Source organism: Anomaloglossus baeobatrachus, chromosome 5 (genome assembly GCF_048569485.1).
Source record: "Anomaloglossus baeobatrachus isolate aAnoBae1 chromosome 5, aAnoBae1.hap1, whole genome shotgun sequence".
Taxonomy (NCBI): Eukaryota; Metazoa; Chordata; class Amphibia; order Anura; family Aromobatidae; genus Anomaloglossus; species Anomaloglossus baeobatrachus.
In genome coordinates, this window is record NC_134357.1 from 517,200,888 (window position 1) to 517,272,976 (window position 72,089).

At 46.7% G+C, this 72,089-nt stretch overlaps 2 protein-coding genes across 2 annotated transcripts in view; one reads left to right on the plus strand and one right to left on the minus strand.

The window, feature by feature from the left end:
• The first annotated feature begins 6,602 nt into the window (after positions 1-6,602).
• Positions 6,603-49,771, plus strand: LOC142312043 (uncharacterized). Its single transcript, XM_075350916.1, has 7 exons — positions 6,603-6,671; positions 26,711-26,860; positions 26,990-27,169; positions 27,252-27,375; positions 29,911-30,008; positions 30,309-30,399; positions 45,586-49,771. The coding sequence occupies exons 2-7, from the start codon at positions 26,783-26,785 to the stop codon at positions 46,791-46,793; spliced, it is 1,779 nt and encodes a 592-aa protein (XP_075207031.1). The 5' UTR covers positions 6,603-6,671; positions 26,711-26,782; the 3' UTR covers positions 46,794-49,771.
• A 17,430-nt stretch (positions 49,772-67,201) lies between these two features.
• The window catches only part of LOC142312062 (uncharacterized), a 275,265-nt gene continuing 270,377 nt past the window's right edge, over positions 67,202-72,089 (minus strand). Inside the window, 1 exon segment of the mRNA XM_075350942.1 lies at positions 67,202-67,580. Within this exon segment, the coding sequence (XP_075207057.1) occupies positions 67,204-67,580 (377 nt within the window). The 3' untranslated portion in view covers positions 67,202-67,203.

Here is a 72,089-nt window from a genome sequence, read left to right on the forward strand (position 1 = left end):
TACAAAGACACACAAGTACAAGCCTGCACACACTGTATGTGGTGTGTGTATGTGGTGTGTATGTACGTGGACACACGTAGGCACATACATGCACACAAATATAGGCACAAATACATAGACATATAGGGATATACATACACACATGTACACAGATATATACTCATTAATATAAACAGATATATACATATACACACACATATTAGAGCAGTTCTTACCTTCCCATGGTTTGTCTCCAGTCCGGCCTGCAGGCTCCATTACAGATCCTCTCCGGCGGGAACGGCAGTCCAGGGTGCCTTGCGTGACGTCACAGTTAGCAGATGGGCCGCGTCTATTAACTGTGACATGACCGGGCCGCACACGAACAGTGCAGCCTCGGCTGACACAGACACAAGCGACCCCGTCACAGCCGCTGGTGGAGCCACCTGAGGTCCCCTGCCCTAGCCCAGACTGGGGTCCCCTGCCCTAGCCCAGCCCGTGGCTAGCAGCCGACACTGCATACTCACCTCTCCTCGCCGCTGCTCTTCGTTAGCCTGCTTTCTGTTCTCTGCACATCTCAACACGGCTGCAAACTGTCGCGCAGTAGAGACGTCACCGCTGTACTAAGCTGTCAGACAATAAACACCAGCGGGACAACGATGAGAAGGGAGCGCTGCACTCGGTCTCATCATTACTTTCAAATGTATCGGCGTCTGCGCTGCCGATACTTTTGAAAGTGCGATCCTACGCGGAGTGGTACCGCACCGCAGGCATCTGCCCCTAGGCCCCTTCAGTCTACGGGCCCCATAGCACTGGCGTGGCCGTGTGTGGATTTGTCTGTTTATATGTGTTTTTCTGAATTTCTCTTTAAATATATGCCTGTATGTGTACATATCTGTGTACGTGCGTGTCTGCTTGTCCATTGGTCCCACTGAGACTCTTTCACTTGGGGCTCACGAAAACCTGGAGCTGGCCCTGGACATGGGCAGACACTGCCTATTTAATTTATGAAGGAGGGACTCTGAACCTAGCAAAGCCTATACAGACAATGCAAGAACTGCCAAAAATTAGAAGGAAGAGAGACACCAATACATCCTGTATTAGACCTAACAGAGGGAGTCATACACATTCTGTTAAAATTGTTAGGAGTGGGACTCTAAGAGCGGCATAACACGAGACGATATATCGTGCGATCGCATTAGCGATCGCATTAGCGATCGCACCCGCCCCCGTCGTTTGTGTGTCACGGGCAATAGTGTCGCGCAAAGTCGTTAAACCCCCGTCACATGTACTTACCTCCCTAACGACGTCGCTGTGGGCGGCGAACATCCTCTTCCTGAAGGGGGAAGGACGTTCGGCGTCACAGTGACGTCACTCAGCGGCCGCCTAATAAAATCGGAGGGGCAGAGATGAGCGGGACGTAACATCCCGCCCACCTCCTTCCTTCCTCATTGCCGGCGGCCGCAGGTAAGTTGTTCGTCGTTCCTGGGGTGTCACACGTAGCGATGTGTGCTGCCACGGGAAAGACGAACAACCGGAGCGCAGAAGGAGGAACGACATTATGGAAATGAATGACGTGTCAACGACCAACCATAAGATGAGTATTTTTGCTCGTTAACAGTCGTTCGGAGGTGTCACACGGTCCGACATCTCTAACGATGCCGGATGTGTGTCACGAATTCCGTGACCCCGACGACATATCACACGATATATCGTACCGTGTAACGCCGCCCTTAGACTAGTACAGCCTATGCACTAAATGCAAGGGCTGAAAAAAATTTGAAGGACGTATATATATATATATATATATATATATATATATATATATATACCGTATATATATACATACATACACACACAGTATGTAAGAGAATTTTAGAGGCAGGCCTCATACACATGCTGTATAAATAATGTAGGTAAGCATCATACACAAAAAAAGAAAAAAACAAAAAACGTATACCCTTGTTGAATGTGGGAGGGGGTGCGTGGGAACACACAAAAAAAAAAGGAACATTCAAATTGGATTTATCTTCCACTGCTATCATCCAGGCCTTGATCATTTTGATAAAGAGTCAGCCTATCAGCATTTTTACTTGAGATGCAGATTAGCCTATCAGTTATTATACCCCCGGCGGCACTAAAAAACTCCAAAATGACAAAATGCTAGCAGCAGGGCAGGCCAAAACCTGCAAGGCAGAGGGGCAGTTCATGCCACGTATCCAGTTTGGATACCCAATACTTGTACGGCACAGAGGAATGATGGAGGATGCTGGTACGGACGAGTAGGTACTTTTTCACTATCTTGCAAACGTTTTCCCTATTTGTCAGACTACCCAACGCATCATGGCTTGGGCGCTGGGAGGGTCTAATGAAACTATAGCAAATACAAAGAGCAGTCCAGCTCACCTGTTATAGTTTATTGGAGACCAGCACTTTTTGACCGTGCACGGACCAGAAGGAGAAAGCCAACTCCCAGCAGATAAGGAGATAAATTTGTAGGATTGTCCAGCGAACAGGTCCAAAATTTAAAAGTAAAAAAAATGTTTTCTTTCTTTCATCGTAGATAACATTCCATCATGTCAAGTACAAAAACATAGAGCAGGAGGGCGTGTTATCCGAAACGCTTCCTCATGCGCTATGTTTTTGTACTTGACATGATAGAATTTTATCTTCGCTGAAATAAAGAAAATTTTTTTTTTAGTTTTACATTTTGGACCTGTTTGCTGGACAATCCTACAAATTTATCTTCTAATGAAACTGTCCCAGAACTTTACTAGTGATTGTTACCCTGCCTCTGTTGGACCTGGTGTCTACCTCGTCTCTCCTCCATGGTTGCCCAGGGAACTATGACCTCCAGCGTTATCAAATGGGAATTTTTGTTCAACTAGGGCCTTCTGGTATTGCTCCATTTTAATAGCCCTCTCCACCGCATGAAAAAGAGATGGAAAGTTCTCCTTGTAGCACTTGGGCCAGGGATGGTACGTGTGCGAGCTTTCCGAGCTTCAGAACCGCCACTAGGTTACAACCATTATCATACAGCACCATGCCTGGTTGTAGATTCAGAGATGAAAGCCACAGATCTGTGTGGTCTGTTTAACCTTTCCAAAACTATACAGTGGTGTGCTGATTGTCACCTATAGGAACTAGTTTGAGCCGAGCCTATTCTTGCTTCACTGAGGCAGTGCTTTTGTGGTGCCTCTGCGGCTTCAGGTGCCACAGGGTACTGCACCTCACCCGGGGTGCAGTATTCATCTTGGATACGGATGAGGTCATCGCCGGTAAACCACCACAACACATCCAACACACAACTGAGGAGCTCTGTCCAGGGACTGGGCCAGGGTAGGTGCCAGGGGTGGCTATCACGAGGTATGGGACCTCTGGCCAACTAGTTCAGCAACCCGGGGCACCTGCAGGGGAAGTGAGGAGCCATCTCACACAGCAGTCAGTTAGCTACAGGCGCAGAAAGCGCCAGGTCAGACTCAGGAAGAGACGTCGGAAGACACTACACAGAAAGGGGCCCGTGGCCAGGAGCTGGAAGCTTGACCCAGGTTCCTAGGAAGAAGGGGGAACCTAGGGTTCACGGAGAGTGCATTAGGCACCTGTGACCCGTTCCATGGCCCAGGAGCTGGGGAGGAGGGAAGACCACTGGAGAGGACACACAGAAGGAAACACCAGCCTTGACCTCTGAACTATCCTGGATCGCCTGGAGCCCATCACAGCGGAACATGGCACTCCAAAGGAGGTGTGACTTCAGTGAGTAAAGAACTTGAACTGCACCCTCTGTGTCATCCCATCATTGCCGGCGCTCCCATCATCGTGCCCCCTGCGCAATAGGCGACTAACGCTCTCACCATCCTCCCTGGGGTCTAGCTCTACCTGTGGAGAGATGTAACAACCAGGCTGCTTCACCATCTGCCCCAGAAGAGAGAATTCCAGAAGCGGCGGCTAATAATTGGCCACACACCACAGGTGGCGTCACGAATAACAACTTCCATCATCCCCATCCCCATCTTTATTGACACCACCGGGGTCATGAAACCGGGCCTGGCTGCTGTGACATCCAAAACTGACACTGGCCCAGTGACGAGTAACCCCAGAGACCCTGTGGGCGTGTCACTTTCAGCTTGTGATTGAGTTGGATGATAATTTGGAGAAGGAGGAGGAGGGGGTGCACAAACTGGTGTTGGATATCGGGGAAACTCTAATGGAACTAGGATCCACAATCCTAGGCGTCGGTAGCATATGTGCCATCCCAGGGTGTGACTTGGTCCCAGTCTCCACAGCGTTCCCCCAGTGTGCCATCAGGGAAATGTAGCATCCCTGGCCACTTGTTCAGTGTCGGTCGTTAAGAAGACCTTCCCAGTAACTGCAATTGTCAGGGCACAGGTGATGTTTTGGGACACATGCTTGTGTAAGGCGAGGAGGACACTTTGTGAGAAATAATAGCGGCTTGGAACCGAGCACCATGGGAATGCTCCCGTCATGAGGTTGTGAAAAGCCTCAGTGTCCAAAAGCCTGAGCTGTAACATTTCCAGGACCCATTTAGTTTTGGGACTGTGGGTGGGTGGCTGGGTATTTTTTTGTTCTGTTCGAAGACCTGGCGTAGAGCCAGCTGAAAACATTGCTGGGGCAAAGAAATAGAAGTGGTTGTGAAGGTGCAACAACAGGTGCAGGGCAAGAAGTATCTACGTCTCAGACATGGGACTAACAAACATGTAGCACAGAGGAACAGGCAGTGTTGTCACCAGCAGGCATTGATTGTTTACCCCAGCCGTTTGGCCCTCCTAGTCGGGAGCTTTGATGACATGTGCCTGAACATGCTGGTGGTGGTCAGGCTGGTAGTGGTCAGACCCCTACTGATCTTGGTATGGTACAGGTTGCAAATGAGCATTTTTTTATTGTCCGCACTTTCTTTTAAAAAGCACCACACTGGGAAACACCTAACCCTTGGCCCGGGAACATGCAGTGTGTGGGTGCTATGGGAAACAGTTGCCCACCTTCTCCCTTTCGCCACCCCACTACTTCTTCCTGCCTGGTGCAGTGCTGCAGATTTCTCACCTCTATGCTGTTGTTCTTGCCCTTGAAGGCACCTTCCCTGGTTTGGTCAATGACTTCATTGTCCACCACCTCATCTTCCATTTCTGCACTCTGGTCCTCCTCCTGACTTGTTGACTTAACATCAATTGTTGGCAACTGTGTCTCACCATCATCTACCTCTTGAGACACTAATTGCCATTCCCAACCATCGTCTTCTTCTGACCATGACTGCTCAAATATTTGGGCATCACTACACATGATCTCCTCATGCCCCTCTTAAAATGTGCAGGGCAAGAAGCCAGACTTAATAAATGGTTTTGTAAAGAGCTTCTCGGAGTGTCCGAATGTGGGATCACGGTGAGAAAAAGAAGGATCAGAGTAAGGATTATGTGGTCCAGACTCTTTGCTAGTGAGACTGGACCATGTGGAAGACAGGGTGGTGCCGGAAAACATACTGGAAGCATTATCTGCCATCCAACCAACCCCCTAGTTGCATTGTTCTGGCTGTAAGGCGGGCTTTGCACACTACAACATCGCAGGTGCGATGTCGGTGGGGTCAAATTGAAAGTGACGCACATCCGGCATCGCATGCGACATCGTAGTGTGTAAAGCCTAGATGATACGATTAACGAGCGCAAAATCGTCATAATCATATTATCGGTGCAGCGTCGGCATAATCCATAATTAGGCTGACGCGACAGTCCGATGTTGTTCCTCGCTCCTGCGGCAGCACACATCGCTGTGTGTGAAGTCGCAGGAGCGAGGAACATCTCCTACCGGCGTCACCGCGGCTTCCGTAGGATATGCGGAAGGAAGGAGGTGGGCGGGATGTTTACATCCTGCTCATCTCCGCCCCTCCGCCGCTATTGGCCGCCTGCCGTGTGACGTCGCTATGACGCCGCACGACCCGCCCCCTTAGGAAGGAGACGGGTCGCCGGCCAGAGCGACGGTCGCAGGGCAGGTGAGTGCATGTGAAGCTGGCGTAGCGATAATTTTCGCTACGCCAGCTATCACACGATATCGTACCTGCGACGGGGGCGGGGATTATCGCGTGCGACATCGCAGCATCGGCTTGCGATGTCGCAACGTGCAAAGCCCGCCTTAGAGTGGTGACCAACCTGCAAAGTGGAATAGGAAAATATGTGTCATAGATGACCATATTTCTTGTGCACTATCACCTGTCCCTGCCTCTGCATGCACCGTGATTGGCAGGCAATCCCTGCATGTTGATTGGCTGTCTAAGAGCCGCAAAACATGCAAGGTGGGGACTTGAGAATGGCGCTTAAGCACCCGCGATACTCGATCAAGTACCGAGCAGTGTTGAGCACATTCGCCCATCACCACTCTTGACACCTCAGTCTTACACGGAATACAGACAGATCTCCTGATAGAGCCGCACAGACGGGAACACGTTCTGTCTCCTGGAGTGTGAGCGCAGCACTGAGGGGGTTAATGTAATGGGGAATCTCCACATCCCTCCTCCTGCAGAGCCACACACTGGATATATGGCTGCTCTGTGCTTACAGGACCTGTGATGATGCCACAGTCATGTGAGCAGTCACATGGGGGAGGAGCCATTCTAGAAGTGAGGTTGCTTCCCAGGAAAGAAGGCGCAGTTGTGATCTCCACATATCTAGTGTGCGGCTCTGCAGGAGGAGGTATGTGGAGATTCCCCATTACTGCACGCAGGGGGCATTAACCCCTTATTTAGGTGATTTTTTTTTTCTGTTGCTGCTGTTTAATGCCCAATGCACACATTGAGTATTTGGTGAGATTTTTACCTCAGTATCTGTAAGACAAAACCAGGAGTGGGTAAAAAATACAGAAGTGGTGCCCGTGTTACTATTATATGTTTTCTATGATTTTAGCTTACAAATACTGAGGTAAAAAACTTACCAAATATTCAATGTGTGCATGTGGCCTAAGAGCTTTGACTTTTATCTAGATTGCTGCCTTCTATGAAAGAGAACAATGGCCCAACGTCATATAAAACACTTTAAAACACCAATTACTTATTGAAATCTGTGAAAATTGGCTTATTGCCCACTATGATGCCATTTCTGATGCCCACAACCTGTTTGGGCCAGGCTGGAGTGACCCACGCTAGGGTTGCCTTGTATCTACTGTATATGTATGTAACGGTGCTGTGAGATCAGTGACCTAAAGTCATTTTAACCTTTTCGATAATACCCTTTGGTGCTCACTTTGATGTCTCTTTATCATTTTTGTAGATATTTTTAGGCTGGGCCGACTCGATGCGTTTATTATTGAAGATTTGTTAAAAAACTTCAAGGGAATCCTGATGCCAGCAAAGTCAATGATAATCCTGAAGTCTGATTGCAGATTTAGTGCAGAAATAGTGCATCTCAATAAATTACAATATCCTCAAAAAGTTAATTTATTTCAGTAATTCAATGCAAAAATGGAAACACATATATTATATAGTCATTACAAACAGAGGGATCTATTTCAAGTGTTTATTTTTGTTAATATTGATGATTATGGCTTACAGCCAATGAAAACCCAAATGTCATTACCTCAGAAAATTCGAATAATTACCACAGAACACCTGCAAAGGCTTCCTAAGCATTTAAAATTCTTCCTTAGTCTGGTTCAGTAGGCTAGAAAATCATTTGGCAGACTGCTAGCTTGACATGTCCAGAAGGCAGTCATTGACACATGGAAGGTAATCTACAAAAGGTCATTTCTAAAGAAGCTGGCTGTTCACAGAGTGCTGTATCCAAGAACATTAATGGAAAGTTGAGTGGAAGGAAAAAGTGTGGTAGAAAAAGGTACACAAGTAACTGTGTCACCAGGGGTTAAGGGGATACCCAGAACCGGGCCAAGGGGTCGCTTCTGGAAAGGGGATCACGGTGTCGTGACCCGGTCTGTAATCCCTGGTTCCACAATAAAAAGGGGGGTTATGTTCGTGACGCCACCCGTGGAATGTGATCAGAGATGACCACCGCTCTCTCTCTCTCCACACCAGAATATACAGGGAAGCACTTGGTCTCCCCCTTCTGGCCTAGAGGTCTTGGTGTTGTGTGTGGCGTTAACCCTTTGTGTTGTTACTGTGGCAACCCTGGGGTGCTACATTCCCCCTTAGTGAAGAACAGTACTCAGGGACTGTGAAATAAACAAACAAGTTATCAACAACAATTATATATATACAGAATCTCAAAAGGGAAAAATACAAAACCCCAAAAAGTTCAAAAAGCAGTCTCTCCAGGGCTTAGTCTATTGCCTTCGGGGCTGATGAAGGTATGCACTCAGTCTTTACCACAACCAGTCCTGTGGTAGGTATGGTCCATATTTAATAAAAATGAAATTGTTCAAGAATATGTAAATGTTCATACAGAATAGTCTCTGTAGGTACTGGGCTTATGGGTCTTAACGTTGCAATTATATAAACATTTCAATAACCAAACGCTTCTTACAGGTGTCTCTACTCTGGTCGTAAGTGCAGTAGGCCTCACGGCCCTCAGGCCACCACCCATGTGATCAAGTTGTAACTCTCCGTGCTGCCACCTTACACCACTCTTCTCTCACCTTTTCTGTACACTAAACTGTTACGTTTTTTTCATATAAACATTATAACATATGTACATTTTATATGCAATTTTACATTAGTCTTTATATCTTGCTGGTATCTGACCCTGAGTACTACGCTGTGACCTGCGTACTGCTGGTGTACTGGGTGTACTTAGCATAATGGTGTGAGTGGAAGTGTACCTATTTGGTGTTTCTGGTAATTGTGAGGATGGGGGACTGACTGTAGGACTGGCAAGCTCACTGGGACCAGGAATCTGTTCTTCCTCTATGGGTTCAACTTCCAGTTCTCCTTGTCTTGGGACTTCTTGTGGTATGGGTTCTGATGGTGGTTCCACCACTTGCGGGAAGGCGATCATTGGGACTACTACTGCGCCATAGTAATTTGGCCATGTTTTTGGGAAATCTCCTAAGACTGTATGGAACACGTCTTCTTCCTTCTTGACAGGTTGTACCTGTGAGGGCAAGGTGACTTCTGGTGTCTTCAGGGTTTCAGGACACGGTTTGAGTTGATCTCTTGACACGACAGCTGATGTCCTTCCTTCATCCTCACTGATGAGACACACTTTGGGATTATCCATACTTGATGGTAAGACTGTATATGAGATGGTTTCCCACTGATTATCCAATTTGTTTGTGCGTCGTTTCCTCTTGAGAACTTGGTCACCAGGTTGCAATGGATTGCTAGAGCATGCTGGTTGAAGGTTCTCTCCTGTCTTCCCCTAGCTTGTTGGAGACTTTTCTCTACGCACTCTTGTACTTGGCGATACTGTTGCCGACGTAGGCAAAACAAAGAATTTGTCCGGCTCACCTGCTCATCAAGGAAACTGCTCATCCAGGACCGTGCAAGGAAAGGAAGGTGGCAAGGCTTGGTATAACAAAATGAAAAATGCAGCAGTCCAGTCCACGGAAAATTTCTTTCTTAAAATGTCAAAATTTTATTCATAAATTCATATTAAAAAAGTCCATGACAGGGTCAAACATGCCCAAAAAAGAGGACGCGTTTCAAATGTACAAGTTCTTAATCTGCCTCTAACCCTTCTGAGAAAATGGACTCATTAAAAAGGGGCTGAGACCCAGACATGAGATCACAAACCAGAGAAAAAAAAAAAGTGCAGCAAAAAACCTCCATTAACCCCATATAATCAGCACATTGGAACACACTTAATTTTTATAACAAGAAAAAACATCTTATCATAGCAAAAAGCTATATGAAACCCAACATTTCAATTTCAAATTTCCCAAAAAACTACAAAAAACATTAATGCATATAATTAAATCAATAAGCATGTAACACATCATTTTTTCTATTTAGACCCATAGGAGACCTAGTTCCCATTAAAAAAATACACCTAATCTCCCATTGTAGTAAAAGATGTTTCAAATCTCCCCCCCTCCAAGGTAATCTTACTTTCTCTATTGCGTTTACTTTCATATTTTTCAGATCTCCCGCATGTACATCCAAAAAATGCTGGGAGACACCAGACAAACTTCTAGTTGTAACATTATTTGCGTCATACGCATGTTCTGAAATTCTCCTCCTCAGGGGGCGCGATGTACTCCCAACATATTGTAACCGACAGGCTACACAGGAGACCAAATAAACCATGTAATCTGTGCTACAATTTATCATTGCATCTATCTCATAACTTTTTCCACTGCTATAAGACGAAAAAGTTTTTGTGTTCCACATAAAACCACATAGTCCACATGATTTTCGTCTACACCTATACGATCCTTTTGTAGGCAACCAATTACCTGCAGCGTCCTCCACCCTGTTCACACAGGACTTGTTTGTATGATCACTAGGTGATAACATCGCATTCAATGCAACATTCCTTTTCAACACAAACTTGACCCTCCCTTCAAGATCTTAAATAGGGTCTCATCCGTTGATAAAATTGGTAAATATTTCTTAATAACATGTACCACCTCATAATAGTCCTTACTGAACTTTGTGGAGAACACTACAGACAAATTGTCATCTGATTTTTTACTCACTTTTTTCATTTCCAAATATTGTGCTCTACTTTTGTGATTGGTTTTAATTTTTGTCCTTTCAAGATTATCCCGATGCTATCCTCTCGCCACAAATCTTTCATCAATTACATTACATTCCAATTTAAATCCCTCCTCGCTGGTACAACATCTTTTAGCCCATATGTATTCTCCTGTCCGGATGTTCTCAATTACGTGCTTCGGATGACAGCTCCCTGCATGGAGCAATGCATTCCCTGCTGCAGGTTTTCGATACAACTTACAATCAACCATACCTGTGCTGGGATTACCCTGCAGCATCATGTCCAGGAAATTTATTTCTCATTCTTCATGTTGGTGGGTGAAATACAAATTATGTGCATTATTACTCATATAAGATACAAAATTCTCTACTTCTGCAGCTGAACCCCGCCATACAATCAGTATATCGTCTATATACCGAAGGTATATAGCGATATCTGATGAGAAAGGGTTAGAATGATTAAAAATAAATTGCTCCTCCCACCAAAACATGAAGATCCCGGCTAAAGATGGTGAAAACCGAGAGCCTATGGAACATCCCTGCAGTTGAATATACCGATTATTGAGGAAGGTAAAATAATTATTTTTTAACAAAAAACTAGTCACCTCCAAAATAAACTCCTGTAAATCCGATGTGTAGCCAGAGTACCGTTCGAGCTGATCCTTCAGGGCCAGAATCGCTAAGTAGTGGTGAATCGACGTGTATAAAGTCTGTACGTCACATGTCAGCCAGCTAAAACCTTCTTTCCACTGCATGTCAGACATAATATTCAACACATGTTTTCCATCCAATACATAACCAGGAGATGCCTTTGCAAGAGCCTGTAAATGGTCATCCAACCATTCTGATATATGTTCTGTAACCGACCCAATGCCCGAGATTATGGGTCTGAATGGTGGTGGAAACAAATCCTTATGAGATTTAGGAAGAGCGTGTAGCAGTGGTGTCAGTGGACATGAGGGGTTAAAGTATTCTTTCTGTTTCACATTAATCAGACCCAAATGCAAGCCCTCATCTGTCAATTTCTCCAGGGCATTGTTTATTTCTTTTGTGGGGTCATAATCTATGCTTTTATAGGTGTCACTATCTCTAAGCATATTTAATACTTCCCTCTCATAAAGTCCAACATCCAGCACTACTACCGCTCCCCCCTTATCTGAATTTTTTATAATAACATTTGGATTATTTTGTAAGGATTTTATAGCATCTTTCTCATTTTTAGACAGATTTTGAGCCATAGGCTTCTTCTGGTTATATATCTCAGTAAGCTCCTTCTCCACCATATTCTAAAAATCAGTCGCCGACGTAGGGTATCCCAATTTGATTCTTGAACTTCTGCATCTGGCTTCAGAACTCCCATATCTAAATCAATTGGCAGTTTACCGGGCCTTGCACGCATGAGGTAAGCAGGGGTGCAGTTTGTCAAACTCACCGGGACATGATTGTACAAGTCCACCAAGTCGGGCAATTTCTCTGGCCATTGATTTCTTTCTGACTCCGGTAAGGTCTTCAACAGGTCAATCACAATATGGTTCATCTTCTCGCATTAGCCATTTGTTTGGGGATGGTATGCTGTTGTGCGGATCTTTTTACAGCCATACATGTTGCAGAATTCTTGGAAGATCTGTGATTTTAAAGCTGGACCTTGATCTGCAAGGACTTGTTCTGGGTAACCATGGGGTCTGCAAAAGTACGTCTGGAATGCTTTAGCTGCTGTTTTAGCTGTGAGGTCTTTCACGGGTACCACCACTAAAAAGCGTGAGTAATGGTCCACGATGGTTAAGGAATAGACATAGCCGGACCAGCTTGGTGACAACTTGACGTGGTCTAATGCGACTAACTCGAGTGGTCGCTTGGTTACTATGGACTGGAGTGGAGCTCTCTGGTTCTGTTGATCTTTTCTTTTGAGGTTGCACGGGCCGCATTTTCTACACCAATCTTCAATTGATTTCCTCATGCCAACCCAGTAGAATCTTTCCCTTAAGAGCACTTCCAACTTTTTCCAACCAAAATGACCTGCTCCGTCGTGGTAAGCTTCTAAAACCATCTTGATGTCTCTCTTGGGTACGATGATCTGCCAGACCAATTCATGTGTTTTTGGATTGGTGTGCCTTTTACAGAGCTTTCCTTGGTACAGGAACAGTTTACTTCTCTCTTTCCAGAGATGTTGGGTCTCAGCTGGGGCATTCTGATTAGGGTACGCACCTTCTTGTGTAAGCAGTTCTTTCACTAGCTTCACAGCTGGATCGCTGTCTTGTGTGTCAGCCCATCTGTAGTGTGCTAATGGGTTGAGATTTGCTTGCTGTTGTTTTTGGTAGACACTCAGTTGATACTGTCCCACTTTAGGACGGTGAAAGGCTGATAGCTCAATTTCTTCCAGCCCCTCCGGTTCCTTTTCCACGTCCCCCGAGTGTGGCATCCGGGATAAGGCATCTGCATTCCCATTCTTGTGGCCTGCCCTGTATTTGATGACAAAGTTGTAGTTTGACAGTCGGGCTATCCATCGCTGTTCCAGTGCACCTAATTTTGCCGAGTCCAGGTGGGTCAACGGATTGTTGTCATAAAGATGGTAAATTCTGCAGCTGCCAGGTAGTGTTTGAAACTCTCTGTTACAGCCCAAACTACTGCCAGTAGTTCTAACTTGAAGGAGCTGTAATTTTCAGGGTTTCTTTCTGTAGGCCGGAGCTTCCTGCTTGCAAAGGCAATAACTTTCTCCTTGCCTTCCTGCTTTTGAGACAATACTGCTCCCAGTCCTACGTTGCTGGCATCCGTGTACAAAATGAAGGGTTGATGGTAATCTGGATATGCCAGGATCTCTTCTCCTGTCAGCGCCCACTTTAACTTCTTAAAAGACTCTTCCTTCTCATCACTCCACTGGAAAGGAGGATTCCGGGCTGCAGACTTCTTTGACTGTCCTACCTGGATGTCTTGTAGGGGTGCTGCTAACTTCATGAACCCTTTGATGAATCTTCTATAGAAGCCCACCAGTCCCAGGAATTGCCTCACCTCTTTCACGCTGGTGGATCTCGGCCAATCTCTTATCACGGTAACTTTTTCAGGATCTGGTGCTACCCCTTCTGAGCTCACGATATGTCCCAGGTACTGTACCTTTGGCTTTAGGAGGTGACACTTGGATGGCTTGATTTTCATGCCGTATCCGGATAAGGCTTCAAACACTTCTGCCAGGTCTTGTAGATGCTGTTCATAGGTCTTGGAGTAGACTATGACGTCATCCAGGTACAGGAGGACAGTTTTGAAGTTCTTATGTGTCGCGGGCGGGGAGGGTGCGCCGCCGCCGCTGCGCGCTCGCTAACGCTCGGGTCCGGCGCTGCAGCGATGGCTGCTCGGTGGCTCGAGCGGTGGGCCGGATCCGGGGACTCGAGCGGTGCTCCTCGCCCGTGAGTGAAAGGGGGTTGTTTGGTTTGGGGATTTGGTCCGTGACGCCACCCACGGTTTGTGGTGAGGTTGGGGCACCACCGCTGCTGGTGACGGGGATCCCGGGAGCGATGATAGGGAGCAGCTGGGATGTTGTTTTCCCCCTCCGTGGGTAGGGGTTGGTTGTCCCGGGGCCCGGTGAGGTGACGGGGAGGCAGGGCCGGGGAGGTGCAGGGTCGCTTGGACTGCGCAGCGCGGTGCCGGACGGCACGGTTGTACTCATTCAGCCATAAAAGATATGCAAAGTCTCTGGTAAAACAAACGGCTGGATGGACGGGTCCCGCAGCTGGCTGCTGTAGTTTCTCCCGGACGGTTGGTGGTGGCTGCCTTTCCCTGCACCTGTGTGTTTGTTCGGTCCCGGTGGATTCCCACCGGTAACCCGCTCCCCAGCGTGTATATGTGCCCGAGGAGCCCTTTTGCCCGCATGCTCTGGCCCTTGGAACTCTAGCTGTGGCGGTAGCTGTATTTCCTTTTGCTGGTTGGACAGTTGCCTTCAATCGGGTCTTGGCTGTTAGGAAACCCCTGGAGTTCCGGTCACTGACGGATTTGACCTCTAATGGCGGCTCCAAGCCTGGTCGGGATCCGTAGGCCCTGCCTGTGTGTGCTGGCTTCACTTCGCTCCCCGGTTCGGTACCGGCGGGCCACCGCCCGAACCCGGTCGTACGGTTCCGCGTTGATCTGCCTCTTCTGCAGACGGCCACCACCGTCTGCCAACCTTGCTCTTGGTGCCCGGGCCACACACCCGGACAAGGTCAGTTTGCTCCTCTCCTGCCACTTCACTCTCCTCACTTTCACTCCTAAACTCTAACTGCCTTCCTTTTCCTGCCTCCAGGACTGTGAACTCCTCAGTGGGTGGGGCCAACCGCCTGGCTCCACCCCACCTGGTGTGGACATCAGCCCCTGGAGGGAGGCAACAAGGATTTGGTGTCTGGCTGATGTGCCTGTCTCGGGGTGGGGGTGAATGTTGTAGTACCTGTGATGACCTGGCTAGTCCAGTGCGCCACATTCCCCCTTGGTTAAATGCAGACCGTCCGCGGGCTGCCCATCCATCACCGGTTTTATTTTTATTTTTAACTGTAAAAGATAAATAACATTTAAACTTTTCAACATATGCATACTTATAAGGACACTTGAACGTGGCAAACAATCATATTTACACTTTTATTAACAACGGACGGCTTCCGCTCTCCCACCCAAGCAACCTGGCCCTGATGCTGCCCCTAAGAAAATGGGCAGCACCCCTTGACCCCAGTCCAGATCCAGGCTGCCCGAGCGGGAACGGGTACGGTGTCTCGCACTCGACTGTCACTTCAGGGGACCCCACATCCATGTGGGACCCCTGACCCCCCGGAGGATCGCCACCAGTTGCGGTAGTGGCGGGCCTGGGCTATCTCTTTCCTCCTGGCCCATCCTCCAAATCAGCCTCTCCGGAGGCGGCAACGGAAAGCATACCCCAACATATTTACAATGCCACAAGTTCTTGGGTGCCCTGCAAGTTCTCAGGCATGTTCATAAGCAGTTTCTTATGCACGGTGGGGGGTAATCAACGGTTAATCAAGGGACAACGACTCCAGTCCCAACGGGGACGGTTCTCTCAGGGCGGATAATCAGATGAGTTATTCGGTTTGATTCACAGTTATTCACTTAAAACAGGTCAACAGTACTGGTGGTCCCAACGGGGACAACGGTGCAACGGGGGGACCGCTGCCTTACTCCGACTCTTCCTCTGAGGTGGCCTCACCCTCCGCTGCCAATATTTCAAACATGCGGTGGCAGGCCTGTTGGGAAAGGGGCGCCCGGTATCCATTTCCACCAGCGTGTGGGATATAGAAAGCTACCAGCCCACCACCGTGGCGAGGACTTTCACCCACTTCCTCGGACTCCGAAACTGGCTCTGTGTCGGGCCCGAAATCATCACTCTTAACTCCCTCACGGTCAGGCGCCTCCTCCACGCCAGGTGGATTATTAGCAATTGCAGCGGCATCTGAGCCTGCAGCCTCCTTCAGCTCTCCGACCTCCGGGCCCCCAGCCCTCAGCCTCTCGGGCCCCACCGCCGTAGCACGGGGCAGCAGGTCAGGCAGGTTAGCGCTGGGGAGCCCCATGGGTAGTGGCAGGGAGGGTACAAGGGCCAGGATCGGACCGGGTCTCCCAGCTGCAGCGGCCGGTCCCTGTGGGACATGGAGGCGTGGGTCACTCACCAGCTCCGTCACGTCGGCTCCCATCTCATGCATCTGGGCAATCACAACCAGCGCTTCCACCTCGGTGGTCCACTGCTCCTGATTCTGGTGACGTTGGTTAGACTCAGTTACTCGGGCCCTCACCCACGCTACGGTCTCGAGCGCGGACTGCTGGGCCTCAGGCGGTGCAGGCGGGGCGGACATGGTGTCGCGGCTTTAGGGTTCCAGGAACCGGGTCATTTACAGAGTCCTGGCGTCCCTGCTTTTATGGCCTCGGTTTACATGCAGCCGGACGCCATCCGTCCCCCCTTGGTCTTTTTTCAGCACCTCCTCTTCAGGGGCGGAGCTTCGGCTTTCGTGCCTCCACTGCTCGAGAAGACGCTCGAGCGGGAAAATCTTCACGCCCAAGATGGCGGATTCTGAAATTTTTCGGCCGGACACCGCCGGCGGGACACAAGGCGCACTTCTACCAGCCGGTAGAATGGTAAGATCCTGTTCGTGATGCCAAGTTGTCGCGGGCGGGGAGGGCGCCGCAGCCGCTGCTGCGCTCGCTAACGCTCGGGTCCGGCGGTCCGGCGCTGCTGCGATTGCTGCTCGGTGGCTCGAGCGGTGGGCCGGTGAGTGGGGCCAACCGCCTGGCTCCACCCCACCTGGTGTGGACATCAGACCCTGGAGGGAGGCAACAAGGATTTGGTGTCTGGCTGATGTGCCTGTCTCGGGGTGGGAGTGCATGTTGTAGTACCTGTGACGACCTGGCTAGTCCAGGGCGCCACATATGTCCTAGGCAGCACTCCATCAGTCGCTGGAAGGTACCAGGTGCATTGCAGAGTCCAAACGGCATACAATTGAACTCACAGAGGCCCATCAGCGTGGTGAACGCTGTCTTCTCCTTGTCAGCCTCTGCCACAGGAACTTGACAATACCCACTAGTCAGATCTAGGGTGGAAAAGTAAGTAGCGGATTTTAATGCAGCCAATGACTCTTCTATCCTAGGTAATGGGTATGCATCCTTGTGGGTAATGCGGTTGATCTGTCGGTAGTCTACGCACATCCTCTCGGTCCCATCCTTTTTTCTAACTAGCACTAGTGGGGCTGCCCAGGGGCTACAACTGTCTCTTATTACCCCTGCTTCTTTCATTTCTTTGAGCATGTCTTTGGCGCATTGGTAGTGAGCCGGTGGTACTGGTCTATACCTCTCCTTTATGGGTGGATGGTTACCTGTGGGTATAGTGTGCTCTACCCCTTTGATCTGCCCAAAGTCTAATGGGTGTTTGCTGAATATTTGTTCATATTCTTTCACTACTCGGTATACTTCATGCTTTTGATGGGAGGGTGTAGAATCGGTACCTACATGTAGCTTTTGGCACCAATCCTCCAGCTTTCCCTCTGAGCCATTGTCCTCCGCCTGACTTGACGGCTTCAAGGGCTCAACGGTGGTGATGGCGTTGTTATCAACTGTATATAGCTTAGCCGTGGTAGCATACTTTGGTAGGGTGACCTCATCTTCCCCACAATTTGGAAGGCGTATTGGCACTCTTCCCCGGTGTACCTCAACTATTCCTCTGGCCGTCAGTACAGTGGGCCTACTGTCTGAGTACACGGGTTCTATTAGGGCCTGATAGTCTCGCCCTTTGATGCCTATTGCGGCTCTACACCAGACCAGCATTTCCGTTTTGGGAGGAATTACAATAGGTATTGGGTCACTTACCCTTGCACTGCCAATTTCACCTCCTGACATTTCTACCTGCTGCTTCAGCATCAAGGTTTTAATTTCCTTCTGCAGGAGTCTCTGTTGCCCAGGTTTGGCAGTCTCGGCGATCTGCTGCAAGACAGTAATTACCTCTGCAAAACAATTTTCAATTACATTCATTCCTAGCAACATAGTTGGTTCACGTTCTCGCCGGTCAACATCAACTATGACAATACCCTGATTCTGCAATTCTACTCTCCCAATATTAATGGTCATTTCTCTGAAACCAACCTGTGGTACTAATTCACCATTGCTAGCCCATATATTCAATGCAATGTTAGATGGACCACTGCTAACGTCTGAATCAGCCCAGTACTTCTTATAAAGGACATGCGGAATTGATGTAATTTGGGATCCAGTGTCCAGCAAGGCGTTGAGCGGAATGCCATCAAGCACGATGGGGTTGACTGGACGTCCTCCCACATACAGGGTCAGGGGCCTTGAGAGTTCATTCCTGAGAAGTGGCCCGCCTCCCCAGGGGATCCCCATTTAAAGCACATTCACGGGCAAAGTGACCTGGCTCCTTGCAACGGTGGCAAATGGGCTGTCCATCCGGCTGGTAGCGGTCGCTGGGTCGTCCTCTCATTGCTTGGTATCTCCTAGGCCTCATCCACGGGACATCCTCCTTGCTGGTCGCCAACTCAATCTTGGGTGCAGACTTGGATCCACGCAGCTCCTGGACGATTCTAGCCATGGAAGCAACAGTGTCTGTCAGAGCATCAAGCTTTTGATGGAAAGCCTCATTAGTGATGGGCTCCAGGTGGTTAGCAGCAGCCCCTGACATGGCTGATGTCACTAACACTCCTGGCTGCTGGGGTGCCGCTGTAGCATGTTGAACAGAGTCTATATCCTGGAGCTCCTTTACCTGCTGGAGGCAGATGGCTCTATCCTTTAGCTGGGCAAATGTTAGTCCTGGATCCTGGATCACCATCATGCTCAGTTGTTCCCGGTGGGAAGGAGATGAGAGTCCATCCAGGAATTGGTCTATCAGCAGCTTATCTGCTCCAGGGGCTAAGGTAGGTTCTGCTAACTTAAGTGCTCTGAGCACCTCCTGCAAGTTTAAGGCAAAGTCTCTTGCGCTCTCTAGGTTTTTGCTTGCATCCAAAGAACCTAATTTTAGCCCGGCTGACGGCAGTGGATTCAAAAGCTGCTTTTTGTCCAGCTATTATGTGCTCTACAGTGTCTTTTGCATCATCCGACCAGGACGTAACCTCTCGCTGGGCATTGCTGGTTAACTGTCCCATAAGCATACCGACACGCTGGACTTCTGTCAGGGGGTACATGCTGTAGTAGATTTTTAGCTTTCCGATAAAGTAATTAAGTGTGTTGGGCTCACCTGAGTACTGCGGCAGCCACACAACTCCCGGGGTGTATGGCATCAGGAACGGCATGATAGGTGCTGCTGTAGGAAAGAACTCCGGCACTCTTAGTAACCCCAATAAGAGACTTAAGCAGTAGTGATGTTCAAATAGAATTTTTTATTCAGAGAAAAAGTCCATAAATAAACGTTTTCGACCTAATTCGGTCTTCCTCAGAAAGGACTTATCTATGGAGATGCAGGGTAAAATTATGATCTTCCTTTGTAAGATCCTCCTTTATGGATCCACTGATTCAGAACAGACCTGTTATAATGAAAAAGCGTTCTTTGAATAAGGTTTTTTTTAAATATTTCTATCTGACGTCTTAATAGTTTCACGGGGAAATGACCTTACCACGTGTTTAGGCCGATCAGTTCATCATTACGGTATGAAAACAGATGTAAAAATCAGCTGCCAATAGGACCATTCAATAGCATATATTCAGAATATCGTCCTATAAATTGGATATCATTACGGTATGAAAACAGATGTAAAAATCAGCTGCCAATAGGACCATTCAATAGCATATATTCAGAATATCGTCCTATAAATTGGATATCTTAAATGAGGTTGGATTGGACAATACTGAACAAAAGAGGAAAGCCCTCACGATTATGTTACAAAGTGGACATATGTGTGTGGGGAACCGCTCCGTGGACTTCACTGCCTGAAGTCCACGGAGCGGTTCCCCACACACATATGTCCACTTTGTAACATAATCGTGAGGGCTTTCCTCTTTTGTTCAGTATTGTCCAATCCAACCTCATTTAAGATATCCAATTTATAGGACGATATTCTGAATATATGCTATTGAATGGTCCTATTGGCAGCTGATTTTTACATCTGTTTTCATACCGTAATGATATCCAATTTATAGGACGATATTCTGAATATATGCTATTGAATGGTCCTATTGGCAGCTGATTTTTACATCTGTTTTCATACCGTAATGATGAACTGATCGGCCTAAACACGTGGTAAGGTCATTTCCCCGTGAAACTATTAAGACGTCAGATAGAAATATTTAAAAAAAACCTTATTCAAAGAACGCTTTTTCATTATAACAGGTCTGTTCTGAATCAGTGGATCCATAAAGGAGGATCTTACAAAGGAAGATCATAATTTTACCCTGCATCTCCATAGATAAGTCCTTTCTGAGGAAGACCGAATTAGGTCGAAAACGTTTATTTATGGACTTTTTCTCTGAATAAAAAATTCTATTTGAACATCACTACTGCTTAAGTCTCTTATTGGGGTTACTAAGAGTGCCGGAGTTCTTTCCTACATATATATATTTTTCTCCAGAGCACCTAATTGGTGAAGCAGGGTCCTAACCTACTTGATAGGTGCTGCTGCACCGCCGGGTACAACAGCGTCTCCCTGCTGCGACATCTTTGCGCCCCCTTAGTTAATTTCACCAGTCTTCTTCATGGCAAGCCTGGAGCACTTTCCTGCGTCCCTGTTTGGATCGCAGCACAGAGCGGACCTTTTCTGCAAGCGGTGGGCGGAGTTCTGGTTTAGGCGCAATGTTTTCCCGAGCGCATCAGCTAATGTCGCAATCCAAGATGGCGCCTGGAAAATTTTACCAATGATGTTTTTGGATTTTCCTGGTATCTTCGCAAAGTTTAAAGTCCGTACTTTGTTGCAACAATTCACAGGGCAAGTCTTTTATGCTATGCAATAAGTCTTTACAGGCACACGTCACCCGGGTTGCAGCCGGGTCTAGTCCGCATCCTGTTCGTGACGCCAAAGTTGTGTCGCCAGGGGTTAAGGGGATACCCAGAACCGGGCCAAGGGGTCGCTTCTGGAAAGGGGATCACGGTGTCGTGACCCGGTCTCTGATCCCTGGTTCCACAATAAAAAGGGGGGTTATGTTCGTGACGCCACCCGTGGAATGTAATCAGAGATGAACACCGCTGCTGCAGAACCTCCGGGGGTGATGGAAGGCAGCTTGAGATGGGACGGCTCCCCACGGGTAGAGCCTTCTCCCCGGGGCAGTGTGATAGTCTGTAGGGAGGTGCAGGGCACGAGCACAATAAACAAGCAGACTCACGGTTTTGCAGTTTCTTTGTCCTTTACTGATGATGGTATTCAGCAGAGTACTGTCCACGGAGTCTGTGAAGGGTTCAGGGTTTCTCCCACCCAGCCGGGTCGTTTTGGCTCCCTTTTTCTGCACTGTGCTTGTGTGGCCCTGCTGCTGTGTAAACTAGGCAGCCAGCCCTGTTCCTCCCGGGTAGATACCTGACAGGCAGCTCGAGTCCTTACTTGTATGTTCCTGAACTCCCAGTGTTAGCTGTGCTGTGTGTAATCTGCTCAGCCTCGGATCCAGCATCCGTTCTGTGCACTCCACTAGGGTGAGTTCAGCAATACTCTCTCTCCCAGGTATGTTCTCTGCTTTATCTGTCTCCTTTCCTCAGACCCTCAGCTTAGGCCTGGAATTGGTCAGCGGATGGATCCTGAGGTGAGCTGTCCCAGCTCCAACCTGCAGATCCTTCCTCCTCAGTCCTCCGCACTGACTGCACTGACTGAACAAACAAACTGAACTGACGACTTCCTCTCCACACCAGAATATACAGGGAAGCACTTGGTCTCCCCCTTCTGGCCTAGAGGTATTGGTGTTGTGTGTGGAGTTAACCCTTTGTGTTGTTACTGTGGCAACCCTGGGGTGCTACATAACCAGAATAATCGTGTCTTCATAGGATTGTTAAGAAAAGGCCATTCAAGAATTTGGGAGAGATTTACAAGGAGTGGACTGCTGCTGGAGTCAGTGCTTCAAGAGCCACCACACAGACTTATCAATGACATGGGCTACAATTGTCGCATTCCTTGTGTCAAGCCACTCATTACCAATAGACAACACCAGAAGAACTGGACTGTTGCTCAGTAGTCCAAGGTGTTCTTTACAGATGAAAGTAAATTATTTTTCACCTTGGCCCAGGTAAGACGCTTCTAGCGTTGTCTATTGGTCATGAGTTGCTTGACACAAGGAATGCAACACTTGTAGCCCATGTCCTAAATACGTCTGTGTGTGGTGGCTCTTGAAGCACTGACTCCAGCAGCAGTCCACATTAACCTGCATATAGGGTTAATCTGAAGGTTAATAGCGTTTTGAAAGTTCACTTGTTACTGTAAGTGTGATACCCGGGAGCAAATGTTTTTTTTTTTCCCTCCCGGTAGCCACCGGATTACAGTCATATAGGCATACCAGTGGGGCTTCAATCACTGTACTGTGAAAAGTGGCTGTAAGTGAAAATGTGACGCCCTGGACTAGTCAGGTCGTCTTAGGTAGTCACACACACATACACCCCCTCCCGATTAGGTGACAGCAGCCAACCAAGAAACCCTTGTCACCACCCTCCAGGTTCGATGTCCACACCAGGGGGGCGGAGCCAGGTGGTTGACTCCACCCACCGAGGAGTTCACAGGCTTGGAGGCGGGAGAACACACAGAAGTTGAGCACAAGTTGTAGTGCAGGGTGGAGAGAAGTCAAGTTCAAGGGCAGTCCTGTGACCAGGCCTGCCAACAGACAACCCCGGTGGCCGGGTCTGGGCCCAGTCACCTTTGGCAGGGAGGCGGACGGTGGTGGCCACCTGCAGGAGCTGGGATTGCAGCCGGTGGAGCCGTGGGGACCGGGCTCGGGCGGTGGCCCACCGGTGCCGAACCGGGGAGCCGATTGGGGGCCGGAGCACCGGGAGGGGTACTCAGACCCAGTGCAAAGCCCTGAACCGACAGGGCCGGGTCGAATCAACTGGTTGCAGACTGGACTTTGGGACCTGTCCCACACGGGACCCGTTAGAAGACAACAGCCCAATCATACAGGGTAGGGCCACCACCAAGGCATAGAGACCCAAAGGGCCAGCGTCTGCGGGCAAACGGGCTCCTACGGCATATACAAGTCGGGGAGCGGACTACCGTTGCTTAGGCATAGGAGTCAAAACATACATACAAAGAGGTGCAGGAGAAGGGCGGAAACCACCAACCTATTCCGGGAGAAGCTGCTGCGGGCCCTGTTCATCACCCCATTTGGTTTACCAGAGACTCCGGTGTATTGTGTCATAGTGGGTACGCTGGTGCCTTCGGGCCGCATGCCGCACCGCACCCGCTCCCACGCCTCGGCACCTCCCTTGGGCCCCCGGGACCATCGCTCCCCTACCCACGGAGGGGTCAACGCCAAGCTGCGCAACACCGTCCCCGGGAGGCCTAGTTAACGGCAGCGGTGGTGTCCATCCATCCACCACAACCCGTGGGTGGCGTCACGAACTTACATCCCTTCCAAACCACAGCGGCCCCGGCCGTGGAACTCCCCACCGAAGTCCCTGCGTGTGGCGCCAACCCCCTTGCAGAGCGATGTGACCCCCGGGTCCCACCGTACGAGCTCGGATCCGAGCAGCTCGGCGGTCGCAGCCGAGCCCGCGGGGTGGTGCAGAAATGAGTGAACCTGAGGTTCGATGTTCAGATTTCAGAAACTGACTTCCAAAAAACAAAAGTTTGGGTTCAAAATTTGAGTGAGTTACAATTGCTAGCTACTCAAGTAAGCAGCACTGTGCTTGGTAATGCTCAGCCCTGTGTGAGCCGCTTCTAGTGTTTGAACGGCGCGCACTTGAGCTAAAATTAGCGTGATCAGATGCAGTGTACACACACAAACAAAAGAATAAAATAATAATGAAAATAATTTGAAAAGCCCTGCTCACTCACTCCTCTTGAAGTGTTCAGCATGTGATTGGAGCCACAAAATGCCCAATTACTGACTTCCATTGAGGTTCGAATCAAGTCTGGGTCAAAAAAACAAACTTTTTTAAAGGTTCAAATGTACCTGGCGAACCGAACTTTCAAAGGTTTGCTCATCTCTAGCTGTAAGCACTCCCTGACACTGATTGACAGCCAGCTCAGCAGTACATTAGTGCAGAGTCGGCTGTCAGTCAAACTGCCGGGGCGTGCTTACAATGCTGTGAGCAATGACGGAAGACTTTCTGGCACGACTGTGTGACTGAAAGCCAGAAGCACTTTCAGTACAGCAACCAGCCACCTTCATAAAGCTGTTAACCTGCAGATTAATCCTATATCAGCGAGGAGTCTCAGTCAGTGACCTCAGATTTAATGGAAGAGATTCTGTTTCTGTCAGTTACCTCAGATATAATGGAGAAGTTTGTCTTTGTCAGTGACCTCAGATATAATGGAGGAGGTTTTGTCTCTGTCAGTTACCTCAGATACTGTATAATGGAGGAGGCTCTGTCTTAGTTGCCTCAGATATAATGGAGGATGCTGTGTCTCTGTCTGTCAGCAATTGCAGCACAGCCGTGGAGGAGAGGGAGGGACTAATCTCCCCATCTCCTTCATTGTCAGCTGATGCTTATGTCTCGGACGTGTACCGTCCCAGCAGCGGTCGAACCGCTCGGATCCGGGCGTCGCTACTCGTGGCTCGGGGTCACTCCGAAACATGATGGGGGGTTATTTACAGGGGAGTTAGGTAGTTTGTGACGCCACCCGTGGTATGCAGTAATGGGGAGTATCGCCGCTGCCGTTAGGAGTACCCGGGGTGATGGAGTGGGGCAGGCAGATGATGTTACCCTCCATGAGTAGGGAAAGACCCTGTTACCCTGGATGGTGGGATGGATTGCAGGGGGAGCGCAGGCTCGCTGGTAGCAGGGGTTAATCAGGTACTCACTCAGAAGGAAAGCAGACGCTGACAACGTGATAAACCAAGTCTCTGGGTGCCGCTGCCCTCTTGGGGGAGCTCGTCTGGGTTCCGTCCCCTGCAGCACTGCCTAGTGGTCCGTAGCCTGCCTCCGTGCACAGAATTTGAAAGTATTCAGGTGGCCCATAAGCTTGGAACTATCCGAGCCCCACTCCCTACTATGAGTAGCAGAGGAGCTTGCTCTCAGGAGCTCACGCTTGGGATTTCAGTGGGCTGCTTTGCTTGGAAAGCCCTATCGCCCTCGTTGCACTAGTGCCCCTGATCTCTGAGCTTCATGGGAACAGTCCATAAAGGCCCTGTCCTCCGCAGGTTCATTGCCGGATTGCTTGAAGCTTCTCCCCGCCAAGTTTCCAGTACCCCTACGTGCTTTCGGCCCCAGACTAGCTATTGGACTGCAGCTAAAGACCGTCCTCTTTGACTAAGGGTGGCTTTACACGATGCGACATCGCTAACCGATGTTAGCGATGGCGAGAGTGATAGCACCCGCCCCTATCGTTATGCCGATATTTGGTGATCGCTGCCGCAGTGAACATTATCGCTACGGCAGCGTCACACGCACTTACCTGGTCGGCGGCGCTGTGACTGCCGAACAATCCCTCCCTCAAGGGGGAGGGACGTTCGGCATCACAGCGACGTCACCGCGACGTCACTAAGCGGCCGGCCAATCAAAGTGGAGGGGCGGAGATCAGCGGAACGGACATCCCGCCCACCTTCTTCCTTCCTCATTGCTGGCGTGTGTCAGGTAAGGAGAGGTTCGTCATTCCTGCGGCGTCACACGTAGCGACGTGTGCTGCCGCAGGGACGAGGAACAACTTCGCACACGCGATAATTGGGAGCGGACCCTCATGTCAACGAGGAGTGATTTTTGGACGTTTTTGCAACGATCCGAAATCGCTCCTAGAAGTCACACACAACGAGATCGCTACAGCGACCGGATGTGCGTCACAAAATCCGTGACCCTAACGAGATCTCTGTAGCGAAATCGTGGCATGTAAAGCCCTCTTAAGTCAGCACCCAGTACCAATCTCCCGCGACCGGATCTCCAACTCTTCCGGGTCCAGACCACCGTCTGCAACCCAATCTACATTTTCCTCTGGGAGCTCCAACTCCCAGCTTCCTCCGAGCTCCTCACAGCTCGAGGGCTACCACTCAACTCCTTTCTCCCCTGGAGCCGACTGACTTGTCACCTCCCACCTCCCTGCCTGACCCCTAGGTGGGCGGCCCTATTCCAGCTTAGCAGCCCACTGGTGTGCCTGACAGGGTGTGGTGTGAAGTGTGATTGGGATTTGTGGATGCTGATGGAGGCAGTACTGCAAGTCTGGAACCCAGAACCATGGGGGGTTGAGTCCTGCACTGGGAGATAAAGAGCGTGCAGTACTCTATGACGACCTGACTAGTCCAGGGACGTCACACGTATATCGCACAGTAACAATGGTCCGAGTGGAATGCGTTGGGTTTTTTTGTTTTGTTTTTTTATCGCATTCCACTCGCTCCGTTTTACTCGCAGTGTGTCCTTAGCCTTAAACATATAATCACTATAGTCAATTACTGTCCAACTCCTAAGCAGTTCCAGTCCTTTACAAAAGGAAGTAATATGTCATCTACACATTACAGTATATCACCTCATATTTTTCCCATCAATAACTGCAGTAATAGTATTTCTTAAGTGGGATTCTTTAAGATTTTCCATTGGTTCATCTTCTCTCCATTCAGGACCCTGCAATATCGGATCTTCTCAGTGGAGATCTTCTATATGAGAGAATTTTCCTGATTGGCCCGTCAAGGATGGATGAGGACAAGGACAAGATGGTGGAGAGGATATTACACCTCACTCTAGAGATCCTCTTCCGGCTTACTGGAGAGGTGAGAGATTCTGATGACGTCACATTACATCATTCTTATCTATGGGAATAACAGATGGACAGAACTGGAGAGGTGAGGACTCTGGAAATGTCTGTAGTGAGATTTATTAATGCGTCTCTCCATAACCAGGATTACACAGTAGTGAAGAAGACCTCTAGTGACCGCTGTCAGGACCCTGTGTCTGAGGGATGGGGAAGACCCCTGAGCCCAATCACGGGGCCTCCACCTCACCCCCTGATACATGAGGACATCAATGACCAGAAGATCCTAGAACTCACCTACAAGATGATTGAGCTGCTGACTGGAGAGGTGACACTGCTGGGAATGCTGGGACATTATACAGTAACGCTATGGAGGGATCGGGGGATGACGGTGTCATTGTATGTGTCAGGTTCCTATAAGGTGTCAGGATGTCACTGTCTATTTGTCCATGGAGGAGTGGGAGTATTTAGAAGGACACAAAGATCTGTACCAGGACGTCATGATGGAGGATCCTCAGCCCCTCACATCACCAGGTAATAGACAGGACTAAATTCATACAACCTATAATTAGCTGTATATATTCTGTGTGTAGAAGTATTAGACAATTTGTAGTTTTAATGATTAATTTTATTATTGAACAACTACAGTGCAATACTGCTCTAATATCGCAAACAACTCAAAATGTACAAGTGACCAATATAGCCACAGTTGTCAGTGAAAGTCATAAGCCTTTCATCTATTATTATTATTTATTATAGCACCATTAATAGCACCATTAATTCCATGTCACTTTACATATGAAAAGTGGTAAACATAATAGAAACAGGTTCAATAATAATGAAAAATACAAGGCACAGACAGGACAGGACCCTGCTCGCAAGGGCTCAAAGTCTACAAAGTGAAGGGGGAAGGTACAGTAGGAGAGGATAAAGCTAGTGGTGCAGTAGTATTGTGAAATGAGGGCTACTACAGGTTGTAGACTTGTTGAAAGGGGTCGGTCTTCAGGTTCCTTTTGAAGGTTTCAACGGTGGCTGAGAGTCTGTGGTAAAGAGATCCAGAGTATGGGGAATGCATGGCAGAAATCTTACGTGCGATTGTGGGAAAAGGAGAGGAGGGGAGGTGAGAAGGAGACCTCTTGAGGATTGGAGCAGAATTTAGAGTAGATTGTAGGGATGAGTGAGTGGTACAAGGGAGAGATGATGAGGGCATACTCTAGTGTTTTTTGTAGATTCTTGAATAAGGAATGTAGTTGTACGGATCTGGGAAATATTTTTGAATTGTAATTGGCAGGAGGTAGAAAGGTGAGCAGCCATGGACTTTGATGGATAGGTTTGTTGGGGTGTTTAGTGACATTAGGGAAAAATGATGAATTCTGTTTTGTCCATGTTAAGTTTTAGAAAATGAAACAGAGAAAAAGGAAGACCTAGCAGGCAGACATTATGAGATTCTGGTTAGTAAGGAGATTATATCGGGTCCAGAGAGGTAGATGTGTGTGTCATCAGCCATGGGACTCTATGAGCTGTCCCAAGCCACAGGTGTAGATTGAGAAGAGCAGGGATCATGAAACCGAACTTTGGGCATCACCAACAGCTAGGGAGTGAGATGAGGAGTTAGTGTGAGGTGAGAGTGGGAGAGGCTGAATGTCCGGACTGTTAAGCTGGGGTCACACTAAACGACAGCGGCAACGACGTCGCTGTTGCGTCACCATTTTCTTTGACGTAGCAGCGACCTTGTAAGTCGCTGTTATGATCGCTGCTTAGCTGTCAAACACAGCAGCCGAAGCAGCGATCATAACGACACGCGTCGCTGTGCTGCAACATGTGCAGAGAGCAGGGAGCCGCGCACACTGAGTGCTGGCTCCCTGCTCTCCTAGCTACAGTACACATCGGGTTAATTACACGATGTGTACTGCAGCTACATGTGCAGAGAGCAGGAGCCGGCGCTGGCAGCGTGAGAGCGGCGGAGGCTGGCAACGAAGGTAAATATCGGGTAACCACCTTGGTTACCCGATGTTTACCTTGGTTACAGCTTACCGCAGCTGCCAGATGCCGGCTCCTGCTCCCTGCTCGCTTCATTTCGTCGCTCTCTCGCTGTCACACACAGCGATGTGTGCGTCACAGCGGGAGAGCGACGACCAAAAAATTAAGCTGGACATTCAGCAACGAGCGGCGACCTCACAGCAGGGGCCAGCTTGTTGCTGGATGTCACACACAGCGACAGCGACGGGACGTCGCTGCAACGTCACAGAAAATGGTGACGTAGCAGCGACGTCGTTGTCGCTGTGTGTGACACCACCTTTAGGCATAAATAGATTCAAGACAGGACCAAGTTTGTGATGCCAAGAGATAAGATAATCTGTACTAAGAGGAAATGGTCCACTTTGTCAAAGGCAGAAGACAGATCCAACAGGAGGAAGACAGAGTAGTGTTTCTATTCATGGAGTCTCTCAGTTTGTTCATTTGTTGACCATCAGCTTTTTGGGCAGCACGAACAACAGCCTCAACAATTTTTGCCACCCTGTTGACTATTTGCAACAAAACATTTGAGGGTTCTGTGATCGCTCCCCAATATCTTAGTAATTTTCAGGAGTGTTGCTTTCCTTTGTAAAGGCCCTGTCACACACAGAGATAAATCTGCGGCAGATCTGTGGTTGCAGTGAAATTGTGGACAATCAGTGCCAGGTTTGTGGCTGTGTACAAATGGAACAATATGTCCATGATTTCACTGCAACCACAGATCTGCCAAAGATTTATCTCTCTGTGTAAAGTGGCCTTAAGACTTGTAACAATTTTGACTTTTCAAAAATAAGTCAGTTAAATCTACTTTTTGGCCCTTTCTGCTTGAGGAAAGCAAGCTGCCTATAATTTTGTACACCCTGATAAAGGGTGTTGTATCCTTAGGCCGTATCCCCCTCATTACAGAAATACACATCACCTGATCTACTACATTCAATAAGCTTCAAGTATATAGAGTGCAAAGGTGGAAAATCTGCATAAAAATTCTATAGTTAAAATACTTCTGCACACAATGTAAAGAATTAATTCAGTCCCTGTCTGTATTTCCTCCAGTTCTATCCAGTGAGAGGACAACACCAGAGAGATGTCCCCGTCCTCTTCTTCCACAGGACTGTAAACAAGAAAATCCCAATGTTCCTCAGGATCATCAGGTAGATGGAGAGAAGGTGTCATGAAATCTCCCATATGATGTTTAGAAGGCAGGCTTAAAAAATTTCACAACTTATTAAAGTGTTTTAAACCAGACTAATGGCAAAAACACTTTGCTATATTGGGGCCATTGTATCGAATCCGAAATGGTATAAATAAAAATGGCAGCTTGCCACGTAAAAAACAATCCCCCACACAGCCAATCTTTTGATCTTTTCTTTTTTTTTTAATCAGTTCACACAACTGCTCCATCTGTCTGTGACTTCTCCATCTGTCTGTGACTTTTACAATATGTGTTTCAGGGTGAAGATCTGACCCATACTAATACTACAGAGACATATGTGAGGAATATTGAGTGGTGTAAAGAGGAGATTCCTACAGATAACTGCACAGGTGAGTAGTAACCACTAACTGCAGAGAAGTCACAGATTTCGCTCAGCCACTGGCTTGTAGAATTATCTATTGATTTTTGTAAGGCATTTTTCATACAACATTTTTGTATGTAGATTTTTGGCTGTTTGTCATATATGTGTGCCGTCCCCGTGCCAGCAGCTGGGGCTGCTCAGATCCAGATCTACGGTACGGCTCGAGGGATTCTCCGGACCCAGGGGTCGCACGAACAATCCGAATAAAAGGGGACGTATTTATACGGCGTTGGTTGTACAATGTCTGTGACGCCACCCACAGTGTGTGGTGAGATGTAGCACCACTGCTGCCGTTGCAGGGCTCCCGGGGACGTTGGGCTGGCAGCTGTATGTTAACCCCTCCGTGGGTAGGGATGGATGTCCCAGGGCCCAGTGTCTCTATGCTGAGGATGGTGATTGCAGGGGCCGGCGCACCCGGCCAGGCCGGGGATGTTACTCACGGTCGAATAAAGCACACAAGTCCTGTGGTAAACCAAGGTGATGGTGGCCGGCTGCCGCAGATGGGTGTATCTGATCCCATACCCGGGTTGGTAGTCAAAGTCTCTCTCCTCTGCACTCGGTGTGTTGTAGGTAGGACTTCCCGGTTTGAAACACAGGAGTCCACTCCTGGTCCTCTTGGTGGGAGCCGTGCCCATCTGACGCTGACCCTTAGGATCTACGGGCCCTGGTGGTTGCCCTATCCCTCTCGGTGGGTGGTTGTCTACTTTTTGGGGAGTTAGGTTGGGACAGGACCTAAAATCCTGCCCTCAATTGGTTAATTAGCTAGGCCGTCGGTGCCGGTCCTGGCTTCAGGGTCCAAGTACCCCCTCACGGTTTCCGGGTCGGTTCTCCGGTGTCAGTACCGGAGGGCTACAACCCTGCCCTGGTCCACCTTGGATCTTCCCATCCCCTGCAGACTCTGGCTACCGTCTGCCACCTAGCCAGTACGTCAGGACTCCGACCCTGACGCCTGTCAGTCTTTCCTCCACTCCACACTTCAACTTGTACGTAAACTTATCTTATCTGACTGTTTTCCCGCCCCGGTTCTCTAGACCCCTAGGTGGGCGTTTCCTAACCGCCTGGTCCGACCCACTGGTGTGTCCGTCCTACCCTGAGGGGGGGTGACTAGGGTTACAGGTCGGCTGATTTAACCCTTTGTGGAATAGGTGTTCTGCGGGGACCTATGTGTACATCTACCTGGTTTTCCAGGGCGTTACATATGATCACTAAAAAAAAAAAGTCTGATTATGAAGTGGTGTGTGCAGTCTCTAGTAATTTGGCTTTTGATGTGTCTATTCAGTGCAACAAGACAAACGTAGACATTTGCAGTAGATCAGTCGTTGGTCACATTGCATTCCTGTCTCCACTTGGAGCAACTGTCTGTCTAAGGCCATGTGCGCACGCTCCGGATTTACCCGCAGAATTGCCGTGGATTGCGCTGCAGGAATGCTGCAGAAAGTGTTTATAACATTTCTGCAGTGCTTCTCCAGCAAAATCTATGGGGATTAAAAAAAAGCTGTGCGTCTACAACTACGTAGTTTCATAGATTCTCTGGCTCCGGGATCTGAGATACATAAGGATCTGACTCCATTTGAAAAACTATGCTTCCTTAGAGAAACACCCCCTCACATAGTCTCAATAATCTACAACATAGCAGTGCCCGAGGGGGGTGGAGGAGACGACTTGCCTGACTACGTTAGACATTGGCAAACAGAATTGTGCCAGACTTTTCCCAAGGCACAATGGTGTAAGTCATTTAACCTAACACATAAATCCACCATTTCTTGTAGAATGCAGGAACTCAATTATAAAATCCTCTCACGGTGGTATAGGACACCCGCCAGACTACATAAAATGTTCCCAGAGGTATCGGACGCCTGTTGGAGGTGCCAGACCTCAGTGGGCACAATGGTACATATCTGGTGGACCTGCCCAGGGATACAGGGTCTTTGGAAAGATGTCTTTGCTCTCTATAACCATTTATGACTCGCCCACCCCAGGGCTATGGGACACCCGGTGCCGGGCCGGACTAGTCCGGGGGTCGTCAGTGGTGGCGGGGCCCGACTCCGTGGCCCTGGTGGGTGTCAATTAAATATGGCTGGTGAATAAAGTTTATGGTTGTCGTGACGCCACCTGTGGTTTGCGGCTATTAAGCCGCCGCTGCTCTATGGGGCCTCCGGGGCTGATGGTATGGCAGCTTGGATGGTCCTGCTCCCCACAGGTGGAGCGGTACCCCGGGGCAACAGTTGGTGCTTGTGAAAGTCTATGGTGTGATGTTGTGTGAATAATACGGTGCAGGGCCGACAGGCAGTGAAAGAAACAGGCACAAACAGTAGTCTCTTTATCGTCTCCTCTTTTACTTGGCAAACGGTTAGTCCTGGGAGACCGTTACAGGTGGTAGAGGGCTCCGGCCGGCCTGTAAGTAACTGAGGTATCTTTTTGGCCAGATGAGTATGAGGCCTACTCCTGTTCTTTCCTTACTGTTATAGGACCCTGCTTTCTGGATTGGCAACGGCCCTCTTGCTGCTGGGACCTGTGGTTCGTCCCTTTTTCTGTGTGGTAGGCTGCGCAGGCCCTCTCTGGTGCTTCTCTGCTGGAGTCCACACCGGGCCCTTGGGATGCATCTGTACCTTCAGATTGCTTCCGGGCCAGGGGGCTTGCAGCTCTCCTGCCCTCCGAATTCGGCTACCAGGGAAGGATTTTACACCCTGGCAACCACAGACTCCGATGTCCGAGTCTCTTCTGTGCCTCTCTGCTCCTCCTGCTTCACTGGGCCAAGCTACTCCAGCTCCAGGCCCCAGTCCGCAGGACAGCACTACTCTGCGTCTGCTTTCTCTGCTTTCTCTCTACAGACTGACCACTAACTCCTCCCTCAGGTCAGACTTAAGGAATGCTCCCTGGAACTCCAGGTTCAGAGCTCCCCCTGCTGCCTGAGGGAGAAACTGCGTTGGATGGTAAACTTACTGGCCAATAGACCTCCCAATTACCTCCAGGCTCAGAATTAACCCTTTGGAGGGGCAATGCTGTTGTGGCGACCAGGTCCTGGGGCGCCACACTCCCCCTTAGTTAAACTCAGTTCTCCCGGACTGAAGAAAACAAAAAACACAACATGTCAGAACATTTCATCCCATTATGGGAGGCACATTACTTAAACGTTACAACTTAAACATTACTATAAGAGTCCAGTGTGGCTCCCTGCCAGGTGTCCATTACACTGCTCCATGGGGGACCCGCCGCGATAAAACCACCAACGTAGGCTCTGGGCGTGCGTCAGAGCATTGATGACCCCATTCTATGCACGCCGGACGGGTTTTTCTTCAGGGGTGCTGAGCACACTGGTGCTAACTATGTACAGTTAGAGTGTTGGCCACCCATAGTCCAGTGGCCCATTTGTCCATTTACTCAATCATTTAAATAAAAAAAACATTTTATACACAACATTACAGACATTTTAAATAACTATTTACATTCTAATATGTACTCTTTCTTTTTACTCTCTATACCTTGGAGGGGGCCGTCCCCGAGTGCTACGTTGGGACCTGCGTAGCTCTGGTGTTTGTCCCTGACTATTTGGAGCGTCTGCTACCTCAGCACTACGGGTAGGCCTAACCCTGATAGGTATGCGTGATGATTGCCTACATGGTCTGAGAGTTGCCAAGGGTACGACAGGTTCAACACTGACAGGGGGTTGATTCTCCTGTTCCGCTGCTGGCGTGTCATCTTGTGTTGGGGCGGACAGTTCCTTAGGTGGATCTGGAACCTCTTCTGTCTCTGGCTCGACCAACTGCGGGAACGTCAAGACTGGTACCACTATGGCATTATTTATTCGGGTCCAAGTTTTGGGGAATTTTCCAAGGATTGTTTGTATCATCTCTTCATCTTTTTCTTGAATTTGGGGACTTTCTTGTACTTCTTCCACTTCTTTTTGGATTTTTCACCTCTCAGGGCACACTTTCAGGCGGTCTCTAGAAACTGTTTGATAGGTCTTGCCTTCATCTTTGCTTATGAGGCATACCTTACTATTGTCAAAGTTGGAGGGAATAATGGTGTAGGGTTCGTTCTCCCACTGATCATCTAATTTATGCGCCCTTCGCTTTTTCTTGAGATCCTGTTCTCCAGGTGCTAAGGGAGTTGCTGGGGCTGTTTGATTGTAGTTCTGTTCTTGTCTCGTTCTTGCTTGGGACAAGCTCTTTTCTACGCATTCCTGGACTTTGCGGTACTGCTGTTGTCGCTCTGTATCCCAGTCTTCTATCTCTTGAACCGCTTCAGGTGACACAGTTCCCATCTCAAAGTCTACAGGTAACTTGCCAGGTCTTGCTCGCATCAGGTAAGCAGGGCTGCAGTTGGTCGAATTTACTGGGATATGGTTATACAGGTCTACCAGATCTGGTAACTTCTCTGGCCATTGGTTCCTCTCTTCCAGAGGTAGAGTCTTGAGCATATCAATAACCACATGGTTCATCTTCTCGCACAATCCATTGGTTTGGGGGTGGTACGGTGTTGTTCTGATTTTCTTACAGCCGTACATGTTACAGAACTCTTGAAACACTTCTGCCTCGAATGCAGGACCTTGATCAGTCAGTACCCTTTCCGGATAACCGTGAGGTCGACAAAAGTATGCACGAAATGCTCTAGCTGCTGTTCTGGCTGTCTGGTCTTTCACAGGCACTACTACCAGGAAACGAGAGTAATGGTCCACAATGGTGAGGGCGTACACATAGCCTGACCGGCTTGGTGTTAACTTCACGTGGTCCAGGGCCACCAACTCCAGGGGCTGTTTCGTGACAATTGGCTGTAGGGGAGACCTCTGGCTGGCATCATCCTTCCGCCTCAGGTTACACGGACCACAGTCTCGGCACCACTTCTCGACTGTCTTTCTCATGTGCACCCAGTAGAACCGATCGCGGAGTAGGGTCTCCAACTTCTTCCACCCGAAGTGTCCTGCTTTATCATGGTAAGCTGCTAGGACCATTGGAGCATCCCTCTGTGGGACCACTATCTGCCAGACGAGTTCATTCGTTCGCCAGTTGACATATCTCTTGCATAGCTTGCCTTGGTAGGTGAACAGTCGTCCCCTCTCCTTCCACAGCTGCTGGGCTTTTTGTGGAGCGTCTGGACCGAGATGGGTCTCAGCTTGTGCTAGCTTTTCTTTGACCAATCGCACGGCCGGGTCACCGTTCTAGGTCTCTTCCCAATTATGGTGGAGTAATGGGTTGACTGAGACCTCGTGCTGGCTCGAGCGCTTCTCTCCTACAGCATGCTCACACTGGGAAACACCTTGGTGATGGAAAGCCGGTAACTCTATCTCTTTGAGTTCATCCAGGTCTTCTCCAGACTCGGGTAAGTGAGGCATTCTGGACAGCGCATCAGCATTGTTATTCTTCTTGCCAGCCCGGTACTTGATGGTAAAGTCAAAGTTAGACAGCCGGGCCATCCATCGCTGCTCCAACGCACCTAGCTTGGCTGTTGCCAGATGTGTCAACGGATTGTTGTCCGTGAAGATGGTGAACTTGGCTGACGCCAGATAGTGCTTGAAGCGTTCAGTCACTGCCCAAACAATAGCGAGGAACTCCAGCTTGAAGGAACTGTAGTTTTCTGGATTCCTTTCTGTGGGACGAAGCTTCCTACTGGCGTAAGCTATCACCTTCTCTCTGCCTCCCTGCACCTGGGACAGAACTGCTCCCAGTCCCACGTTGCTGGCGTCTGTGTACAGTACAAACGGCTGGCTGTAGTCAGGATAGGCCAGAATTTCTTCTCCCGTGAGAGCCCCTTTAAGCCGGACAAAAGATGTTTCTATTTGGCTGTTCCATTCAAATGGAGGGCTTTGCTTCTTAGCCTTCTTTGGCTGGCCCACCAGGAGATCTTGAAGAGGCGCTGCTATCTTGCTGAAACCATCAATGAACCTTCGGTAGTAGCCCACCAGCCCAAGGAACTGCCGCACCTCCTTTACCATGGTGGGTCTTGGCCAGTCCTTGATTACGGTGACTTTCTCCGGATCAGGTGCCACACCTTCTGCGCTGACCACATTACCCAGGTACTGTACCTTTGGCTTCAAGAGGTGACATTTGGACGGCTTTATCTTCAGGCCATACTCCGACAAGGACTCAAACACTTCTGCTAAGTGCCTCAGGTGGTCTTCGTAGGTCTTGGAGTAGACTATGACGTCATCCAGGTACAATAGCACGGTTTCAAAGTTGTGATGGCCCAAGCAGCACTCCATCAATCTCTGAAATGTCCCTGGGGCGTTGCAGAGCCTGAACGGCATACAATTGAACTCGCAGAGACCCATTGGTGTCGTGAATGCAGTCTTCTCCTTGTCCGCCTCTGCCACGGGAACCTGCCAATACCCACTGGTGAGATCCAGGGTGGAGAAATAATTAGCTGATTTTAAGGCTGTTAGTGACTCTTCTATTCTGGGTAGTGGATAAGCATCTTTATGTGTAATGCGGTTAATTTGTCTGTAATCTACGCACACTCTCATTGTACCATCTTTTTTCTTTACGAGCACTAGTGGAGCTGCCCAGGGGCTACAACTATCTCTGATAACCCCAGCCTCCTTCATTTCCCGTAACATTTCTTTGGCACGCTGATACTGTGCTGGGGTTACAGGGCGGTATCTCTCTTTAATGGGATGATGATCACCCGTGGGGATTTGATGTTTAACCCCTTTTACCTGCCCAAAATCTAGGGGGTGTTTGCTGAAGACCCGCTCGTACTCCTGTACCACCCGGTAAACCCCATGCTTTTGGTGTGAGGGGGTGGAGTCGGTGCCCACATGTAATTTTTGGCACCAGTCTTCCAGCTGTCCCTTGGAGCCATTGTCTTCCGCCTGGTCGGACGGGATCAAGGGTTCCACTGCTTTGATGGTATTGTTACTGACAGTGTACAGTTTTGCTACAGTGGTGTACCGGGGCAATTTGGCTTCCTCCTCCCCACAATTCAGGACGCGGACGGGCACTCTTCCCTTGCAGACGTCTGCTACCCCTCTGGCTATCAGGACTCCAGGCCTACTTTCTGAATACACAGGTTCCACCAGGGCCTGGTAATCTTGACCCTTGAGGCCTATTGCTGCCCGACACCATATCAACATTTCACTTTTTGGGGGGATTGCAATGGGGAGAGGGTCACTTACCCTTACACTGCCAATTTCTCCTCCGGCCAGCTCTACCTGCTGCCTCCTCATCAGGGCTCTGATCTCCCTCTGTAGGGCACGCTGCTGCCCGGAGCTGGCACCTTCAGACGCCTGCTGCAACAAAATTATCACTTCGGCAAGACAATTTTCCATCACATTTGTACCAATGGTTAGCAGTGGGTTAGATTCTTTGCGATCAATATCTACAATTATCATCCCTGACATGGCAATTCTACCCGCCCCACTTTAACGGTTACCTCCTTATACCCAATTTGAGGCAAGGGCTGACCATTACTGGCCACAATTGTTAAATCATCATCTGGGCCATGGTCAATGTCTGAATCAGCCCAATATCTTTTGTACAATTTATAAGGGATGGTTGTTACCTGGGACCCCGTATCCAGGAGGGCATTCAAATGGATCCCATCTAGCACAATAGGAAGGACCGGTCGTCCTCCCACATACTTGCTGCGGCTGGGGGTTGAGCCGGGCTTCCTTACACCTGGGGGTTGGCTCCTGGCCCCAGGCTCGGCCCATTTAAAGGACAGTGTCTTGCAATGTGGCCTGCCTGGCTGCAGCGGCGGCAGATCGGTTGTCCAGTTGAATCATACCGGTCTGTGTCTTTTCCTCGGGTCGGCGGAATCCTCCTCTGTCGCATCCATGGGACGTCAACTGGGCTGGAGGCCAACTCGATTCTTGCAGGCGATGGGGTCACTTGTAGAGACTGCACGGTCTTGGCAAGGGCAGCTACAGTCTTGGTCAGCTCCTGGACCTGCTGTCTGAGCTCTGCAGCGGGATCCTTATCCAGGGACTGCGCCTCAGCCCCCGCAGTGGCTCGTGTTGCAGGCACCACCCCTGGGTACGTGATAGCAAGAGGCCGGAGGGGTACTGGGTCATTCGGTGTAGATTCTCTCAGTACCCGGATGGCCTAGTCCTTAAACTTTGCAAAGTCCAGAGCAGAGTTCTGCAGGACCATGATACGCAGCTGTGTCCTGTGGGCATCTGACAGGAGCCCTTCTATGAACTGCTCAGTTAGGAGCTTGTCTTCTTCACGTACACTCTCTGGGTCCACCTGTCTAATTGCTCTCAGGGCCTCTTGCAAGTTTAAGGCATAGTCCCGTATGCTGTCTGTGGCCTGTTGTTTGCACCCGAAGAATCTCAGCTTTATTTCTGCTGCGGTGCGGGTGTCAAAAGTACTCTTTAACTTGGCCAGTATCTGGGTTGCTGTCTCTTTATCTGTATCAGGCCAGGACTTCACTTCACGCTGGGCCGCGCCGGCTAGCTGCCCCATTAATATGCCCACCTTCTGGCTCTCAGTCAGAGGATACACTCTAAACAAGCTGTGCAGCCTTTCTCTGAAGTCGCTCAGGGTATGTGACTCCCCGGAGTACTGCGGCAGCCATTCTGCTCCCAGGATGTACGGCATTGTGATCGGCATTACCGGCGCTACAGCGGGGGCTGGGGCGACGGCGACTGGGATTGCTTCGGCTGGTGCTGCGGCGTCTCGGGCTATGGCAGCCATCTGCTCTCCCTCTGAGTCGGACATCTTCCTCCCCCTTAGTGAACCTTACCAGGCTCCGTTCACTTTTCAAATTCCCTTCTGGGTCGCGCGGGGTTAACGGCGCTCTGCTCTGATGGCACGCTCCCTTCACGCTCTTTCGGGCACGCCCCCCTTCTTCCTGCGCTCAGCGAGGCTAATGGCGGTGGCAGTTTTCAAACAGTAACACAGTCTTTTAAGCACAGTTTCTGCAGGCGCACAGTACCTGGTGGGACCGGGCATGAAATCCTGTTTGTGACGCCAAAGTTGACTCGCCCACCCCAGGGCTATGGGACACCCGGTGCCGGGCCAGACTAGTCCGGGGGTCGTCAGTGGTGGCGGGGCCCGACTCCGTAGCCCTGGTGGGTGTCAATTAAATATGGCTGGTGAATAAAGTTTATGGTTGTCGTGACGCCACCTGTGGTTTGCGGCTATTAAGCCGCCGCTGCTGTATGGGGCCTCCGGGGCTGATGGTATGGCAGCTTGGATGGTCCTGCTCCCCACAGGTGGAGCGGTACCCCGGGGCAACAGTTGGTGCTCGTGAAAGTCTATGGTGTGATGTTGTGTGAATAATACGGTGCAGGGCCGACAGGCGGTGAAAGAAACAGGCACAAACAGTAGTCTCTTTACCTTCTCCTCTTTTACTTGGCAAACGGTTAGTCCTGGGAGACCGTTACAGGTGGTAGAGGGCTCCGGCCGGCCTGTAAGTAACTGAGGTATCTTTTTGGCCAGATGAGTATGAGGCCTACTCCTGTTCTTTCCTTACTGTTATAGGACCCTGCTCTCTGGATTGGCAATGGCCCTCTTGCTGCTGGGACCTGTGGTTCATCCCTTTTTCTGTGTGGTAGGCTGTGCAGGCCCTCTCTGGTGCTTCTCTGCTGGAGTCCACACCGGGCCCTTGGGATGCAGCTGTACCTTCAGATTGCTTCTGGGCCAGGGGGCTTGCAGCTCTCCTGCCCTCCGGATTCGGCTACCAGGGAAGGATTTTACACCCTGGCAACCACAGACTCCGATGTCCGAGTCTCTTCTGTGCCTCTCTGCTCCTCCTGCTTCACTGGGCCAAGCTACTCCAGCTCCAGGTCCCAGTCCGCAGGACAGCACTACTCTGCGTCTGCTTTCTCTGCTTTCTCTCTACAGACTGACCACTAACTCCTCCCTCAGGTCAGACTTAAGGAATGCTCCCTGGAACTCCAGGTTCAGAGCTCCCCCTGCTGGCCTGAGGGAGAAACTGCGTTGGATGGAAACTTACTGGCCAATAGACCTCCCAATTACCTCCAGGCTCAGCATTAACCCTTTGGAGGGGCAATGCTGTTGTGGCGACCAGGTCCTGGGGCGCCACATTTACATCAGACGGAAGTGACACCCTCACCGGAAGTGGCCCTCTTATCAATGTATACAGGGGCAGTCTCCAAGGCGAAGAAAGGCTTGCTCTCGTACTTTATGATTTCAATGAAGCAAATCATACAGATAATATAACAATGGTCTGCACTCAATTAAAAGAGGATGGCGGTGCACGTGAAAAGAGGGCGATGCCCTAAAGTCATATAAAAATGAATTCACTGCACTCAATTTGTAAATTTGCAAGAAGGTGAAAAATCATTTATTTTAATCAAGTGATCAAGCAACATCCAACGACGTTTCGACCCGCCTGGGTCTCAGTCAAGTCGCTGTATAGTAGGTGACTGAAGGGTGAAGGATGATGTGCACTGAGGCATGGAAGTATATTGAAATAGTGCCTTGGGGATATATATGTTATGCAGGCGCAGCAGCGCTATTGCTGTTTGAATAGGACACGAGATTCAAACAGCAATAGCGCTGCTGCGCCTGCATAACATATATATCCCCAAGGCACTATTTCAATACACAGATCATCATCAGTGCACATCATCCTTCACCCTTCAGTCACCTACTATACAGCGACTTGACTAAGACCCAGGCGGGTCGAAACGTCGTTGGATGTTGCTTGATCACTTGATTAAAATAAATGATTTTTCACCTTCTTGCAAATTTACAAATTGAGTGCAGTGAATTCATTTTTATATGCAAATCATACAGAGGCATTGGAGATCCCCCTGTACATTGAGGAGAGCAGACTGGGTAAAGGCTATGGATGGCCTGCGGCGTCTGGAGGAGTTGAGAGCGTTTGACGAAGGGAAAGACTCCTTGTGTTTCTCGGTTTGGTATCCGTGGCTTCAGTATAGAGAAACACAGCAATTCCAAACCTGGTTACTCACAGGTGCTCTATCACAATAAATATTCAAGAAGCCGGGATGGGCTCCCGGACACAGGAGTGGCGCGGCATCACAATACAGACCTTCTCCCCCCCCCCATTTCCCTATGTCTTCCCCTCCTTCCCTTTTTCTCTACCTATCTTTCTCTCCCTTTCTCTATATCTCTTTCTCACCTAATTGATATACATAGGGTCATGTTTTCATACCTATTGAACCAGACTATACAGAAGGAAGTTGCCTTTAACACTTTACACGGAATAAATATAAAGATAGAAGATTATTACATGTTAAAATTAAGATGTTCTATAGGATGTTATACAGATTTCACCTTCCACATGATTTGCGATACATTTCATAGTACCATACGTTATACGAGACTTAAAGACATAGGTTATTTTATAATCTTCATATTCTGTAACATTGGGTAACATGAAAGACCCTTATACATTTCTTATCTTCTGTTATATGAAAACTTTTGAAATAATAAAGAAATATTAAACGAAAAAAAGCTGTGCGCACACTGCATTTTTTTGTCCCTCCAGATTTACCCGCAGAATTTCTGCTGCGGAATTAATGTGCATGTCACTTCTTTTCTGCAGGTCTCTGCGGTTTTGCCATTTAATTATTGGTAAAAAACCGCAGGGAACAACCTGCGGCAAAACCGTAGAAATTCCGCACCAAGTCCGCATCATAACGCAGCAAAACCACATGCGGATTTCGTTGCGGTTTCTTTTACAGGGTCCGGTTTTTCCTTAGGAAAAAAGTCATTTTCTAGTGCGCACATAGCCTAAAGGGAACCTGTCAAGTCAAAAACCACTGTAAGGCTATGTCCGCACGTTGCTTTTTACCTGCTTTTTTGCTGCTTTTTCAACTGCAGCGTTTAATGCCAAAATGGATGTGTTCTGCTTTTCAAGCAAAGTCTATGGGAATTTGGTTTTCTTGTCCGCACTATGCAGTTCAAACTGCAGCCTTTTTGTTGCAGAACTTTGGTCAAAAACTCAGCTTTGCAGTGCAAAACCCAAATGGCAAAAACAATTGACATGTCAGTTGTTTTTGCCATTTGGGTTTTGCACTGCAAAGCTGAGTTTTTGACCAAAGTTCTGCAACAAAAAGGCTGCAGTTTGAACTGCATAGTGCGGACAAGAAACCCAAATTCCCATAGACTTTGCTTGAAAAGCAGAACACAACCATTTTGGCATTAAACGCTGCAGTTGAAAAAGCAGCAAAAAAGCAGGTAAAAAGCAGGTAAAAAGCAACGTGCGGACATAGCCTTAAGGTGCAGATATAGAGTTCATCTGCAGGTTAATAGAATTCTGAAGCTGTGGGACCAATCAGTGAAAGCCAGGCTACCTGAAGGAACTGAAGATTATTCCTCCCTGCAGCCCCTGGCTTTCAGTCATAAAGGCGCGGCGAACCAAGTTTCAGTGACCGCTCAGTATATAATCAGCAGCGTCTGTAACCACAACCAGACACCGACTGACAGCAAGCTCAACTGTGCATTAATACAGAGCTGGCTATCAGTTAGTGGTTATAGCCACCGCTCACTATGTACTGAGCAGTGACCAGAAAAATGTTCACAGAATAAAGACCACAGCCATGGTTGCCCATACGGAAAATTGGCCACACGTGTTTTTGATAAGCTTGCTGCCTCATTCCCAGATGATGAATGCTATAATGAGTGTCTCACTTGCTATAATGAGGGGCTCAGACATTTGTTTTCTACATATATTAAGGATGAGCTGGTAGAGATCCTCAATTTCCTATAAGAACATGGAATCATCATGATGCAGCCCTGGAACAGTCACCAAAAACTACAAACTGGGATTTCACAATGCGCTTCATTCCTGTTCCACTGAAGTCATCCCAGCTTGTGGTTTCTCTATGATGGGTTACAGAGGGACTTGGCTTGCCCCAAATTAACACTGGCTAATGTACAGGCAGGTGGGTCACCTTGAGATAGATAAAAAAGAGCAAATATGAGGCGCTGTATAACACTGTGCCACCTCTGTACAGGACTATCACCAGGTGTAAGATAAACTTAACTACTTAAGGAGATTGGCTAATTTGCAGCTGTGCAATGATTGTTTAATTGTTGTTATTAGACCTCTTTAATAAACTGTTATTTTGTTCTTGTGAGCAATTTCCCATGTGCCCAATTTTCTGTGTGTGAATACAGCCTTAGCCCTCTTTAATAAACTGTTGTTATTTTGTCTGTGTGGGCAATTTTCCTGTAGGCATTCATGGCTGTGGGCTTTATTCTGTGGGCATTTTTTCTTTTTATCGTTTTTCATGGAACCGTACTGAGCGGTGAGTGAAAGTTAGGCCAGCTACTCATTTATGAGAGGATGCGTTTCTGAGCTGGATGCTCCTTGAAGGAATAAAATTAATTTCATCTCGTAGCAGAGCTTTCAATACAGCATTTACACTGCTTCAGAATGCTGTTAACCTGCAGTTTAAAGGGAACCTGTCATCAGAAATTTAGCTTGAAACCTAAAAGATTCCCCCTCTGCAGCTCCTGGGCTGCATTCTAGCAATGTTCCTGTTGTTTATGTGCCCCCTTTCTGACCAAAATAAAGACTTTATAAAGTGGTACCTTTTTGTATTCAAATCTTGATAATGGTACACGGGGGCGGGCTCTCTGGTGTCCGTTATTCTGCCTCCTGTCGCTTTAGGCCGTCCCCCATCTCTCCATTCCATACTGCAGGACGCCGCCCACTGCGCCCGAGGTGCCGCGCACACGAGGACCGCTGGTCACGTGTGCGCAGGCACGAGGTTATGGGCGGCGCTGTGACTGCATCGCAAGTGCCCGCCCATCATCTCGTGCACGCTCTCCCCTCTGCCTCCAGCGTTCTGCGCAAGCGCTGGCCAGATGACCCGACGTTGGAACGTTCTGCGCAGAACGCTGGAGGCAGAGGGGAAAGGGCGGGCACGAGATGATGGGCGGGCACTTGCGATGCAATCACAGCGCCGCCCATAGTCTCGTGCCTGCGACACACGTGACCAGCGGTCCTCGCGTGCGCTGCACCTCGGGCGCAGTGAGCGGCGTCCTGCAGTATGGAATGGAGTGATGGGGGACGGCCTAAAGGGACAGGAGGCAGACTAACGGCCACCAGAGAGCCCGCCCCCGTGTCCCATTATCAAGTTTTGAATACAAAGAGGTACCACTTTATAAAGTCATTATTTTGGTCAGAAAGGGGGCACATAAACAACAGGGACATTGCTAGAATGCAGCCCAGGAGCTGCAGAGGGGGAATCTTTTAGGTTTCAAGCTAAATTTCTGATGACAGGTTCCCTTTAACCACATATCTGCAAGTTAATAGCATTTTTGACACATGTTTACCTGAAAGAGGTTGCCCTGTCTAGAACAACAAGTCTGCAGGCATTTTGCCATTTGAGACCGAACAACCCACTTTAAGCTAGGTGATCTATGAAAGAACCAAGGATTAGCAACCATGGCTTGCAAAGGATACTGGTACAAAAATTTTTTTCAAATTCCACAACCTAGTGACCTAATAGCATAATCATTTAATCCTTGGTTTTGATGTCCAAGGTCTTAGGCGGGCTTTACACGCTGCGACATCGCTAGAAATTGCTAGCGATGTTGAGCGCGATAGCACCCGCCCCTGTCGTATATGCGATATCTGGTGCTTGCTGCCGTCGCGAACATTATCGCTACGGCAGCTTCACACGCACATACCTGGTCGTCGACATCGCTGTGACCGAAGAACAATCCCTACTTCAAGGGGGAGGTGCGTTCAGCGTCACAGCGATGTCACCGCGATGTCACTAAGCGGCCGGCCAATAGAAGCGGAGGGGCGGAGATGATCGGGACATAACATCCCGCCCACCTCCTTCCTTCCGCATTATCGGTGGACGCAGGTAAGGAGATATTTGTCGTTCCTGCGGTTTCACACACAGCGATGTGTGTTGCTGCAGGAACGACAAACAACATCGTATCTGCAGCAGTAGCTACATTATGGAAATGAACGATGTGACACAGATCAGCGATTTTTAACGTTTCTGCGCTCATTCATCGTCGTACCTAGGATTAAAACATTGCGATGTCGCTACTGGCGCAGGATGTGCGTCACTAACGAGTGACCCCGACGATATATCGGTAGCGATGTCGCAACGTGTAAAGCCCGCCTTAGTCATTTAGTATTTCAATTAAATTACAATTTGTAAGAAAATGTTATAAAACATAGACTAAATACTGTTATATCTTCAATGCACTCTTTTTGAAAACTAATACGAGGAACATTTTGATATTTTCAGATTTTACAGCAGATGATCCTGGCATCACACCAGATATATGTGAAGATTATGCCATTACACCAAATAAACCTCAAGCCCATCACAGCAAAGATCTATTATCAGATACTTTCCAACAGGTCCTTTCTTCATCAAAGATTAATAAGCAAAACAAAAGACACAGAAGAGCTGTTGATCGTCATTCAACTCTCACAGAGGAGAATCCATATTCATGTTCAGAATGTGGGAAATGTTTTATTCAGAAATCAAATTTTGCTTCTCATCAGAGAATACACACAGGGGATAAACCATTTTCTTGTTCAGAATGTGGAAAATGTTTTAATCGGAAATCCAATCTTTTTACTCATCAGAGAATTCACACAGGGGAGAAGCCATATTCTTGTTCAGAATGTGGCAAATGTTTCAATCATAAAACAAATCTTGCTTCTCATCAAAGAATTCATACAGCGGAGAATCAATATATATGTTCAGAGTGTGGGAAATGTTTTACAGAGAAAGGATATTTTGTGAAACATTTGAGAATTCACACAGGGGAGAAGCCATTTTCTTGTTCAGAATGTGGAAAATGTTTTAATCGGAAAGCAAATCTTTTAACTCATCAGAGAACTCACACAGGGGAGAAACCATTTTCTTGTTCAGAATGTGGGAAAAATTTCAGTCAAAAAACAAATCTTGTTTCCCATCAGAGAATTCATACAGGGGAGAAACCATATATATTTCAAGAATGTGAGAAATCTTTTACAGAGAAAGGATGTTTTGTGAAACCTCAGAGAATTCACACAGTGGAGAGCCAATTTTCATGTTCAGAGCCTGGTAAATGTTTTACACAGAAATCACATCTTTTTAGGCATCAGTTAAATCACACATTGAAAAAGTTATTTTCTTGTTCAGAATGTGGGAAATGTTTTAACCAGAAAAAAAATCTTGCTTCACATCAAAAAATTCACACAGGGGAGAAGCCATTTTCATGTTCAGAATGTGGTAAATCTTTTCCACAGAAAGCACATCTTATAAGACATCAGAGAATCCACACAGGAGAGAAGCCATATTCATGTTTAGATTGTGGGAAATGTTTTAATCAGAAAACAAATCTTTTTGCTCATAAGAAAAGTCACACAGGGGAGAAGCAATTTTCATGTGTAGAATGTCAGAAATGTTTTAGTAAGAAATCAAGTCTTGTTGCTCATCAGAAAAGTCACACGGGGAAGTAGTTAATGTTATGTTCAGAATGTGGAAAAATGTTTTTATTTTTTCTATCACCACATGTTACTTAGATATTAGAGAATTCACACAGGGAAGAAAGCCTATGAATGTTCACAATGTGGAAAACAGCGAGAATTACAAACTTGTTATACATACAGAATTTGGACATATTTCACATAATTGACACTTTTTTATGTGCAGAGGGTGGGAAATGTTTTGACATAGAAAACAAATTTTTTTAGCTATCAAAGACCTTATTTTTATTGCGAACATGTACAAGAATTAAGTTTTAGTTACATGTCTCCAGAAGATGGGGAAACCCATTAAGAGCACTAAAGGATTATTGCAAAATGTGTACAATTACCAATGACTATTTGTTATCGAAGAACGGATCTATAGACATTGATATGATATGCAGAACAACATTTTCAAAGCACCTCAATTTATTCACTTTTGAGTATGGGCGCCATGTGCAGAAATACATACACATGCACATACATAACTTGGCATGCTACAGTGTTCAACAATGGGATAATCTTATGAAGTTATATAATGTGCTGAAGCCGAAACCCTCCGAATACATAAACAGCTCAGCGTTACAATGATTTGGTCGTGCAACCAGTGTTATGGCCATTTCTCCAAAATGTCCCAGAAGAAATTCAGCATGGCAAGATAATAAAAATAATAGTTTTTATTTATATAGCCCCAACATATTCTGCAGCACTTAACAATTCTAAGGGGACATGTACAGACAATATGAGACATTACAAAGTAACACAATTCAACACAAGAGATACCAAGATGAGTAAAGGCCTTGTTCTCAAGTTTACAATCTATGAGACTCCTGTAAGATGGCGACCTGCTGCATTGTAAATGACAGTTATGTACCACATAAGTAGTGTGATCCTGGAAGTTTGTACTGGTACTTGTAGTGCTACAAGTGTTGGTATAGTATTCACATGGCCAGGATCACAGATGGCTGGAGAGATGGGTGGCACTGGCCATCCACATACCCCACCCATGGGTGTGTTTGACATGTGTCTGACAGATCATATGAGGTAAAATGGAGTCTGTGTGTTTGACATGTGGAGAGACTGCAGCCAGGCAGAAAAGTGCTGGGCTGTGGGAAGGACTCTGGTAGAGGTCCTGGGTAGACACTGGCAGGAGTCAGTATCTGGAGGCTGCCATACCTCTGGGGTGAGTGTACCACAGACTATACGGACCAGAAATCCGGGTGTCTGAGGAGCAGCCTCTATGAGGGGAAAAGAGACTGCTGGACTCAGGATAGAGGTGGTGAAGCCTCTCCGAAGGGACCTCCTGAGACAGAGGGATCGCTTCAGCTGACCGGGATCAGTGGGATACTATTGAGGAAAGTGGTATCCAAACCTTTGCAGTTGTACCACGGACTTTATAGACTGTCATCCATGTGTTGTGTTCCTGAAGAAGCAGTTTATGTGGCTTTAATAAACTGGTGAACTTTTAAATGTACTGTGTTCCTGTGTGCTACCTTGAAGACCTGCAAGTGAGTGAGTACCCCCACATCACACCCCTCAAACAACAATAACCTCAGTGATAGTATACCATGGTGTTTGTCCGCATATATCTGCACGTAGTGCTCCTACTCAATACTGAATAAATCGAGATGTTTTAAAAATGTTGTTTTAATTTTATTATCGTTTGACTATAATAAACCTATCTACTCATCCTGTGATTTTCATAATTCCACAAATTTTTCTTGGTGTTGCAATTTCAATTTGATGAATTTATATCTTATATAACTTTAGCTCGAAAGGATTGTTTGTTTGATTGGAACTTAGGCATGGAGAGACCCTGCATATACGTGATCAGGACCGTGAACGAAACAACTGTCCAATAGCCAACGAATCTCATCTAATTAAACAGAATACCTACTAAATAAATGAGACCATGGCAAAAGTTGAAATTCCACCCCACTCCCCAAAGAAGAAGCAAAAATACCTAATAGTTATGGAGCAATATATCTTCCAACTTTTAAAAACATGAAAAAGGGAATAATATTGCGTAATGCAAAAAAGAATAATGTCCCTAGTTATGTCCCACCCAATACACTACCCCCTTTTATGGTGTCCACCCAGTAAGATGCCTCATGATGACCCTACATACGGTATGTCATCTCCAAAGATATCACCAACACAGTTTGATGATCCTACAGTGAGTTTCCCACACACATTTTTCCCCTATCGTACCCACCACGGTGCATTCCCCTACAGAATATGATGCCCTCATTGTCTTACTCATATAAATTATGATGCCACCAATGGTGTCACCAATACACTGATGCCCATACAGTGTGATGCTCCCTCAATGCCCTACAATGGTGTGAAGCTATCACAAGTGCCCCCCCCCATTACAACATGAGGCCTTGATCATGCCATGAATACACTTGAGGTCCTCTACATACTCCCCAATACAGTATGATGCCCCCATTAAAGTATAATCGTCCCACAGTGCACCATTACAGTATCAACAAGCCCCTCAAAACCGTGTGATGGCCCCACATTGCTCTTTAATACAATTTGGTGCCTCACCTTCCTTTGCAGAAGAAAGCATTGACTTAATAAAAAAATCCTCACTTAGCCCAGGTGCTATGATGTGCTGCTCTGATCTGCTGTATATGGACTTAGGCTACATGCAGCATTAATGATTTAATGACCTAATTGGGCCTGTAGCTTTGGAACTTAGACGCACAATCTAAATGGTGGAGCAAACAGCTCACAGCTCCCTTCTCCGCTATGGTATTTAACTGTATTGGAGACCAGTTAATCATATAGCTGCCTCAGCCCCTGTCCCAGCCATGTACAGTAGTATCTCCCCAACCATACTTGATGTTAGATCAAGTGGAAAAGAGAGGTCTTAAATAATGCTTTTCAATTTTTTTACCTAACATTAAATATCGTATTTGAAAACTTATATCCTTGTGTTTGGATTAATATTCATTTATTTCTAAGATACTAAAATATTGTCTTAGAATCCTACAGAATTGAGGGAAAGCTGGTATTTTGTATAGACTGAGTGAAGTGATAATTACGGAGTAAGAATAGTTCTAATAGTGTGTAATTGTAAATGCATATACTCTAAGGCTATGTGCCCACGCTAGAATGTCCCTGCGGATTTTTTTGCCTGAAAATCCGCGACTTTCGCGGCAAATCCGCACCCGCGGATTTGCCGCGGATTTGCCGCGGATTTACCGCGGATTTGCCGCGGATTTTGATGCGGATTTTTTTTTTTTTTTTCCCCATTCAAAGCCAAAAATCCGCACCAAATCTGCACCAAACAATTGACATGCTGCAGATTTTTCCGGATCAAAATCCGCGGCAAATCCGCCGCGGAAAAATCCGCAGCATGGGCACAGCATTTCCAAAATGCCATTGAAATGGCTTGGAAGTGCTGCTGCTGCAGATTTTCGGCAAATCCGCGGTAAATCCGCGGCAAAATCCGCGGTAAATCCGCGGTAAATCCTGTAGCGTGGGCACATAGCCTTAGGCCTCATTCTCGTGTCCGTGTTGCACATACATGCTGTATCTGCTTTTTTTTCATGGATACAACATGTAGCCATTATAATCTATGATGCTATTCACACACATGTCCTTGCAAAATAAAAACCTCAGATATGTCTGTTCTTTTTCAGCAGCAAGAATGACAGGAGCCAACACAAGTCTACGAGTCAATGAAATGTAGGGGTGGCACTAGGCAGTTGTAAACGCAGGTGGGACAAATCCCAGCTGCTGAACTGCCCTGCACTGTCAGTCTGTGCCCCGGCCATCTCCATAGTGAAAGGGGATATTTGCTGGGACTTGTAATGCGTGGTACTCACTTTTTGGCCATAGGCCAGGGCTGTTTCATTCTTCTGGACCACTTCCAAGCTTCCGGCTGCAGCAGGTCCCAGTACCTTCAAGCACCACAATGACAAAAAGTGTTTCTAAACAACAAACGTTTCTTTACTTGGCCACTTCACAAACAGTCTATTCTCTCACCTGAGGCAGTCACATGCTTTCAATGTTACAGGGGACATATGGTACATATTCTATGCAATACTATCAATGCACAGTCTTGCTCCTTGTCAGGTTTACCAATGGCAAATGGTGTTACATAATCTTTGCAGGCCAAACACTTCCCTGGTACTCAGGTTTCCGGTAGAGCTCCTCTGAGCCCCTCATCCCCTCACTCCTCTTCATTGTTCAGGGCAGATTCAAATCCTTCCGGTCACAGCTCTTCCCTCCCAACATATTATGTTCACCTAGTGGCCGCACACACATATTACACCATTAGGGACAGGGCAGAGCCCTACACCCCTTACAGAAAAACACGTACAGCACACAGATGGCATAAGTGTACAATTCGTTTTCAACATTGCAAAGTATAGCAGAAGCTTTGTAGTTTTTCTTTAAATACTGATGGCAAAAACGAACACATGGACCATACACTGATCCAAAACACTGATAATAATAATAATTTTATTCATTTATATAGCGCTGTTAATCCATGTGACATCAGTGTGACACGTACCGGAGAAAACACTCACACTGTCTTTAAAAAAAAATATTTTCCATACTCACTTGTCTGCAGTACTGCAGTCTTCGGCGCTGCCATTACTTGCTTCCGACCCCCACTCATTAGACTCATTGCATATGCACTGTGTTGCCATTGTATGTAAAGCGCTATGGAATTAATAGTGCTATATAAATGAATAAATATTATTATTATTATTACTGACGAGCTGGAAGCAGCAACAGCGCCAGGACATCAGCGCTGGGACAAGTGACTATCCAGCAGTGTGTGTGTGCAGTGATGTCAGGGGGTCATCGGATTATCCAAGGAACTTCGATGACACCCTCATGACACCCCAGTGACACCCTCGCACCTCGGTTTAGCGGCTGTCACTTCACAGGTTCATCAGAGTTCATTGCGAACTCTGATTAACCCAATACGTCACTGCCGTAACCGCACACACACTGATAAGGGCACCCTTGCGTTGACCGACCTGGGTTGACCTTATGAGGTCCAGGTCACCACAGGGTAGCACACACACTGATAAGGGCACCCCCGCGGTGACCTGTGCTGACCTTATGAGGTCCAGGTCACTGCAGGGAAGTATACATAGCAGCGAGTGTGTGTGTGTGTGTGCCTGCAGGGGCTGCTCTCACAAACAGTGGTGAACTTCGGTTCTCCATTGAATGTGCCAGCAGTATGGGATCGACTTGGGACCCCCCTAATTGGATTACAGTGGACCAGGATTAGGGCATTGACGGAAATAAATTGGAAAGAGGGTGTCTCTTGTCTTTATTTATTGAATAATTTTCTCTTGTTATGTCTTTTTAGGTTGATTTTGGGGAATGTCGTGGGACCTCACCATGGAAAAAAATAAATAAATAAATTGGTGAAGAAAGGCTGGAGTTGTTTTTTTTTTGTCCAAATAAACTTCTTTATTCTCCTTTCAACTACTGGATTAGTAGTGTCTGCTAGACGCCACTCATGATGAATACCAGGTCTTGATGGCATCAACCCCACAAATATTACCCCATTTGTCACTGCACCAGGGCAATGGGAAAAGCTGGGTCCAGCATCAGAATTGGCACATCTAATGGATGCGCCATTTCTCGGGCGGCTGCGGGCTGCTATTGTTAGGTTGTAAAGGGTCAAGTAACCATGGCCCTTTCCACTCTAATAATATCAACCCCCAGTTGTCTGCTGTACCTTGGCAAATTTTAGTAAAATGGAGGGGAACCCACATCATTTTTTAAACAAAAAAAAATCTAAAAATGTAAAAAATAAGCGTGGGATCCTCTCTATTTTTAATAACCAGCCAAGATACAACAGAGAGCTGAGGGTTGCAGCCTGCAGATGCTGCTGTTCCTGTGCTGGATATAAAAAACGGGGGGACCCCACATCATTTTTTTTTTTATTAAAAAATCAAAATGCTGTAAAACAGATGGCCAAGCTAGCTACGTCTATTGAGCTATTCTGTTTGTTCTGTCTATTTTATATGTTCTTTTTAATTTTGTTTCTTTGTATCTCTATTTTACCTGTTCTATCTTTCTATATCTATCTATAATTTTTCAGGCTCTTCCCATCATTTACACATTCAAAAACCATTTCAGTATCTTGCAATTTTTACCGGTACCATTCACACGGATGTCTCATATATGCAGATACGGACGTCACATGAACGTTACATGTATGACACATGGATGTTACATGTATGCAAACACGGATCTCACACATATGGCACACGGATTACCATACCGGTACATGTGAGTTGCATCTGTTTAAACACGGACGTCTGAAAGGGGCCTTACAGAGAGTAGAGCTTCACATGATAGTTTTATCCTGTGTTGGTCTGTGTGCTGTTGTGTCCCAGTCTTGTTGGTGATTGTGTTTCTTTGTGCATGGTGCAGTTGTGAAATTACCTGTTGTCTTGTTTTCTCCCTGCTTTTAATTTCCTACTTATCCCTATTGTCTTATAACTCTGTGAGAGTGTGCTGTGTGACAGAGCTTTGTATTCCCCTGTTTGTCTATTTCTGTGGGTTTAATCTCACTCCTCTCCCGACTTCCCGGTCACAAACTGCTGGAGACTGAACAGAGTGACAGTAATAAAAGATGAAGATGACAGCTGGTTAGTATAAGAGGCCTTAGAGTAAAAAAAACACTCCAATACTACAATAAAAAAACATGGGAGTGGTGTTTTAATGGCACACACTCGCTTTGGGTATCAGTTAACTGCAGGGTACCACAAGGGTCAGTATTGGGTTCTCTTCCTTTTGTATTGTAGAATAGAATTTCAGTATCTGTAGATGATACTAAAATCTGTAAAATAATCAACAAAGAAGATCATTTATTATTACATTCAAACACAAGAATGAAAACTGTCAATTGGGCTCTTGCTTCTATGATACACTGTTATACAGCCAAATTGGTCCAGAGACATAAACAGTTAAACCTAACTAATATTGTGGTGCTGAAAATGAATATGATGCTTACATTTGCTGATTGGCTCTAATTTTCAAGATCCTGGGGAGGTTGTAATTAGACACTTTTCATGCAGGCTTATAGAAATATATGTAATTATAGAATTGCATCTTTATTATATCATCATCATCATTATTTTTGCATTGTTAGTAGCTAGCCTTTTACATCTTCTATTTGGTATATTGAGCCTTCAGTAATCTATTATCTTAAGATGACCAATCAAAAAACCCAACTCAGCTCCGATGACTTAGGATTTCTTTGCTTAGTTTCTTAGCATGTTGACCTGTTTCTATGTTTTTTTTCAGCTATGCCTCATTCTTGCATTAACAAAACGGATAATTTTTGCTTTCTTTATTTAACGCCCTTTAGCTCAATCTCGAGCCATGGCGAATTGATGAATGAATGTTCTGCAGGAAGATTGATCTTGTGCAAGAGTAGATAGGACTACCAAGGTCTTCTCCGCCATAATCTTGATAGTATCAAGTGATCTGGTTGCTAGTCTTCAGCGCCTTGCTACTTATATTTTTCCGATCACGATGTCGTTCTCCAGTGATTGTTTTCTTTCCATGATGTGTCCAAAGAAGGCAAGTCGTAGCTTGGTGATCCTTGCTTTGAGTGACATGTCTGGCTTGGATTGCTCTAAAATTGATTTGTTTGTTCTTTTTGCCATCTATGATATTGATACATTTGAGGAAAAGTTACATATGAGGAAAAGGCAAAACCTGACTACCATAAAAAGGAAAGCCTACAACCTGTATTTTAGCTGCAGAATAGAACATCAGGACAAACATTGTCCGCCACACATTTTCTGCAATAGATATGCATCACATCCTACCCAGTGGTTGCATAGAGAGAGTCAATTCTATGCCCTTTGCAGTCCCAATGATCTGGAGACAACCAACCAATCACACTAGCAATTGCTATTTTTGCATGGTACCCCCCATTAGGAAAGGTATTTCAAGGAAGGAGAAGTGACCTTGACAGTATTCAAATACTCCATCTGCAATATGCCCAGTACCACATACTTTGGAATTGTTGGTTCCAAAAGCACCAGAAACATATTCAGTCGAGTCAAGTGAGGAAGAAGAGGGAGCTTGGTCTCGTGAAGCATCTTCCCCTCATGACCCAGACTTTCTGTCAGCAACCTCAACTGAACCACACCTTATAAGGCCTGCGCCACACATCCGTTCCTCCGGCACGTGTTTGCCATTTTTTACACGTACCGGCGGCACGGAGACACTTTAACCAATGCTACCCTATTGTAGCAGGCACACACACGTAAAACCACACGGAACGTGTGTCCGTGTGCGTTTGTACGTGTGTGCGATTTTCAAAGCGCTGACATGTCAGTGATTTCTCCGGCAGCACGGGTGTCACACGGCCCGCACCCGTACCACACGGGTGTAGTGTGGATGCGGTCCCGTGTGACACGCGCCGGAGAAAACACACATGTCAGTGAAAAAAAAACAAAACATTTACTCACCTTCTCCAGCCCTCCTGTCTCTGCCGCTGCTGCCTCTTGCTGCCGACCGCCGCTCATTAATCTCATAGAATATTCACTTCACTGCCTGGCAGCAGCAGCAGCGGGGAGACGGGAGGGCTGGAGACCGAGGATCAGCACCACGGACAGCAGCGCGGACAGCAGGAAGGACCAGGTGAGTATAATAATTACTGATTCTACGTGTGCTATCGCGGATAGCACACGTAGAACACACGTGTCACGCACGTACCAGAGACACGTACTTACCTGCACGCAACACGCAGGGAAAATACGTGTCTCTCGGCACGTGCGTGAATTTCACGTGAGTGTGGCAGAGGCCTAACACAAAGTGAACTCAATCTTGTTGGAGAGATTTGGATCTGCCCAAAAGTAAGGCTTTAGGTTTCAGGCTACAGCAGTAGAATCTCCTAGAAGGCGATGTTCTAATTTCTTTATTCTGCAACCGTGATAAATATCTTCTGCATGGAGGGCGATCTTGTGGCATGCAAAAACATCAACAGTTTAATGGAATCTCTGACGATAAATCATAATCCAGAGGAATGAAGGCTCATCATCAATTCATGCAAAACAAGCCTAAAAGCCATCTTGCTGCATAGTGGAAATGCACTACCTTCAGTTCCAGTTGGTTATTCAGTTCACATGATACAAACCTATGACAATAAGAAACAGCTGCTGGAGGTGCCCAAAAAATGACCAACATTCGTGTGTTGCTCCTCTTTGGTGACTTAAAGATGGTTGCCCTCTTACTTGGTCTCCAGGGTGCTGAATATCACTACAATAAAAAGAGATTGCCCTCTCTGACATTCACTTCAGCCAGGGAGTAAATATGTCCTGATTCCAGCACTTGTTGATCCTCATAGGATTTTATTACCACCATTCCACCAATTGGGCCTAATGAAGTATGAAGTAATGAAGTATCTCATTGATACATTTCTAAAAGTTGAATGAAGCAATGAAGGAGTCTTTACTGGATTTCAGATTTCTCGGTTTGTTGCAGGGCAAAGAAAAGGCTGCACGGGTGGCTAATATTTTAGGAAACTCAAGTGCAGTTAACTATGAAGAGTTGGTGGAAAATCTCCCCAAAACTTATAATGATCTTGGCTATGACATGTTCTTAAATATTAATTTCTTACATTCGCACCTAGACTGTTGTCCACCAAACTGCGGAGCACTGAAACATATGCTTTAATTATATGTAGCAGTAAAAGGAAAACTATCATAGAAACAAGCGGCAACTAAAAATATTAATGGTCAGATTTGAATTTAGGAGGTCAAGATTATTAAAGGGAACCTGTCACCAGTTTTTTGCCCTATAAGCTGCGGCCACCACCAGTGGGCTCTTGTATACAGAATTTTAACATACTGTATATAAGAGCCCAAACCGCTGTGTAGAACATAAAAAACACTTTATAATACTCATCTAAACTGGTCGCTGTGGTGGATGTGGCTCAAATGGGCGTCTTCGTTCTCCGGTGTCGGCGCCTCCTCTTTCGGCCATCTTCGTCCTCCTTCTGAAGCTTGTGTGCATGACATGTCTATGTTATACACACTCGCCGGTCCTGCGCGTGCGCACTACAATACTTTGATCTGCCGAGGACCTGAATGCCGGCGAGTGTGAATGATGTCGGACGTGTCATGCACCACGGCTCCAGAAGATGGAGGACAAAGATGGCCGAAAGAGGAGGCGCTGGCACCAGAGGACGAGGACGCTCATTTGACCCACATCCACCGCAGCGACCGGTTTAGGTAAGTATTATAAAGTGTTTCTTATGTTCTACATAGCGGTCTGGGCTCTTATATACAGGCATGTTAGAATGCTGTATATAAGAGCCTACTGGTGGTGGCCGCAGCTTATAGGGCAAAAAACTGGTGACAAGTTCCCTTTAAGAAATGGCTCATTTCATAACTGAACCTGAGAACTTTTGAAAATGTATCTCCTATTCTGCAATCAAAATCTAGGTTGCAAACTTTCCTAATTGTGGGATTCAAGTTTCACTTTTGTGACACAAGTCATTTCACTACATGTATAGCAGAAATTCTCTACTTTATTATCACTATTTATAGTTAGAGCACCTTTGGTTCCATGGTGCTGTACATTTGAAAAGGGGTTGCATACAAAATACAAATATAAGTTACAATGAAAACAAACTAACAATGACAGACTGGAACAGATGGGAAAGGACAGTACAGGATAATGGAGGAGGAGACAGAAGGTTGGAGGTTGTTGCAGCTCCGGAGCTGATAAGGAGGCAGCGGGGTCACTGCAGGCTGTAGCTTTCTTGAAGATATGGGTTTTCAAATTCCGTCTGAAAGTTCGAAATGTGCTGGATAATCATATGTGTTGGGGCGCAAAATTCCTGTGGATGGGGGTTACTCAGGAAAAGTATTGGAGGCAATTGGGGGAGGAATGTATGAGTGTAGAAGAAAAAAATCAGTCTTGGGAGGACTGGAGATTGCAGGTGTGAAGATATCAAGAGATTATTTTGGAGATTTATGAGGGAGACAGATTGGGGACGGCTTTGTACGTCAATGTTAGTAGTTTATACGCTGGGGAATTGGGAGCCAATTAAGGGATTTGCAGAGGAGTAGCAAGGAGAGAGGTGGACTAGTTGGGCAGCAGAGTTAGAGATGTACTGGAGACAGCTGGAATATTAATGATAAACCACAAGGAAGGAGGGAGGAGCAGCACAACCTTCCGGTAAGTTAAACGCTAAATTTATTTCAATCCATTAAAAAATTGAGTAATCATCCACAAAATAGTTAAAATTAAAGCGTTTCTGGTGACCTTGTGACCTTCTTCATAGTATGTTTAAAAACAGATTGAACACCATATGTTCTGTCCCCACTTAAAGGCAATGGAAGGTGCGTAGTTGTGAGAGGTTGTGAGAATCTTACCTTCGTTTTTCCTATAGGTGGGGCAGACAGGACCAGAGCGCTCCAGAGTGAAAACATGCACATGCTGAGATGAAACAATGGTGGTTTATTTTGTCCAAAGGTTAGGACATGCAGAGTGCAGTAATCCAAGTACTTGGCATTGTAATTCTCAGTGATGCTTGCCTCTGAAGCTACTACGTGGTCAGAAGACTTTGCTCCTAGTAGCTCCAATCCAATATGGGAAGTTGTTCTCACAAACTCTGCTTTGGAAATGAACATCCCAGGATGTGACGCAAGAGGGTCATCAGACACTCCCATGGGCTGGACAAAAGAAACAGAGGAGCCGAAAGGTCTGACCAGTAGATGGAAGCAGAGACAAGCATGAAAAACATTAAATAACAGTTTTAACTAAGACAAATAGAAACAGCACACTCCCCGTCTGAAATTCACTTTGGGGATTTCACTATTGAGTCCATAATACAACCTGAAAGGAAAGGCATGTTAAATGCAAAAACAAGCTCAATTGAGTCCAAAACAAGAAGGATGGCTCAAAGTTCAGGTCCGGTAGCGTTCATCCTGTAGGGACGCACTCTATGGGCAAAAGCAGAACAAGTTCGTGGATTGGCCTTGCAAAGGTCTTCGTCTCACCTTTCCTAATGACCTTTAGCTCCACCTTCCGAACATTGCCGTCCTGACTAGGCAGTATCCTAGTAATTAGTCCCATAGGCCAGTCAGTCCTTTCTGTGGTCTGATCTTTCATGAGGACTAGGTCTCCTTCCTTGAGGTTCGGCTTGGGATGTCGCCACTTCTTTCTTCCTTGAAGAATGGTGAGGTATTCCTTCCTCCATCGGTTCCAGAAGTAGTCAGCCAAGTATTGAACCCGTTTCCAGTGTTTTTGATAAGTGTTCGCGTGAGCGAACTCTCTGCTGGGCATTACCGCGTTGTCAGTTTTTTGGGTAATGAGAATAGTAGGAGTTAATATGGTTGGTGTTTCTGGATCCATGGTCACCGGCACAAGGGGTCTTGAATTGATAATGGCTGAGACTTCAGCTAAAAGAGTGACTAGAGTCTCATGTGTGAGTCTTGAGGAATTGACGTCCATTAGCATGGAGTTCAAGATGTTGCGTGAAATCCCGATCATCCTCTCCCAGGAGCCTCCCATGTGAGAACTGTAACTGTGATGGGGATTGAAGATCCAGGTGCAACCTTTCTCTGCCAGCTGATCTTGGATAGGTTTGGTGTCGATGTTCAGTTCTCTACATGCACCGACGAAGTTGCTTCCACGGTCAGACCTCAGCTGTTTCACTGGTCCTCTGATGGCAAGGAACCTTCTCAAGGCGTTGATTAGGCTGGAGGTATCCATGGACTCTAACACCTCAATGTGAACGGCTCGAACACTCATGCAGGTGAATAACACAGCCCACCGCTTGCTGTTTGCTTGGCCTCCGCGAGTTCTGCATGTGGACACCATCCATGGTCCGAAAACGTCTAAGCCCACGTAGGTGAAAGGTGGCTCTGTAGAAAGTCTGTCCGTAGGCAAGTCAGACATTTGCTGGTACAGTTGTTTTCCTCTCGCTTTACGACAGTGCACACAATCATGTAGTATTTGTGCTACACGTCTCTTCATTCCAACATTCCAGAGGCCTGCAGACCGTAAAGCACCTTCTGTAATTTGCCTGCCTTGGTGTTCAGTCTTTTCATGGTGGTGTCGGATCAGCAAGACTGTAACATGGTGTTTGTTGGGAATAATGAGAGGATTTTGTTCTGCAACTCCAAGATGAGCCTGGTTCAAACGACCGCCAACTCTCAGTAAGCCGAAACTGTCGATGACTGGGTTTAAATTGGCGAGAGGACTTCTTAATGGAATCTGCTGTTTGTTGTATAAACACTTCCATTCTATGGCGAATTCACTCTGTTGGAGGTGGCGTATTATGAGGGACTCGCTATGGGAGATGTCCTCAGCAGAAAGGGCTTTGTGGCAGACATGCCAGCGATGACAGTCTTTGTTTTTAAGGTCAGTACGACAGCATCTGGCGATATGCACTAACCTAGCGACAGTCCTGACGAGCCTCATCCAGCTGGAGAAACATTCAAAACGTTGGCAACCGAAGTTGGAAGTTTTTTCTGCACTGGTGGCCAGGGTATTGACTTCAGCTCGGACATCTGGATCGTTGTCCGGATCTAGGATGCTGAAGGCTTCCTGGACACCTTCTTCTGACTGTCTCAGCAGGAACTCTGGACCTGTAAGCCAAGAAGAGTTAGCAAAAGAACTTATAGACATAGGTCTAGTTGCGTGATGTGCTGGATTCAGTTCGGTTGGTACAGGTTCTGCTAGGTTGTTGCAGACTTCCTTGTCCATAAAGGCGACGCTGTGTTCTCTCATTTCAGGTTTGCTGCTCATAGAACGCTGAAGAGAGTTAAATCTGGTCTGAGCTTGAGCTCGGTTGTTTGGGAGTCTTACCCTGGTAGATCGGAAGGGTAATGGAGAGACCCAATGGTTGGTTTTGTCTTTAGAAAACTCACAGTCCATTATTCCGATGAATTCTCTGTCCTCTACTGACAAGGCTACTTTATCGTCGTCCTTGGTTGTGAGAAAGACTGATCTTCCCAAGTTGTCGATATGCAGAGAAGAAGCGATGTCAGGTAGCTGCATTGTGTCTGGAGACTTCTCTTTCACTCCATAGTGATGAGGACATGGCTTTAAGCAGGTTGTGCGCCCATCTCCATGCACATAAGTCTTGAAGGAATCAATTTCTGATCGATCAACGCACACATTTCCTATGACTACCCATCCCAAGTCCAGTCTCTGGGCGTATGGTGCATAGTCAGGCCCATTACACTGCTGTCGCACCTTGTGTACCCTTAGATTGTCTCTGCCGAGCAGGAGTAGAATCTCTGCGTTATTGTCCAGAGGTGGGATAACACTAGCGAGGTGTCTTAGGTGTGGTTGATGAAATGCAGCTTCTGGGGTAGGAATTTCATTCCTGTGGCTGGGTATTTGGTCACATTCAACGAGCGTTGGTAGAGGTATTTCAGTCTTCCCATTGATAGGAGAAGCAATGAATCCCTGGGCTCTTCTGCCGCTAGTCTCTATGCGACCCGAGCAGGTGTTCAAGGTGTAGGGTTCTGATGGTCCATTAATTCCGAAGGCTTCAAAGAATTTGGTTCCTGCTAGGGACCGGTTGCTTTGGTCGTCTATGATGGCATACACCTTCATTGCCTTTTCTGGATGTCCCTCGGGATAAACCTTGATGAGGCATATTCGGGCACAACATTTCTGTGTTTGGCCCTCTCCACATACCTCTGAGCATGAGCAGGAGACGGCTGTGGTGGTGTCAGTCTGATTCTTGGGCTCCCCGCCATGACTTGGAGTGGGAGTGGTGGTGACTGCAGCCGGTGTGTCTCTAGCTAGCTGGGTTGGGTGCATGGCTGAAACGTGTTTTTCACTATGACACTCCTCACACTTGACGATGGATTTACAGTCCTTGGCCATGTGCTCAAGTGATGCGCAGCATTTGAAACAGATCCCAAGCTCTGTGAGGACTTTCTTGCGCTCCTGTAGGGTTTTGGATCTAAACCCTCTGCACTTGTTCAGTGAATGCGGTTTTTTATGGATGGGACATTCTTGATTGAAAGACTTATCTCGTGATGAGATGGTGTTCTGTTTATCTGTGCGTGCTGCAGGTGGTGGTAGCTCAGTCTTCCTAACACTCACAGTGTTCTTAATGTCTCTGCGTTTGTGTATGGCACCTTCATACCTTGATGATGATGTTGCAGCTGCCGAAGTGTTGAACTCTAGGAAGTCGAGGCTGGGGTCGTTCCTCATCTGGGCCTGCTCGTCGATGAACTTGCAGAACTGAATAAATGGGGGAAAGGTGACGTCATTCATTCTTTTGTACCTTGAGACTAACGTTGCCCATTTCTCCTGCAGACTGTATGGCAGCTTCACCACGATTGGGTTCACTCCATGGGCTGTATCCAGGTAGCACAGCCCAGACAGACGAGGGTCTCTTTTGGCGAGCTCCAGCTCCATGAGCAGATCACTTAGGTCTTGAAGCTTGTGGACTTCTTTAAGGTTGATCTTTGAGATGTCCTGCAGTCTCTTGAATAGGGCTTTCTCTATTGCTTCTGCGCTGCCAAAGGTGCGTTCCAGTCTCTGCCATGCAGCAGCGAGACCTGCTTCTGCTTGTCCCACATAGACGGTTCTGAGGCTCTTGATACGGTTTGTAGAGCCTGGGCCCAACCACTTGATCAGGAGGTTGAGCTCCTGTTCCGCAGTGAAGTTGAGATTGGCGATGGCTGCCTTGAAAGTTGCTTTCCAGGCCCTGTAGCTCTCTGCACGATCATCGAATTTCGTGAGACTAGTGTTGATTAGCTCTCTGCTCACCATGAACCTGGCAAACTCAGACATATCTGATTTCTCACCACTTGTTGCCACGACGACTCGTGATGCCCCTGGGGCGTATGGGCTGCCTGGCGTGAATGGATGAGATGTTCCTGGGTAAAATGACGTTTCTGCAGGGTTGAGCTGTGGTTTAGCCTCTGTAGATTCTGATGACCGCTGCTTGAGCTGTGGAAGTGGGTCAGGAAACACTTGGTTGCCATCTTGCTGTGGTGGCTGTGTTTGAGAGGGCACCTCTTGGTGACTGTTATTAATTTGCTCGGGTGCTTTAGGTGGCACTGGCACTGGTAGATGTAAGTTGGAGGTTTCGGTGTTGTCGGCTTGGACGGTACTGCAAACCGGGGTTGCTACAGGTAACTGATTCAGTACATAGTCTCTTGTGCGATCAACTGGATTGTCTGCTTCCAGTGGTGGCGAGTCAGCTGGATCAGGACCTTGGATCAATGCTTGCTCAAGTAGTCTCACTTTAGCTAGCGCAACTTCCTCTTCCATCTGTGACCGAAGAATCTTTATCCGAGCCTCCGCTTCTGCCCTTTTGGCTTCCGCTTTAGCAACTTCTGCTTTTGCAAGGGCTTCTGCTTCTGCCCTTTTGGCTTCTTCCTCTACTTCTCTTTCTGTGAAGGAACGTCTCACCTTGGATTCCTCTGCTCTTATGCGGGCCTCTAGTATCCTGTCGCTCAGGGCTGAGCTTCTTGAGGATGATGACCCGGATGACCGAGAGGAATGTCTAGATGAGGTTGATCGGTGTGATCTGGTTTCTTGCTGGTGAGAGATACGGTGTTCGGCCTTGTCTATGGCATCTTGCACCTTGGCATCTCTTTCCTTGTTTACCTCTTCTGCCTTGCTCAGGTCTGAAAGAGCTTCATCAATTTTAGAGTCTTTTAGAAAGGTAATGTACCTTGTTGACAGTCTCTTGTATCTTTCATGAGCTGTGTTCAGCCGTTCCAGAGCGGCTTGTAAGCATGTGGCATCACCTGATGAGGATTCAAATCTTGACATGTGATAGGTGACTCGTTCCCACTGTTCTTCCAGGTGTTCACATAGCTCATCTTTCATAGTGTGATAGTTTTCAGTGGCCTTTATCGTGGGTTTGGAAGAGCGCTTTGGTCGGACAACTTGGTCTGCTGAAAGCGTGGGCTCTGCCTCCTGGGCTTCATAATGGACAGTATCAGATTGTATTTGCTGTTTCAGCAGTGGGGGACTGTCCAAGGTCTTTTTCAGCCATTTTGATTTAAGGTGTACTGTCTCTTTAAGAAACTTGACTTCTGAATAGGGGTCCAAAAATCGTTGTGCAGCTCTGCAAGGACTCCCTGATTAGATTCCCAAGGTGTCTTTAGTAAAACTTGGGGTTCGCAGTGCAGTGATGTGCAGTAATGGGGTATAATGTACTGCAAGTCTATAGAAGGCGTATAGCAGGAGAGAAACAGCAGGTGCATAAACTATCCCTTTACAATGCAAGCAGAGGTGACACAGGACGTGGCAGATGGGAGAGCTTCCCCTTAGGCTTGTCCAGGCATGCACTGTGCAAGCAGACTAGTGCACAAGGCTTGTTGCTAGGCAGATTAAATGGGAAGTTACAGGGCTCTTAGGGATCTGTAGCTGGGGTATTGAGCTCTTAAGCAGCCTTCTGACTGTTCTGTCCCCACTTAAAGGCGATGGAAGGTGCGTAGTTGTGAGAGGTTGTGAGAATCTTACCTTCGTTTTTCCTATAGGTGGGGCAGACAGGACCAGAGCGCTCCAGAGTGAAACATGCACATGCTGAGATGAAACAATGGTGGTTTATTTTCTCCAAAGGTTAGGACATGCAGAGTGCAGTAATCCAAGTACTTGGCATTGTAATTCTCAGTGATGCTTGCCTCTGAAGCTACTATGTGGTCAGAAGACTTTGCTCCTAGTAGCTCCAATCCAATATGGGAAGTTGTTCTCACAAACTCTGCTTTGGAAATGAACATCCCAGGATGTGATGCAAGAGGGTCATCAGACACTCCTATGGGCTGGACAAAAGAAACAGAGGAGCCGAAAGGTCTGACCAGTAGATGGCAGCAGAGACAAGCATGAAAAACATTAAATAACAGTTTTAACTAAGACAAATAGAAACAGCACACCATACATATGACAATCACAGGAAGGGACAAATCGGAGGACAGGACTGAACAAAAAATCATGTGCAGTAAGACAGATTACATACAAACAAAACTATGCGTTTTTTTTTAAATATAAAAAAACATATCATATGTAGACATCCATATTGATAATATATTTGATAGATCTATAGAAGGTCATTTTTGAATTTCATGCCTTGTGGAAACTTAGTATCTAGTGTAAGGATCCCAAAGGCTTCCATGGTAGTTATGTGTTTTTGCCAACCACCGAAAACTAAAGTGAGCAAGATCGCCATTGTGTGCATTTACAAAATGTTTTACAGCTCCAGAATATGAGCTGTCTCACTGCACATGATGTGTTGTTCAGTCCTGTGAAATAGCTAAAACCAATGTGTTTCTGGCAAGATCGCCAAAAACGCGTTAGTTGTATCTATTTCGTGGATGATGGCTCCATTTGTTAATGGAATTAAATAAATTTAGCTTTTAACTTACTGGATGGTTGTGTGCTGTACTTCTTCTCCCTCCTTCCTCATGGTTTACCCTGCTGCACTAAACAAGCACAGGACTTGGGCTGAATAAATAACATGTATAGTTATGTATTAAATTGGTAGAAAACTAGGTAAACCTGCCACTGAAAAGGACTTAGGTGTATGTGTGGACGGCAAACTCAACTTTAGTGACCAGTGCCAGGCAGCTGCTGCCAAGGCTAATATAATCAGGTATACATTAACATAGTTTTGCCTCTATACAAGTCACTAGTGCAACCACACGTGCAGAGAAGAGCAACCAAGGTCATTAATGGACAAAATTAACTGCAATATCAAGACAGGTTATCAAAATTGGGGTAATTTCGTTTAAAAAAAAAAAAAAAAAAAGCTTAGGGGTGATCTTATTACAATGTACAAACATGATGGGACAGTACAGGTATATTTCTAATGAGTTATTTATGCCTAAGCCTACAATGATAAGAAGGGAACATCCTCTAAGTCTATAGAAAAGAAAGTTTCTCCATCATCACAGACAGATTCTTTACTGTAAGAGCAGTGAAACTATGGAACTCTATGCCACTTAATGTGGTAATGATTGAGTCACGAAAATGTACAAATGCGTTTTTTGAAAAATATAATATTATAGGTTATGGGTAGAGAGAAGCGGACCTGTGGAAGTTCAGGTTCTGCCGGACTTTAGATAAGGTTGGAAGTCAGTGATTGGGCAGTTCAGCTCTCCGCCCACATACAGCCAGCCATAAACAGATCACTTCCGGGGGAGGGTTTTGTTTTTTTTTCCTCCTGTGCACACTACTAGTAGGCCGAGCACAAAGTGTACCAGAGCACAGCGATGCTTGCGAGAGTGGTTCGCATACATAAAGCATCCGAACTCCGAACTCCAACACTGATTTTTCGGTAAAGTCTGTGTTCGGTAGAAACACCGAACTTTAAAGTTTGAGTCCGCTCATCCTTAGTTATGGGCATTAGCTTCTGGGGCAATTAGCCTGATTGGCATATTTAGAGTCGGGAAGTAAAATTTCTTCTATGGGCAATCGGCATCTGGCTCGTGAAGTTTTGCTTTTCTGTGCATCAACACGTTAGATTATAGGTTGAACTCAATGGACTTGTGTCTTCTTTCAACCTTAAGGCTAAATTCCCACAATGAGTGTTTAGTGAGTTTTTGATGTTGCAGCATTTCTGCACCTATTAAGAGATTTTTTTCACATACATTTTTATCTTATTTTTTTCTGCTGCCATTTTTGTCCACTTTTGGTATATCAGGTTTTAAGAAAAATAAATAAATAAATAAATAAATAATACTTGATTTTGGATACTTTCCACTAATTGGCTTTGATAACACGATCGATAAAATCATGGCCAGTTATTATGTATCTCAAGGGCATTTCCACTGTGGAAACACACTAAAAAGGCATGAGCATTTTCTACCTGTGGATTTTCCTTCTCTCATTCAAGTCTAGATATGAGCGAAACCATGAAAGTTCCATTCGGCAGGGTGCAGCCAAACTGTACCTCCATGTGTTCGGACTTGGCCAGAACCCCAACCCAAGTTAAATTTCCAATCAGTGAGTCTCTGCTCACATACAGCCAGCCATAAATAGAACACTAGCAGGGGAGTGTGGGTGGGTTTTTTGTTTAGTTTTTTGGGGGGTTGTACACTACATCTGATCATACTGTTGTTACCCCCAGTGCGAGCCGTTCAAACACTGTAAGCGGCTCGCACTGGGCTGAGCACAGCGATGCTCGCGCAAGTGGTCAGAATACGTAAAGCATCCAAACTCTGTTTTTGTTGTTTGTTTGTTTTTTTTTAAGTCAAATCGCTGATTTCTATTCACGTCTAATGGGAAAATATGCAATTAGAACAGATTTAAAAAATGCACTGTAGATTAGTTTACATTGTGTAAAAATATATAGAAATCCAATACGCTTTGCTGGATCTGTAAGACTGGATTTTTTTTGCAGTACAAAAACGGAGAGTGAAAAAAGCACCAAATATTCATTGTAGGAACTTAGCATAAAACTATGAAACTATAACAAGTTAGGATGGCCGTGAAAACTTTTAGCACATTCTGAACATGAAAATGACTTCTCCCATAAGTGAATTCTCTGATGTTTAACAAGTTTGTCTTTCGCTGCAAAACATTTCCCACATTCTGAACATGAAAATGGTTTCTCCCCTGTGTGATTTCTCTCATGTGTGATCAGGGTTGATTTCCTTGTAAAACATTTCCCACAAAATGAACATGAATATGGCTTCTCCCCTGTGTGAATTCTTTGATGTTGAACAAGTTTGGATTTCTCTGCAAAGCATTTTCCACATTCTGAACATGAAAATGGTTTCTCCCCTGTGTGAGTTCTTTCATGTGTAACAAGAGTGGATTTCCTTGTAAAACATTTCCCACATTCTGAACATGCATATGACTTCTTTCTTTTGTGAGCTCTTTGATGTTCACTGTCCTTTCTGCTGTTGTTGTTTTCCTTAACAGTCTGTACTGAAGGAAGGAGCTGTTGAAAAGAATCACATGATAGACTTTTGCTGTGTAGGACTGGAGATATATCTGGGATAATGGCATTTTCTGCGTATGCATCTGGTGTGATACCATAATGATCTCCAGCAAAATCTGTAAATATCACATGGCCCTCTGAGCTCCTGGTACAGCCATCTGCCAAGAATAAAATAGATTTTATTACTTTTAAAACTGAAAGTTTATTAACCCTCGTAGATTTTGCACTACTGATATTTACTTGTTCCTGACCTGCATACTGCCTTACACAACCATCTGCTTGACTCCTGTATATAAATCAATTCTTAGTGTGAAAATAAGATGAGTGAATAGCGCTAACCGTTTCCATCTACCCAATGAATTTTATTGTCAAGTTTCGTTGGGTCATAATACATGTAGCAAACAACTGTCATCTTAAAACATAAAAAATACCTGAATGGTCACTAAGGATGAGCAAACCCAAATAGTAAAGGGACTGCTATTTTTAGGCTGGGAAGGGCCAAATAATCATGGGCCTTTCCAGTCAGATAATACCAGCCCAAAGCTCTCTGCTTTACCTTGGCTAGTTATGAAAAATAGGAGGACCCCACACTGTTTTTGTTTTAAATTATGTAAATAAATATTAAAAAAAAAAAAATATGGCGTGGGATGCCCCGTATTTTTGATAACCAGCCAAGGTAAAGCAGACAGCTGAGGGTTGCAGCCTGCAGCTGTTTGCTTTATCTGCACTGGTTATCAAAATTTGGTTCTTTTTTTTTCTTTGTTTAATTTATTCCATATCTGCTTGTTTTCAGTGATTTGCCCCCTTTTTGCTTCCATTCGCTGTCCCCTAACCATTACTATGACTATTTTACAGCATCAAAGTTCGGGTTCCTATTGACTTATATGGGTTCAGAGTCAAGATATGGTTAAGTCCAGGTCCCGAAACAAACTTTTAACTTAAGTATGGCCAAACCAGCAAATCTGAACTTCCACAAATCTGCTCATACCAGGTAACTACGCTTCCAACATAAATAAATTTTATTAAATCCCAATGTGCTTAACCGCTTACTAACATATGATATTTCATATATGTTGGCTCTCTGTCTTTGATACAGGCTCATGTACTGACCCCGCATCTTTGCCGGCGGATGATTGTAATGTTATTCAGCCATCATCTGCCTCTAACAACCACGAGAAGAGCATTGCTCCACTCATGGCTGTTAAAAAATTAAATGCTTGTGTCAGTCTTAAGCCTGCTTTACACCTTATGATCCAGCATACGATATCGTATGCGATCGTAACCGCCCCCATCGTATGTGCGGCACGTTCAATTTGTTGAATGTGCCGCATAAACGATTAACCCCCGTCACGCGTACTTACCCATACGACCTCGCTGTGGGCGGCGAACGTCCACTTCCTGGAGTGGGAGGGACGTTCAGCGTCACAGCGACGGCACACGTCAGCCGGCCAATAGAAGCGGAGGGGCGGAGCTGAGCGGGACATAAACATCCCGCCCACCTTCTTCCTTCCGCATTGCTGGCCGGGAGCCGCAGGACGCAAGTAAGATCTGTTCATCGTTCCTGGGGTGTCACACACTGCGATGTGTGCTACCCCGGGTACGATGAACAATCTGACGTTCAATTCTAGAGAAATGAATGATGTGAATGCGATGAACGTTTTACCGTTCAAATCGCAATCGCACGTACCTGTCACACACTGCAATGTACCTTACAATGCCGGATGTGCGTCACTTACGACGTGACCCCGCCGACACATCGTAAGATATATTGCAGCGTGTACAGAGGGCTTAAGAAAGCAGCATTTACGGCATGTGTCCTGAGAACGCACAATTCTGAATACCTATCGAGTGCTGCGAATAGGTTGCCATGATGGCTAGGGGTCTACTTAAGACCTTCATGCCCATCATGACGGTACCCCTATGAAAGCCAGCCTATAGTGTACCTGAATATAATATAGAATTGGTAAGATAAATGCAGGTTCGGGTCCCTTCGGAAAACTACAAAATACAGTTAAAAAGTTTTAAAAAATCTGAATGAAAAAAATAATAAAGTTGATTTACCCCCTTCCCCTATTAAAAATAAACAAATTAAAAAAAATAAAAGTTCGATGAAAATATAAAATTAATTAACCCAATTGGAAAAACGCTGTAATAAGAGAAAAAAAAATTAAATCTATTTTTTCAGCTGCTGCAAAAATATGCAATACAACATTGTTTCTATGCAAACATGATAAAAATAAAAATGTCATCCCAGAGCACCAATAATAAAGCTCTTTGATAGTTAAGTCGACCTAAAATGAAAAAGATACTGGTCACAGAAAATGGAGACACAAGCTATTTTTTTCTAGAACTTTCCCATTTTTTTCCACCACTTAAATAAAAACATGGATGTGCCACTTCTGGAGCGGCTGCAAATTGCTATTTTTAGGCTCAGGAGGAAGCAATAACCATGGACCTCCCCAGCCTGAGAATACCAGCCCTCAGCTGCCTGCTTCATCCTGGCTGGGAATCAAGATTGAGGAATTAGGAGTCCACTCCAGTTTTTTTTAATTATTTATTTAAATAATTTTAAAAGAGCAGCATGGGGTCCATCATAATTTGATACACAGCCAAGTTAATGCACACAACAGAGGATGCAGTCTCAAGTTGTCTGCTTTATCTGCATTGGGTATCAAAATAAGGGGGACCCTGCACCATTTTTTCCAATTATCTATTTATTTTTATACTCCACTTCGGGGACCAGACAGCTAGTGTGAGGGCAGCCAATCACAGACGTTTGCAATGACAGTGAGTGGGGAAGCCGCTAATGTTCATAAGCTTTAATGAGCAAATCCGGCAGCAGTGTGACAGTCGCGCGGAAACTTAGTAATTATTATTGCCCTGATTTAAAGCCCCATTTTGATACCTTTTTCATTTTTTTAAATTTTTATTCTGGTGGCTAAACCCAAATAGTAAAACGGACATCCTTGAAAAGTCCAGCTTTTGGAGTCCATACATGCACACTAGGTGTCTGGTAAGGACCCCGAACTTTACAGTTTGAGTTCGCCCATCACTATTCTTCATGATACACTGTTGTTTTGGAACATGGTTTTCAGCACCACTATACATTTTGTGATGCCATCCTCATTTATTTCTCTTGAGTAGAATTGTGACTGCTCTGCACTTGATGGTCACTACTCACCTGTGCAGTTATCTGTAGGAATCTCCTCTTTACACCACTCATCACCCCTCACATATGTCTCTGTAGTATTAATATGGGTCAGATCTTCACCCTGAAACAAATATTGTAAAAGTCACAGAGAGATGGAGAATTAATAAAATGACCAGACATGACAGGATTAGTTATCATATAGTTGCAGGTCTCTAGTATACGTCCAAACTAATTGTAACCAGCAGTCTCCATAACCAGAAAATTGTGAGAAGATCCAAACAACATCTAAGATCTACAATTAGCTTTAATCCTGCCATCTTGTCTTGGGTGTGCTGTTGTTTAAGATTACTAGCTTCTGTGTGAATTATTGGTGACTCAAGGAGGTCTTCGCGACTAATCCTTCTTGGGAACCAACACTACACTGGCAGCCCATCAGCTATGGGAAGAACTATGATCACCATATTCAACATGTCATCGATCTCAGCCTTCATCATTGCCAACACTGGAGGTGTCACCTGGTAGGCAGGTTGTCTGAGTGGAGTGGCTCCCCTGTGTTCAAATGATGCTGGACCAGGGGTGTTCGACTAGGCCGAGTCGTGAAAGGGGGTCCATATGTTCCGAGTGGGTTTCTTAACTGCTGCTTCTGAGATGGACCAAGCTGGTCCCTTGATGGGACATCCATTATCCCCATTCCCCTTTTAGAGTCCAGCTATAAGACTGGGATCTGGTCCATATCTAGGTCATCTAAAGGGGGACAACAAAGTGCTAAGTTGGGGACCTCCCTTTTCTCATAAGCTTATAGTCTATTGACATGGTAGGTCCGTTCACAAACACCTGCTTGATCCAGGGCCACAGTGTAGTCAGTATTAATGCATTTCCTGGTAATGGTGAATGGACCCGCTCACATGGCTTGTAGCATGTTTTTGCTCACCGGTACTAGTAGTAGAACCTTCTGTCCACAGCCAAATTATCGGAGTGCGGCAGTAGGGTTGTAACATCATTGTTTCCAGAGCTACTTCTACATTATCATTGGCTAAGGCCATGAGGTACCTCATCTTCTCCCTTGGATTTTTTATATAATCCAGCATGGGAAACTCTTCTGTGGGTAAATGCCCTGCCAATTCTCATGTACCAGCTCATACTTTTCGGCTGTATTGGAAGAGGAATATCCCAGTAGAATCTTGTGGCACCTCCTGGTAGGCGAAGAGGAGTTGCTACATGTTTTTCACATAGTCTCCCCCTCGGATTTCACATACCA

What these genes read in the sequence shown, in the direction of transcription:
- LOC142312043 (XM_075350916.1), top strand. Translation starts at nt 26,783, where the DNA reads ATGGATGAGGACAAGGACAAGATGGTGGAGAGGATATTACACCTCACT. An exon ending in TCTTCCGGCTTACTGGAGAG is followed by an intron (nt 26,861 to 26,989) that starts GTGAGAGATTCT and finishes CTCCATAACCAG; the next exon opens with GATTACACAGTAGTGAAGAA. An exon ending in TTGAGCTGCTGACTGGAGAG is followed by an intron (nt 27,170 to 27,251) that starts GTGACACTGCTG and finishes TGTATGTGTCAG; the next exon opens with GTTCCTATAAGGTGTCAGGA.